We start from the raw sequence: 72,089 nt of genomic DNA, 5'->3' as shown, positions 1-72,089 counted from the left end.
GGCTTTTATAAAAGGGGGTTTATTTGATTACACAGTTATAGTCTTAAGGCCATAAAGTGTCCAAGGTAACACATCAGCAATCATGTACCATCACTGGAGGATGGCCAATGGTGTCCAGAAAACCTCTGTTAGCTGGAAAGGCATGTGGCTGGCATCTGCTCCAAAGTTCTTGTTTCAAAACGGCTTTCTCCCAGGATGTTCCTCTCTGGGCTGCGGTTCTCAACAATGTCACTCTTAGTTGCACTTGGGGGTATTTGTCCTCTCTTAGCTTCTCTGGAGCAACAGTCTGCTTTCAACAGCCATCTTCAAACTGTCTCTCATCTGTAGCTCCTGTGCTTTCTTCAAAGCATCCCTCTTGGAGGCGGGGCAAGATGGCCGACTGGAGAGCTGTATGTTTTAGTTACTCCTCCAGGAAAGTAGGTAGAAAGCCAGGAACTGCGTGGACTGGACACCACAGAGCAATCTGACTTTGGGCATACTTCATACAACACACATGAAAACGTGGAACTGCTGAGAACAGTGAAATCTGCAAGTTTTTGTGGCCAGGGGACCCGCACCCCTCCCTGCCAGGCTCAGTCCCATGGGAGGAGGGGCTGTCAGCTCCGGGAAGGAGAAGGGAGAACTGCAGTGGCAGCTCTTATCGGAAACTCATTCTACTGATCCAAACTCCAACCATAGATAGACTGAGACCAGACACCAGAGAATCTGAGAGCAGCCACCCCAGCAGAGAGGAGACAGGCATAGAAGAAAACAGCATGAAAAACTCCAAAATAAAAGCGGAGGATTTTTGGAGTTCTGGTGAACATAGAAAGGGGAAGGGCAGAGCTCAGGCCCTGAGGCTCATATGCAAATCCCGAAGAAAAGCTGATCTCTCTGCCCTGTGGACCTTTCCTTAATGGCCCTAATTGCTTTCTGTCTTAGCATTTCAATAACCCATTAGATCTGTGAGGAGGGCCCCTTTTTTTTTTTAATCCTTTTTTCTTTTTCTAAAACAATTACTCTAAGAAGCCCAATACAGAAAGCTTCAAAGACTTGCAATTTGGGCAGGTCAAGACAAGAGCAGAACTAAGAGAGCTCTGAGACAAAAGGCAATAATCCAGTGGCTGAGAAAATTCACTAAACACCACAACTTCCCAAGAAAAGGGGGATGTCTGCTCACAGCCATCATCCTGGTGGACAGGAAACACTCCTGCCCATCGCCAGCCCCATAGCCCAGAGCTGCCCCAGACAGCCCAGTGTGACGGAAGTGCTTCAAATAACAGGCACACACCACAAAGCTGGGCGTGGAGATTAGCCTTCCCTGGAACCTCAGCTGATTGTCCCAGAGTTGGGAAGTTGGAGCAGTATGAATTAAAGCCCCATTCAGCCATTATATCAGCAGACTGGGAGCCTCCCTACACAGCCCAGCAGCCCAGAACCGCCCTGGGGGGACGGCACTCACCTGTGACATAGCACAGTCATCCGTCAACAGAGGACCAGGGGGTGCACGGCCTGGAACAGGGACCCACTTGCAAGTCTCAGGAGCCATACGCCAATACCAAGGACTTGTGGGTCAGTGGCAGAGACAAACTGTGGCAGGACTGAACTGAAGGATTACACTATTGCAGCAGCTTTAAACCTCTAGGATCACCAGGGAGATCTGACTGTTAGAGCCACCACCCCCCCCACCTGACTGCCCAGAAACACACCCAATATACAGGGCGGGCAACACCAACTACACACACAAGCTTGGTACACCCATTGGACCCCACAAGACTCACTCCCCCACTCACCAAAAAGGCAAAGCAGGGGAGAACTGGCTTGTGGAGAACAGGTGGCTCATGGACACCACCTGCTGGTTAGTTAGAGAAAGTGTACTCCACGAAGCAGTAGATCTGATAAATTAGAGACAAGGACTTCAATTGGTCTACAAATCCTAAAAGAACCCTATCAAGTTAAGCAAATGCCAAGAGGCCAAAAACAACAGAAAATTATAAAGCATATGAAAAAAACAGACGATATGGATAACCCAAGCCCAAGCACCCAAATCAAAAGACCAGAAGAGACACAGCACCTAGAGCAGCTACTCAAAGAACTAAAGATGAACAATGAGACCATAGTATGGGATACAAAGGATATCAAGAAGACCCTAGAAGAGCATAAAGAAGACATTGCAAGACTAAATAAAAAAATAGATGATCTTATGGAAATTAAGGAAACTGTTGACCAAATTAAAAAGATTCTGGACACTCATACTACAAGACTAGAGGAAGTTGAACAACGAATCAGTGACCTGGAAGATGACAGAATGGAATATGAAAGCATAAAAGAAAGAATGGGGAAAAAATTTGAAAAAATCGAAACGGACCTCAGGGATATGATAGATAATATAAAACGTCTGAATATAAGACTCATTGGTATTCCAGAAAGGGGAGAAAAGGGTAAAGGTCTAGGAAGAGTATTCAAAGAAATTGTTGGGGAAAACTTCCCAAACCTTCTAAGCAACATAAATACACAAATCATAAATGCTCAGCAAACTCCAAATAGAATAAATCAAAATAAACCCACCCCTGATCACACTGTCAAACACGGAAGAGAAGGAGCAAGTTCTGAAAGCAGCAAGAGAAAAGCAATTCACCATATACAAAGGAAACAGCATAAGACTAAGTAGTGACTACTCAGCAGCCACCATGGAGGCGAGAAGGCAGTGGCATCATATATTTAAAATTCTGAGTGAGAAAAATTTCCAACCAAGAATACTTTATCCAGCAAAGCTCTCCTTCAAATTTGAGGGAGAGCTTAAATTTTTCAAAGACAAGCAAATGCTGAGAGAATTTGCTAACAAGAGACCTGCCCTACTGGAGATACTAAAGGGAGCCCTACAGACAGAGAAACAAAGAACGGACAGAGAGACTTGGAGAAAGTTTCAGTACTAAAGAGATTCGGTATGGGTACAATAAAGGATATTAATAGAGAGAGGGGAAAAATATATATGACAAACATAAACCAAAGGATAAGATGGCAGATTCAAGAAATGCCTTCACGGTTATAACGTTGAATGCAAATGGATTAAACTCCTCAATTAAAAGATATAGATTCGCAGAATGGATCAAAAAAAGTGAACCATCAATATGTTGCATACAAGAGACTCATCTTAGACACAGGGACACAAAGAAATTGAAAGTGAAAGGATGGAAAAAAATATTTCATGCAAGCTACAGCCAAAAGAAAGCAGGTGTAGCAATATTAATCTCAGATAAAATAGACTTTAAATGCAGGGATGTTTTAAGAGACAAAGAAGGCCACTATATACTAATAAAAGGGGCAATGCAACAAGAAGAAATAACAATCGTAAATGTCTATGCACCCAATCAAGGTGCCACAAAATACATGCGAGAAACACTGGCAAAACTAAAGGAAGCAATTGATGTTTCCACAATAATTGTGGGAGACTTCAACACATCACTCTCTCCTATAGATAGATCAACCAGACAGAAGACCAATAAGGAAATTGAAAACCTAAACAATCTGATAAATGAATTAGATTTAACAGACATATACAGGACATTACATCCCAAATCACCAGGATACACATACTTTTCTAGTGCTCACGGAACTTTCTCCAGAATAGATCATATGCTGGGACATAAAACAAGCCTCAATAAATTTAAAAAGATTGAAATTATTCAAAGCACATTCTCTGACCACAATGGAATACAATTAGAAGTCAATAACCATCAGAGACTTAGAAAATTCACAAATACCTGGAGGTTAAACAACACACTCCTAAACAATCAGTGGGTTAAAGAAGAAATAGCAAGAGAAATTGCTAAGTATACCGAGACGAATGAAAATGAGAACACAACATACCAAAACCTATGGGATGCAGCAAAAGCAGTGCTGAGGGGGAAATTTATAGCACTAACGCATATATTAAAAAGAAGAAAGAGCCAAAATCGAAGAACTAATGGATCAACTGAAGAAGCTAGAAAATGAACAGCAAACCAATCCTAAACCAAGCAGAAGAAAAGAAATAACAAGGATTAAAGCAGAAATAAATGACATAGAGAACAAAAAAAAAAGAGAGGATAAATATCACCAAAAGTTGGTTCTTTGAGAAGATCAACAAGATTGACAAGCCCCTAGCTAGACTGACAAAATCAAAAAGAGAGAAGACCCATATAAACAAAATAATGAATGAAAAAGGTGACATAACTGCAGATCCTGAAGAAATTTAAAAAATTTTAAGAGGATACTATGAACAACTGTATGGCAACAAACTGGATAATGTAGAGGAAATGGACAATTTCCTGGAAACATATGAACAACCTAGACTGACCAGAGAAGAAATAGAAGACCTCAATCAACCCATCACAAGCAAAGAGATCCAATCAGTCATCAAAAATCTTCCCACAAATAAATGCCCAGGGCCAGATGGCTTCACAGGGGAATTCTACCAAACTTTCCAGAAAGAACTGACACCAATCTTACTCAAACTCTTTCAAAACATTGAAGAAAATGGAACACTACCTAACTCATTTTATGAAGCTAACATCAATCTAATACCAAAACCAGGCAAAGATGCTACAAAAAAGGAAAACTACCGGCCAATCTCCCTAATGAATATAGATGCAAAAATCCTCAACAAAATACTTCCAAATCGAATCCAAAGACACATAAAAAAAATCATACACCATGACCAAGTGGGGTTCATTCCAGGCATGCAAGAATGGTTCAACATAAGAAAATCAATCAATGTATTACAACACATTAACAAATCAAAAGGGAAAAATCAAATGATCATCTCAATAGATGCTGAAAAAGCATTTGACAAAATCCAACATCCGTTTTTGATAAAAACACTTCAAAAGGTAGGAATTGAAGGAAACTTCCTCAATATGAAAAAGAGCATATATGAGAAACCCACAGCCAGCATAGTACTCAATGGTGAGAGACTGAAAGCCTTCCCTCTAAGATCAGGAACAAGACAAGGATGCCCGCTGTCACCACTGTTATTCAACATTGTGCTGGAAGTGCTAGCCAGGGCAATCCAGCAAGACAAAGAAATAAAAGGCATCCAGACTGGAAAAGAAGAAGTAAAACTCTCATTGTTTTCAGATGATATGATCTTATATCTGGAAAACCCTGAGAAATCGACGATACAGCTACTAGAGCTAATAAACAAATTTAGCAAAGTAGCGGGATACAAGATTAATGCACATAAGTCAGTAATGTTTCTATATGCTAGAAATAAACAAACTGAAGAGACACTCAAGAAAAAGATACCATTTTCAATAGCAACTAAAAAAATCAAGTACCTAGGAATAAACTTAACCAAAGATGTAAAAGACCTATACAAAGAAAACTACATAACTCTACTAAAAGAAACAGAAGGGGACCTTAAAAGATGGAAAAATATTCCAAGTTCATGGATAGGAAGGCTAAATGTCATTAAGATGTCAATTCTACCCAAACTCATCTACAGATTCAATGCAATCCCAATCAAAATTCCAACAACCTACTTTGCAGACTTGGAAAAGCTAGTTATCAAATTTATTTGGAAAGGGAAGATGCCTCTAATTGCTGAAGACACTCTAAAAAAGAAAAACCAAGTGGGAGGACTTACACTCCCTGACTTTGAAGCTTATTATAAAGCCACAGTAGTCAGAACAGCATGGTACTGGCACAAAGATAGACATATAGATCAATGGAATCAGATTGAGAATTCAGAGATAGACCCTCAGATCTATGGCCAACTGATCTTTGATAAGGCCCCCAAAGTCACTGAACTGAGTCATAATGGTCTTTTCAACAAATGGGGCTGGGAGAGTTGGATATCCATATCCAAAAGAATGAAAGAGGACCCCTACCTCACACCCTACACAAAAATTAACTCAAAATGGACCAAATATCTCAATACAAAAGAAAGTACCATAAAACTCCTAGAAGTAATGTAGGAAAACATCTTCAAGACCTTGTATTAGGCGGCCACTTCCTAGACTTTACACCCAAAGCACAAGCAACAAAAGAAAAAATAGATAAATGGGAACTCCTCAAGCTTAGAAGTTTCTGTACCTCAAAGGAATTTCTCAAAAAGGTAAAGAGGCAGCCAACTCAATGGGAAAAAATTTTTGGAAACCATGTATCTGACAAAAGACTGATATCTTGCATATATAAAGAAATCCTACAACTCAATGACAATAGTACAGATAGCCCAATTATAAAATGGGCAAAAGATATGAAAAGACAGTTCTCTGAAGAGGAAATACAAATGGCCAAGAAACACATGAAAAAATGTTCAGCTTCACTAGCTATTAGAGAGATGCAAATTAAGATCACAATGAGATACCATCTAACACCGATTAGCGTGGCTGCCATTAAACAAACAGGAAGCTACAAATGCTGGAGGGGATGTGGAGAAATTGGAACTCTTATTCATTGTTGGTGGGACTGTATAATGGTTCAGCCACTCTGGAATTCATTTTGGCAGTTCCTTAGAAAACTAGATATAGAGTTACCATTCGATCCAGTGATTGTACTTCTCGGTATATACCCAGAAGATCGGAAAGCAGTGACACGAACAGATATCTGCACGCCAATGTTCATAGCAGCATTATTCACAATTGCCAAGAGATGGAAACAACCCAAATGTCCTTCAACAGATGAGTGGATAAATAAAATGTGGTATATACACATGATGGAATACTACGCGGCAGTAAGAAGGAACGATCTCATGAAACATATGACAACATGGATGAACCTTGAAGACATAATGCTGAGCGAAATAAGCCAGGCACAAAAAGAGAAATATTATATGCTACCACTAATGTGAACTTTGAAAAATGTAAAACAAATGGTTTATAATGTAGAATGTAGGGGAACTAGCAATAGAGAGCAATTAAGGAAAGGGGAACAATAATCCAAGAAGAACAGATAAGCTATTTAACATTCTGGGGATGCCCAGGAATGACTACGGTCTGTTAATTTCTGAAAGATATAGTAGGAACAAGTTCACAGAAATGTTGCTATATTAGGTAACTTTCTTGGGGTAAAGTAGGAACAGGTTGGAAGTAAAGCAGTTATCTTAGGTTAGTTGTCTTTTTCTTACTCCCTTGTTATGGTCTCTTTGAAATGTTCTTTTATTGTATTTTTTTTTTAATTTTTTTTTCACACAGTTGATTTAAAAAAGAAAAAAAAAGTTAAAAAAAAAAAAAAACAAGCATCCCTCTTGGCTGTAGTTCCTCTTCAGAATGTCATTCACAGCTGCACGGAGTTACAGAAGGAACTTCTGTTTTTCAGCCCATTTATATGGCTCCACTGATCAAGGCCCACCCTGAATGGGTGGGGCCACACCTCCATGGAAATTAACTCCTCAGAGTCATCACCCAGAGTTGGGTGGGGCACATTCCATAGAAACACTCAAAGAATCACAATCTAATCAACACCCATAGGTCTGCCCACACAAGATTACATCAAAGATAATGGCGTTTGGGGAACATAATACATTCAAACTGGCACATAGGGATAGTGCAAAAAGATGAGGTGGGCCAAACAGATTCTTGCTCAGGGCTTTGGAACTGAGGAAATGGTGAGCATTGATGAGACCTAGAGGTTGGTATTGTCTTAATGAAGTAGGAAATGAGGAAGAAGCAGAAACCGATGACACAGAGGAAGCCAGTTGATAGAGAGAGAAGACAACAGAGGTTTGGAAGAAAGCCAAGAAAGAACAGTCAAGGCTAGGGAAAGATGGACATATTCCACAAAGTCTGGTTAGATGCTGTACCTCCCACAGACTCTCGTCACTGCACTTGTATCAGTACATTTTTGACAGCCCTTCTGTCAGCTTCACTAATGTGGGTTTTCTGCTACTGGGAATTAAAAAGCCCCAGCAAAAATATGACATATCATATAGGACACCTCACTGTAATATTTATTGTAAATTTAGGCAAATGAACAGAACTGGAAGGAAGAAAGAAAAAAAAATATTGGGGACCAGGCCAGCCCTCTATGGTATGAAATCACCATGGGCACAATGATATATCATCCTGGAGCAGCACATGAAGCCCACCTTATATCTTACAGCTAGATAATATGTAGGACAGGCCATGTCCATGACAGAAGATGTTCCAGGCATCCCTGAAGAAAGAGAAAGCATGAGTTATGGGGGCAGTCATAAGGGAAGCACGCAGTTGAGTTTGGAGCCTGAGTTAGTATGAAGCCAGAGGCAACCACATTTGGAGGAATAATAATAGAAATAATAACCTTATATAAAGCATTTACCATGCGCTAGCCACTTTCTATAGATTATCTGACAGTTGGGCAACCATCCTCCAAGACTGGTTTACAGATGAGGACACAGAAGCCCACAGAGGTTAACTACTCTAGCTAGTACATGGATAGGATCTGGATCTAGGTCTTTCTCACTGCATTTTTCATTCCATTCTGCTTTGCTAAGAGAAGGATTCTGGCTCAGCCAGGGACCCTGTGATCAGTGGCGAATGAGACAAAGAGGTAGACATGGTCTTTGGCAAGGTGACTCTTCCCTCCTTCAGGCCTTTCTTACCAGGCACCTAAAGACTCTGGGCCCTGTGCTATCTTCAGATTACATGTGAGGTCATCATGGATGTCATCACTGAGCAGAGCAGAAAGAAAAGAGAGGGGAAGTCTGAATTAACACATCATTTTCCAAGGAAGGAGCCCCCTAATGGAAACCCATCCTTGGATCCAGAGGCCCCATGCTCAGTCCTGCAACTCCCACTGCCCTTCCTTTGGATCTGTCTTTGAGAAGTAGTCTCTGCCCCTGAAGCCTAGTCATTTCCAGGACCTCTGGGTGTTTTGGTGAGATGGAGAAAGGCCCTTCCTCCCTCCTTTCCATGTCTCCCCTTACTCCCATTCTTCTATTCCCTTCCTTCTCCCCTCCCTCCTTTCCTGTCTCTCTCCCATTTTCTCCTTGAAAGCTTTGGCTGGTTTAAGATCTATTTCTAGTTTGGCTTCATGAAGTTTGCTAGGCTTCAGTTCCTGCCCTTAGGTTAAATACTGCAGTTGTATCTTTATGGAATTGGGGGTAGGGAAGCAGATATACTGAAGACATAAGAGGATGGAATAAAAGTTCAGTGGAAAAATCAGCTCATGGGTTAGGAGCCTGTGAACAGAGAGTTGAGATATGGCGCAAGTTTGGATTCCACTGAAGTTAGGAGATTTAGATAGAACTGGAGGCATGAGATGAGAACTGTCCTTGTCTTCCCTTTGACATCAAGGTGCAAGGAATCAGTTTGAGGCTTGGCACTTGGGTTCTCTGCATGCTTCCCTCCTCTGCCCACTTTGATAAGATTCCTAAGGTCATTGTCAGTATCAGGGAGTAAAGAGATACTCCATTTCAAGGTGCAGGGGTTTCAAGTTTGCAATTCACAGCACTCTCTCTGGCACCTTCCCTTCCTCACCTACCTGACTCAGATAAAAGAATCAGAGTGAGTCTTAGAGCTGCCAGACTATGTCTAGAGTCAGGTTCTAGATCTCTAGGTACGAAGGACCAGTAAGGTAAGGAGTTCATAAAACTGCAAGGGATGTTGCAGAGATTTTTTGTGGAGTGTACTGGTTTGTATATATTATGTCCCCCAGAAAAAGCCATGTTCTTTGATGCAGTCTTGTGGGGGCAGACATATTAGTGGGGATTAAGTTGGAATGTTTGGATTAGGTTGATTTCATGGAGATGCGCCCCACCCAACTGTGGGTGATAACTCTGATTGGATAATTTCCGTGGAGGTGTGGCCCTGTCCATTCAGCATGGGCCTTGATTAGTTTACCAGAGCACTATATAAGCTCAGACAGAGGGAGCCAGCTTGCTACAGCCAAGAGGGACACTGAAGAATGCACAGAAGCTGAGAGAGTAGCTGCAGATGAAAGGCAGTTTGAAGACGGCCGTCGAAAGCAGACTCTTGCTCCAGAGAAGCTAAGAGAGGGCCAACATCCCAAGAGCAACTAAGAGTGACATTTTTGAGGAACTGCAGCCTAGGGAGGAACATCCTGGGAGAAAGTCATTTTGAAACCAGAACTTTGGAGCAGATGCCAGCCAGGTGCCTTCCCAGCTAACAGATTTTCCGGACACCACTGGCCATCCTCCAGTGAAGGTACCCTTTGTTGATGGACACTTTATGGCCTTAACACTATAACTGTGTAACCAAATAAACCCCCTTTTATAAAACCCAATCCATTTCTGGTGTTTTGCATTCTGGCAGCATTAGCAAACCAGAACACGGAGTTTCTGTTTTTCTGCAACACTTAGAAATATGGATCTGGAAGATCCCATACTCAAAACCACATTCTCTGTTTCTGGTCACGTCACTGATTTCATAGTCACTCAAGTGCTCTACCATGCAAATCCTTGGGGAGAGAGGCATAAGCATGTAGAATGGGAAAGAGGTTTTTCAGTGTATGGGGGAAGAGGAAGGAGGATGGAGTGATATCTCAGGGCAAGAAAAGGCAGGAGAAAAGGAAAAGAGGGTCCTTGATTAATGAGGGGAGGAAGAGAAAAATCCAGAAAAGAAGGGAGGCAGTAGAAATAACAGTCAACTGACTGAAGAGAGGGAAGAGGAGACAGTGGCTGAAGAGGACACAGTTATCCAGGGACTCCTGTACTCTGTTGGCCTGCCCAGCTGGCTTCACACCTCTGTCCACTAGGTCATTGGCCAGCTGACAGTTAATATAGAGTTTGGTCTCATGGGCTGTGAGAAAGCAGCTAAGAAGGAAAAGGATCAGAACGGGCTTCATCTTTGTAGCAGGTGGATTAATACTAGCATTCCTGGGTTGAACTGCCTCTTATATCATGAATTACAATGATGGTTTTGCATCAACAACCTTAGAGCAGACACATGTGAGTCAGGGGTGGGGAAGTCACATTTGCCTCATCCTCTGAACTGGCCCAACCAATGAGAACTTCAGCAAAAGTGGGGAGGACACAGAGAGCCTGAAGAGAGAATGGAGATGCTCCCTGCAAGAAACCTTGGTCGGGTGGGGCAGCTTCAGAAAACATCTGGAGAGAGAATATAGGGAAGGAGAAGGATCCATGTTCCTACAAGGATGAAATGAAATCTATATTAATTCATCATAACTGGAAGTTAATTGTGATACAATGTTTTTCAGTTTATACATCCTGTCATATTTTGAGTGATTGCTTTGTGCCAGGCACTGTCCTAGGCACTGGAGATACAGCAGAGATTAAGACAAAAACCTATACCCTCATATATGTATACCCTTCATATCCATATGAAGATTCAGTGTCATAAATAATAGCAGTAGATAGCTAATAAAATTTGTTGAATGAGTAAATTGTAAGTACTGGGTAGTTATAGTAAAGGGAAAATTGGGATGATGTTTGAGATGTCAGCACTTCACTATAAAATCTTTGGCAAATTGTACTTTGCATCTTTGAACCTAGTTTTCAACTGGGCCCAGCTGGTTTCATAGTTTTGGCAGGAATCATGTATCAATGAAATATTCTAACATTCTGTCCTCTGACTTTACTCAAGGATCCTAAGTGGTATTTGCAATGAAGAGGAATGTCCTGGTAGTGTTATTAAATTGGACTGAAGATAAGAAAATGGGAGTAGTCGTGGAAAGAGGGGATTCCAGGAATACTATCAGTCCCACTTTGTGCCAGATCAGGGATCCCAGGTGCCAGCTGATGTTTCTTCTAATTTGTAAGTTGAACTTGGGCGCAAGCTCTTTAGTAATAATGTGTACTTAGAGAGGACAGAGTCCTCACAGCCCCAGGTTTAATGCCCTGCAGGTATGGGGACCATCCTTTCTAAGCCCCAAACCAGAATCTATGGTCTGACAAGGGTACCTTTTTCCTTATTTGTGAATTTATTTATATGCAAAGCCTTACAAGATTAAAAAAATGAAATTATATTTAGCTGTACATTTAACAAATCATCATTATTGACAAGAACTAATCCACTTGAAATTGGGATTGTCCCAGATAATCCAAATATGTAAATCACAGTCTTCAGCTAAGGACATTTCCTAAATCTTGACTGTCGGACTGGAGACTCCAGGAAGGCTGGTGACCCAGTAATTTGTTTCCTGTCTTTGGCTTCCCTTGGTAGACTGCTAGGCAGGAATTTGCTCTGAGATGGGTGTGAATGAAAGTTCTCCAGATGGTCTCTTCTCCCCACATCAAGCCTGGGTTTTCTCTATAGAATTCTTACCCAACTGGCTTTGAATAGCAGATATTTTGGGGGTCTTTCCTGTGTTTGGTGAATGGCTTCATGTATTCACTGCTCTGTCCTGGAATTAGTGAGCTGATGCCCAATTCTGCCCTACATCCTCTCCTCCTCCTTTGTAGGCCACTGGTAGTTGTTTGACAGGTAGTGAGTCTTAACTACTTTCCTGAGGTTTGCAAACTCCCTCCCCATGGGTGTCTCTCCCCTCTGGAAAAGGTAGTCTTTTCTGAGACATGAGAATCCTTGGAACCTTTTCTATTTGTGGCCTTAAATGGAGACACATCCAAACTCAGCCTCCTGGATTCCTGCTGCTTCTCACTGTCCTGTACCTGACATGGGGGTCAGAGATTTGAAGTCACGCTTGTGCCCAAGGGAGAACATCAGCCTTTCACTGGGGGACTACAGTTTGGTGTCACTCTTTGAGGTCTAAAAGTTACAGATTTATAGCATACTATTTCCTATTAGCATGACATTAAGGAAAGTGTGCCATTAGAGGAGATGAATTTTAAAACACTGAAAACGCTCAAAAGTACAAAAATAGAAAAGCACCATTAAGGTTAAGTCACCAGCAGGATTGAAACCACCCCATCATATGTGAAGCCTCTTTTTGTTACTAGAAATTTTAGGCAAATGTACATTGATACAAATTAGTGATCTGTCTTAAGGAGAATTGATTTGGGCCAATTTACCCAGAGCAGTCTACATCTACTGACTGGTCCCTGATGCTCTGATAAATTCTCTTCTTCCATAAATGTGTAAAACTAGTGTCCATGTTAGTAGTGGTGGGTGGAAGCCTAACTCAAGGATGTTAATTAAATAGAAAGACAATAAAGCATTCAATTCAGACCACCCTGTGAAAGAGTTTAACATTAAAGAGAATTGAAGAGGAAAGTAACAACAACTGGTGTCAATGTTGAAGAATTATTTTTTAATAATAAAAAGGTTTGACCATAATAATGGATGCAGACAGAAGACAATAGAGGAACAAATTGAAGATAGAGAATTGAGAACTTCAAATAGAAAAACTGCTGAGGAAGCACATTAGTTAGCCTGACTGCCAAATGTCCACTCGTGGACTTATCACTATGGCCAGGAGACTTGGATGGTATGATCCTCTGTATTTAGGTCATGGGCCCACCAGTAGGCAGAGAGTTGGCTACTGTGATTAGGGTGCAATAAGTCCAGAGGTTGTGAGGTCATCCCTAAACATGACCTCTTTCACCTTCATTGTTTTATCTACTAACTGTCCACTTTCTGTCTCCCATTTGTACTGTACTTTGGGGTTCAGCTCACAGTCTTACTATCATCTGATTTACTGCTATCACAATACGCAACTTCAGCAATTATATGTCTGAATCATCCAATAATCTGATCTTAAATTTCTATAGTGACTGATTCCATCCTCTGTTGCTCAAATTGATGACCCTCAATAACAGATCACTCATCTAATTCAACGATCCCAAATCTGTAACCTTTAATCTTTGATTAACCTTTGGTCCTCCAGTGTTCTCGATTTGTTACTCACACCATCCCTCTACAATTTACAATTCTTCAGTTACTCCTTATATCACTTTGTAGTGGGTTAATAGTGGCCTCCAAAAACATATGTCCAAGTCCTAACCCTAGAACCAGAGAATGTGACATTTGGAAAATGGATTTTTGAAGATGTAATTAATAAGAATTGCACAATGAGGTCTTTCTGGATTTAGTTCGGATGCTGATGCCAATAGCAGCGTCCTTAGAAAAGAAAGACAGAGGGAGAAGAGGGACACAGACCGAGAGCAGAAAAAGGATGTGAAGAGGGAGGCAGAGATTAAAGTCAGGCAAGCCACAAGCAAAGGAGTGCCTGCAGCCACAAGAAACTGGAAGCCTTCAGAGGGAGCACAACCCAGCTGACTCCTGGATTTTGGACTTCTGGACTCCAGAACTGAGAGACTAAAACAAGCCCCCATTAAAGTAATTTGTTAGAGAAGTCCTAGGAAATAAATACACACTCTATCACCTCAGCAAACTTCATTTTTATCCCTTTTTGTCCTGACCTTGTGGTCTAAAGAATGATCCTTGAACTGGTATCCCCACTGCCTTTGGGCCTTATTTTTTTTTGTTGCAGTTTGACACTATCAATGATCATTTTATTTCCCTTTAAACTCTCTTTCTTGGGTCTCTTTTATATCACTCCTGGATCTCAGACAACTCCACTTCAGTCTACACTACCATTTCCACTTCCTCTACCACCTCTTTAAATGATACATTTTCCCAGAATTCTGTCCTTGGATATTGTCTCTTTCCATCCTACATATCTCTCCTGACATTATTTATTTAACTCCATGGTTTCAATGATCACCCATATGGTCATGACTCCCTAATCTATATCTTTAGTCATAATTAACCTCATGATCATGAACCCACACATCTGCTGAATGTTCCACATGCATCTCAAATGCAACATATTCAACCCTGAGCATATTTATTCATACCTTCATGCAACAAATATTTATTGAAATACCCACCATGAAGCAAGAACTCCATAAAATCTGTTCTCCATTACTTCATCCTAATGCATTTTTCACACCAATAAATGTAAAACTCTCTTAGTCGTCCAGGTGGCTGATGGCATAAATTAAATGCTAAATTTCAAAAATATCTATTGCATAAGAATCGTGCTCTGCTACCAACTGTTTCATCTTGTGAAAGTCACTTTCATTTTCTCATTTAAGAGCAAAGGGTTAAACTAGATGCAATGTATTAAACATATTTTAGCCCTGAATATATTGCTTAAAAAAAATTTAAACGAAAGCATAAGCATATAAAAGTGGCTAAAGCAGAGCTGCTCAGGTTTAACTGAGAGATGGAGAGTAAGAGAACACCTTTTCCCTGCCTCCCAACAAAGCTACCTGAAACCTCTAATTCTGAACAGGTCCCTACCTCAGCAACTACAGCTAGGTGGTTTTTATCGGTCTTCAAATAGTGTTAACACCTAAAGTGCCAGGCTTTTCCCTTATTTACACTTCATATTTACAGAGGCAATGCCAGTCAATGAGCAACATTTATAAAACAAAGCAAAGTCATACCAAATTGGCCTTTGTTTCAAGGAATAAGGTTTACTTCCTAGAACTGAGAAATGTTTGCTAACATGCAATCAGATATTAAGCAATCAGTAACAACTGGGTTTAACTTTTCTCAAAGGATGATGTTAAAGATAATGCCTATAAACCCCCTAGGAGGGCTTAGGTAGAAGAAAAGGAACATGTCTTATTATCTTCGAAGACCCATCATGTGTCAGTGCCTGGCATTCTGAAGAAATGTTGAGTGAACTAATATTCTATTGACTTTGGCATGGCTTCAGTTGAATTAATGGAGAAATGTACTCTATGTTTGTTACTTACATGTAAATTCCAATAATCTGATGACTCTTCTGTACTTCAAATAAGAAATAAAGTATTTTGGCTTTCAACATTTTAAAACCCATTGTTTGAATTATTAACTCTTTAACAAACTCTTTGAAAATTCATTATATGCTTGAACATAGAAACCCTAGAAACTCAAGGCCCAGTGAATTTCCCAGTCTGGGGTTATCACCACTCATTTAATAAAAATGATGGATAGTTTGGAAATTGACAGAAGTGACGGTTGCATGTTATTGTGAAACTAATTAACAGTGCTGAATTCTAGGTGAATGTGGTGGGAAAAGGGAGTTTAGAGTCATGTATGTCACCGGAAGGAAGCTGGAGTTTAAAACATGGGGATGTATAACACAGCGGCTCTTGTGGTGGACAATGTCTGGTTAACTGTACAAATATTTTTTAAAAAAATTTCATGAACTAGAACTAATATATGACATTATTACAAGGAATTAATAATAGACGGGTATTGGGACAAAATGTGCATATAGCAAACTACGGACTATAGTTTACAGTAATAGCTTAATATTCCTTCATCAACAGTAACAAATGTACCACACCAACACTATGGGTCAATAATAAGGGGGGTTCGCCCTTGCTCTCGCAGCATTTACTTCTTTCCCCAGTGGCTCCACCCACCATTGTAGGCCAATATTCCAATATGGAGCATGTCTTTACCCTGTTAGAACCCTGCTTCCCAGTGGGAATTTGAAGTACTGCCTTTTGATTCTGAACCAGCCTTTGGACGACTGTTTTCGTCATCTTTGGAGCAAAGCTCTTTTAAAAGCCTGGGCTGATGGAGGTGCTGATCGCTTATATGATATCACCAAAGGAGAGTGGGAAAGCTTTCTGCCTGAATTCATCAATGGAAATTTTGATTCTATTAAGCCTGAAGTCAGAGATTACTAAAATATTAAGGGTTGTGTGCTGATTTCAACTCCTGATCAAGAACACACTGACTTTACCAAGTGCCTCCAAGTGCTCCAAAAGAAGATAGAACAAAAAAAACCTACAGGTTGATATGATTGTGACACTGGGAGGACTTGGTGGACATTTTGACCAGATTATGGCATCTGTGAGCTCCGTATTTCAGGCAATGGATATCACTTCTTTGTCAATTATAATATTCAAGAGAAATCTCTCATCTACCTGCTCTAATCAGGAAAGCACAAGTTGCATGTAAACACTGGAATGGATAGTGATTGGTATGGTCTTATAGCTGTTAGGCAGCCTTGCAATCAGGTTACCAAAACAAGCCTAAAGTGGAACCTCATCAGTCATGTGCTTGGTTTTGGAATACTGGTCGGCACTTCTGATACCTACAGTGGATCCGGGTAGTCACTGGGGAAACTCAACAGCGGCTCCTCTGGACCACGGCCATCCAAGACTAACCTATCAACCAGCATCCCTAGGTGTGCTTCTACCCTACCTCATTGTCAATGATTTATTGCTCAATAAGAACAGTTCACCTGGTTTTACCAGAAACTACACTTCCCCAGGAAGCCCACCAGTTCAGATAATCCAGGCAATGTTATAAATGACAGATCTGAATTTTGCAGTGAAGACAAAATTGTTATTTGTTAGGAAAGTAAATAAGCTCTATTGTTTTCAGTTGGAAAGTCACATGAATCATTCTATTATAAAATTCAGTGCTGATTATTCTTTACTGTGTTATTAATCATTTTATCTTAGAAAATTGTTTTTAATTTTGAAGCCAATAAAACTCCTTGGACTCACCCTGCTGGCCGTACTTAAATGCCTTTAACAACAAGGGCTACTTCTGAATTTTTTTAATATTATATTTCTCCATATAATTTATATCACCTTTTATTGGAAAAAAAATCTTTCCTCATTGGGATGTTAAAACTACACTATTTCATTCTGGCCTATTACTGTACCTGGTATTGTCTTTTAAAAATTAAATCAAGTCATTGACCTAAGTATTAAATTTGAGAACAGGTAATTATGTAAGTTATAGGTGAAGAGAGAAATGACGTGAAAGATAATTCTTGAAGCCCATCCCACTCACATATTAATCCCCAAACTCAACTTGAAATAAATGCCCTAAACTTTAGTGGAATGACTGATCAATATTGCCCCCATCTTAATTAAAACATAGATTAAAAGTTGTGCAGCAGAAGCAAGCATAAAAATTCATTTTATCTGGCACCTCAGACTGAAAAATATTTGGCTCATACAGCACAATTTTATCCAAATACAGTTTGACAGTTTATGGGGATAAACGAACATGGTATAATAAAGAGCCTAGTGCTGACAGCCTGTGTTTTCGTCACAGTCTTGCCATTCACCTATGTTCCTGAACCCCTTTCCTCATCTGTAAAATGGAAGGGAATGGGGTTGGACTGATAAATCTGAGGTGCCTTCCCACACTCAAAATGTAAATTCTGGCACTTTGCAGTTGTAAGGCAGATAATGCACCTGGTTGCTGATACAGCCAGGTGAAACAACCTGGCCCATTGAATATATTCAAGTTTCTCTTATAATGGGACCCTTTCCATTATATGTATTTAATAAACCAATTGTTGCCATAAAAAATAATGATTTAAACATGAACCTGCCCAACATTTTTATATACACACAATCCCTATACTCCTGTAAGGAAAGGGACCAGTAGCTGTTTTCTTCTTTGTGCTAACAACTTTGATTATGAAAGGGCAGTGTGAGGCTAAGATTGCAAATAGAAAATGATAGGAGATCAGTGGAACTAACATGCAGTTCTGAACAGTTGCTCATTAAAAAAAATTAATTTTATGCAAATAGATGTGAGATGTCAAATAAAAATATTTAATTATCAAAAATAATAATAAGAGGGCATAAATGGTATGGGAAATTTTGAGTTTCCTTTTTTCTTTTTCTTCTTTTTATGGAGAAATAAAAATGTAAATTGACCATGGTGATGAATGTACAACTATGTGATGGTCTGTGAGCCATTGATTGTATACTTTGGATTTTTTACATGGTATGTGAATATATATCAATAAATTTGCATTAAAAATATATGATGGATAATCCTGTTGTGAATATGAGAAAACCTGTATGTACACAAGCAAATGATGTGACTTGGTAGAGAGCCTCAGTGCAGCTCTTTAGAGAATTACCAAAGGCCATGAACAGCCCCATTGTGCCATGAGGAAAATGCCTGTATGCAGTGGAACAAATTCTTTAAAATCCCTTTCTTACTATCCTCTTTTCACTCCCCACAAGCTTAATAATGGTTCATTTCTAGGCAAAAATAATTGCCTTAATTCAGATACATCAAATACTGCCCTGCACAGGAGCCTCATGGGCCTTCTACTAAGTTTAACTTTCTAGTTAACTTGAAAGTGTGTAGTTAGTGAGTCCAGGGCTTCACTTCAGCCTGAGGCTTCGGGGAATACAGGGCATTGGCCCAGCATCCCCTGAGGACTGGACCCAGCCCCTGCAGCCCAAGCACAGGGAGGGTCTGAGTGGTTCCCAGTAGAGAGTTCTTCCTGCAGGTGATGCTCTCAGCACCGTGTTCAGACTCACAGGAAATAAATGAACACAGGCCAGGTTACTGGACCTGAGAGCACATAAGGAAGATTCAATGAAATGCATGCCAGGTGTTCCAAAAGTGATCTCCTTTAGAGACACTGCTCTTCTCTATTCATGTAGTGACATGCATTGCAGAATACCACTTTGGTTAAGGTACTGAAGAGAATAATCTCAACTTGGTGGTGATTACACAGCTTCTAGAACGTGATCTATGCTAATGTTCTGCACTTATGAACAGCAAGAGAAAAGGCTGTCTGCTATGCTGAGAGTCGCCTGTGACACGAGTTCACTTACGGGGAGATTTTACCTATGATGTGTCCACCCATGTTGGGAAACCCAGAACACTCAAAGGCCACCTTCTCCAGGAAAAGCCAAGAACAGGATAACATCTTCTCTAACTCTCTGATTTCACTCCTATTTTTCTTCCTGGTAAGTGCTCTATCTGTTTTAATTTTGCTGCCCATTGCCTCTCTCACACACATCCCCTGCCACTTAAAGATCCATTCCACTTCTTCCTAAGTCTGAGGACCCCCTCCACCCTCTTCTCTCAGCTGGAGATGAAAACTTCCTGCACCTTGGCAGGCATTCTCCTCCATAGCATTGGGCCCTGAGCTTCCTGGTCTCCCCAAACAGTGCATTTGTCCCAACAGCCTTGGAAAGCATCTCAAAGTTCTCACTTCCCTCCCTGTGTAACAATGAGGACGTGGGTATCTCACAGGCTGGCACAAATCTGCTCCTGCCTCAGCATCCCTAAGCATTACAGAAAGTGCAACCAGGAATGAAACTAGCATATCAGAAAGGGTTGCTGAAGTTTTGGAGCTACTTATTCCCCCTGCTTGCCCAGAACTCCAATCAGGAGAACTGCCATTAAATGTCTTCATTTATTGAACGACCTCATATGTAGGCATGACTAAGGCACTGTGAATCATGTGAGAGTGCACAGGAGCAGAGAGCTCTGAAAATAATTTCAAGGAATGACTGTACCTTGGTCCCCTCCTGCATCCACCGTTAGAATCCTTCCCCCAGTCAGTTTCCTCCCTGTGCACTGAGCATGTGAATGTGGCGCCTCAGCCCCCTGGCTCCCTCAAGCCGCCTTGTCCAAGCTGAACTTCCACACAACCCCACCCCTCATTGCCTCATGCCAGAATTAGCTCAAACACCAATACCAGAAGGCACGTTGCTGGGTACCTAAATAATATCTCATGTGATGTCCACCCACTTTGAAGTAGCTGACCCTTTGTCAAGAACAGGCAACTAAGTACAATCCCTGTCAGTGTTAATTCTAGTGACTTTGGACGGATCTTTAAGTCAATGAAATGAATGTGTAAATTCTGCATTAAAGGTTGAGTAAAAAATGCTTATTTTAGTGAGTCTTCTTGAAACCTATAAAATAGATATACTCAATATCGAGCTTCATCTCTTTGTAGGAGAAGTTCATCAAATCACCAGGGTAACCATGGATATGAAGTGTCCGTGCTAGAATAATGGTGAGGTAGGACTTGTCTAAAATCCTTCTGAAATCTTTGCATCTTCTACCTCTCTCTGTGATCAATCTTCCTACCTTTCCCTTCATGCTTTTAATGTTCTAATCCCATTTTCTAAAGCCGGCATCTATCTTTCATATCTCACATGAATTGAAGCCAGTATTTCCCTTCTATAGAGTACCCAAGCTTCCAGTTATTTTCATGTTTAATTGATCTAGGCTTTAAATTCAAAGATTTGTCTCTGGTTATTAAAGAAACCTCAAAGGTCAGTTTGATTACATCATACTCACAAAATGTAGATACAAAGCTAGACAGAAAATGTTTCTCCAGAAATTCTACTGTGTTCTTAATATGAGAGCTTGATGCCCAATGGGACAGTAGGCCAGCCCCCTCATGAGTCAAATGGAAGAATGGAAACAATTTTCAGAATAGCCCTATCCACTAAATTATCAGGAAGAACGGCTTCAATTTATCATTTTATTTTGCTTGTGTTTATTCCAGACAAAAGGTTAGCTTTAAACAGTATATTCAATTTTATCTATGCAGATCTTCAAAAGTACCTTCCACAGCAAGTCATTCTTCATCATCACTGGAGCTCAGCACACAAAGGTGAATACTGCCCTGTTGTCCCAGCTCACAGGTAACCTGGACCTGGATCTATGATGGGCTTAAGCTTGGGTTGTTTGCTACTATGTCTAGGAGTTAAGTTTCTCATGAGGGGATAGCACCTGGTTTTAGATTTTTAGTAAGGCAGGAGGAGCCAGAAGTTAGCTCTCTGAATCTGCAGGATTAAATTTTGTGAATCGAGAAGGCTGTCTGGGCAGTTTGTGAACTGCCAAACAAAGGCAGAATACTGGTAAATTAGCCTAAAAATGTCCAGTCCCAGCAAGTCATCAGACAGGACAACGACTTACTAGAAGGCTACATAATTTATGGTTCAAATGGCTCTACGTTGCCATTACCTCTAAAATAAAGTGACTATCATCAGGGTTCTTTTGGAAGCACACCTGAGACCTAGGGCAATACGATGCAAGAAAAGCTTAGGAAAAACCATGAGATATTTTCCCTCTACCCTTCAGGGGACAATAAAAGACTAACATGTACACAACACAAATGCAAGCAGTGTCTTGCAAAATGGCAAGAGTGCTTAGGGCTTCTACAAAATGAGAGCACATCAGAAGTGTCACAGTGACATAAGAGGACATAGCCAATGCAGAGAATAGCATCCTTGAAATTCAGCATTTGTAGTCATGTGCATCATAGGTAGGAATCATGACAACTTTTTTTTGAACAGTACTATCTGCAACACTGCTGCCTGACATTAGTGCTATTTGGGGCAATGAAATGAAAGCAGAATATTAGGCTTGGAGTACTGAAGTGGTCTTGTATGAGGCAAACAAGAATCACGTCTCAGAATAATCTGAGAGGTATAGTCTGATGCTAACATAGAATGAGTGTGCACAGAGCCAGAGAAATGCTCATTTGTGCTGGTTACTTTTAAGATGTGGTCCATGACCTCAAAGAGCTCACAGTCCAGAGAGAGAAACTGAGATACCTGTGTAACCTTAAGTGAATAAAAAAAGTAAAATTCAGGCTATTACATAAGGTACCTGAGAGCAAGGAGCCACTTGATTTGAACAAAGAGCTGTAGGTTGAGAAGAGGGAACAGTTAGAACAGGCTGCAAGAAAAGAGTAGGATTTCTATGAAGCTGGATTTGCATGAAGGGCCACAAGAGTTTGGATCTATGCATCAAAGGAGATGAATATTTGAAAGGAAAACAATGTGAGCAAAGACACAGAAACAAACAGACCTTTCTGCATGAGAAGCAGCCAAAGTGGCTGAAAGGTAGGTTAAGGGCAGATGAGGAAGAAGTCTGAAGAACTAATCAGGGTACAAAACGTGGTCTTCATTCCTATGGACAAAGTCTATGCACTGGGCCACTGATTAGGAAACAAATGAAATTGATTTCCTGGTTCTTCTACTTGTTTTCAGCATATTACAGAATCATCCTGAATATCAGATTTCTCATGGATGAAATGGGGATAAGATTGCCTAACCTAGGAATCAGAATTGCCTGGATATTCTCTCAGATTTGTCATGAGAACCAGTTGACACAGTGGTTGGGATAGTGCTCTGTATATAATCAAGTCCTATTAAAATTAAATACAATGTATGGGAAATAAGGAGAAGAGCCAAAACATGACTTTCATGGACCCTAGAAAGAGTTTCCTTCCTGGGCCCTTTCTTTGAATAAAAAATATTAAAAATTATACTTGATGATTACATTGCTATAAAGACAAATATGTTCACTTTTTTCTTCTGACATTAAAAGAGATGAAAACATTTTATGATTCCCAGAAGAATTATGAGTTCTAGGCTCTGGGCCTCTTGTTCCCAATGGATAAGCCAGAAAGGTAAGGAACGATTGAACTATTTTGAGGGGGAAAAATGAATGATATGTGGAAATTGAGGAAAGAAGAGGTTTAGGAAATCACTACATGGATGGGCTAGAACTTTTAAGGATTTCAGAACTGTAGGAAGAGACCAGTGGAAGCTAAACACCACAGCTGTGGAAGTGGGCCTTTATTCTTCCAATAAATCCCCATTGAACAGGAATAAGAATCTCTGAAGTATGTGAAGACCATCATACAAGATGGGCCATAGACAAGACAGGATAACAATTCTTACTTAGACACAGTGAGGGCAGCTTTAGATGTTTGAGCGGAGTCCAGGCAATGTAGGAAGGGGTATATAAGAAAAAGCGGTGATATCCTGAAGGAGAAAGGAACAATCAGTGGAGAACTCACCCCATCTTCCTACTTTATTCCAAGGAAATGTCTCTAAATGGCCTTGAGGAACCACAGCACAGTCACCGAGTTTATTCTCATGGGGCTGTCTGCCGACCCCCACATCGAGGCCCTGCTCTTCGTGCTCTTCCTGGTGATTTACCTCCTGACCCTGATGGGGAACCTGATGCTGCTGCTGGTGATCAGAGCTGATTCCCACCTCCACACACCCATGTACTTCTTCTTGAGTAATCTATCATTCCTGGACCTCTGCTTCTCTTCTGTCACGGTGCCCAAGCTGCTGGTGGACCTCCTGTCTAAAAAGAAAACCATCTCAGTTAAGGGCTGCCTGGCTCAGGTCTTCTTTGTGTTCATCACTGCAGGGACTGAAGCATTTCTGCTCTCAGTGATGGCCTATGACCGCTATGCTGCCATCTGCCACCCACTGCTCTATGCACAGGTGATGAGCCACCAGTTCTGTGTCAGGCTGGTGTTGGTCTCATGGGGCTTGGCCGGTCTCAATTCAGTTGTCATTGTGCTCCTGGCTGTTAGTCTGGACTTCTGTGGGGACCAAATCATACACCACTACATCTGTGAGCTGCCCTCTCTCTTCCCTCTGTCTTGCTCTGATATCTCCATCAATATCGATATCCTGATCTGCATCATCTTACTGCATGGGTTTGGAACTTCCCTCCCCATCTTCTTCTCTTATGCCCGCATTATCTCCACAATTTTCACCATCAGTTCTACTACAGGCAGAAGCAAGGCCTTCAACACCTGCTCCTCCCACCTCATTGCAGTGATCCTGTTTTTTGGCTCAGGTTTGATTCGCTATCTCAATCCCACCTCTGGTTCCACCCTGGATTTGCTTTTCTCTGTGCAGTACAGTGTGGTCACACCCATGGTGAATCCCCTCATCTACAGCCTAAAGAATAAGGAAGTGAAGGCAGCAGTGAAAAGGACACTGGAGAAATATCTTTAATATTTTCGTTAGTGAACAAGGACACAGAATGGTAGGAAATGAGTTTGCATTGCTAAGGACTTGAACTTCTCATAGAATTCCATTACACTAACTTGAAAGGACCCAAAAACCACCCACTCCGTGGTTATTATTGATAATGAAAAATAAAATATATGCAATTCTATCTTGTTTTATATCTATAGACTATAGTCTATATTCACTTTTGTTCTCTCTTCCTCCTCTACCACCTTCTTTCTAAAACTCATAATTAAATGTTGGATCTCCTGAATTGATCATTTATGTATCTTACCTTTTCACCCTTATGATTTTTTCTGTTTTATTGACTACTTTGTTGAAGTTGGATTGAATTTATTTTCTCCAACAATTTTAAACCATTTTATTTCTTCCACTTTATATAGGTCCTTAGCCTTTCTTTATGAATTGCCTCTGCCACATGGTGTCCACTGGTTCTTCTCTCCCAGGTTTCATTGCCTTCAGCTTCTGGCTTTTATCTCTTACCTTCTGGGGCTTTTTCAGGGTCTCTCTGTGCTTTCATAGTCTTTTAAAGGACTCTAGTAAGAGGATAACACACACCCTGAGTGAGGTGGGTCAGATTTAAATTAAGATCCTACTCACCAAAAAATCCTGCTTACTGTGGCTCCACAAAGGTATGATTAGCTTCAAACCATCACACTCACCAAGAACGAAGCACTCCATGAAATCTATTCTCCATTATGTCATCCCCAGACATTTTTCACACTAATAAATGTGAAATTCTCTTAGTCTTTCTGGTGACTGGTGGCCTAAATTAAATACTGCGTATCAAAAATATCTATTGCTTGTGAATCATGCTCTGCTTCATCTTATACAAGTCACTTTCATTTTCTCATTGAATAAACAAAGGATTAAACCATATGAGATGGTTTAAATATATTTTACCCTGAATACATTGTTTAAAAAAAACTTCCCTAAAAACATAAGCAAATAAAAGTGGTTAAAGCATAGCTGCTCAGGATTAACTGAGAGATGGAGAATAAGAGAACACCTTTTACCAGCCTCCCAGTAAATCTACCTGAAACCCCTAATGCCCGATGTTCCCCTTCCTCAGTAACTACAGCTAGATGGTTTCTATTGCTCCTCAAATATTGTTAAGTCCTAAAGTGCCAGGCATGGTAAAGGCTTTTCCCTTATTTACACCTCATATTTACAGAGGCAATGCCAGCCAATGAGCAACATTTATCAAACAAAGCAAAGTCATACCAAATTGGCCTTTGTTACAAAGAATAAGGTTTACTCCTAAGAACTGAGCAATGTTTGCTAACACACAATCAGATATTAAGTAATCAGTAACAACTGGGTTTAATTTTTCTCAAAGGATGACTTTAAAATATAATGCCTATATACCCCTAGGTGGGCTTAGGTAGATGAGAAGGAACATGTCTTATTATCTTCGAAACCCAATCTTATGTCTATACTTGACGTTTTATGGAAATGTTAAGTGAACTAACATTCTGTTGAATTTGGCATGGCCTAAATTGAATTAATGATTAACTGTACTCTGTTATTTGTAAGTCAATTCCAATAATATGTTGATGAATCTTTCCTGCTTCAAATAAGAAATAAAATATTTTGACTTTTGAACTTTTAAAACCCATTCTTTGAATTATTAATAATTCATTGCATGTTCAAATTATTAACTCTTTAACAAACTCAGAAAATTCATTACATGCTTCTAATATAGGAACTCTAGAAACACAGGCCCTGTGAATTTCCCAGGCTGGGGTTAGTGTCTCTATTTAATAAATATGATGGATAATCCTGTTTTGAATACGAGAAAAACCTGTATGCACACAACAAAATGACCAGTGACTTGGTAGTGTGCCAAAGTGCAGCTCCCTTAAGAATTCCTAAAGGCCATGCTCAGCCTCATTGTTTCATGAAGAAAATGTCCCTTTTCCAAAGGAATATATTCTTTAAAATCCTCTTTTCATTCGCCACAAGCTTAATAATGGATATTTTCTCGGTTTTCAATAATTGCCTTAATTCAGAAATTCCAAATACTGCCCTGCACAGAATCCCCATGGGCCTTCTACTAAGTTTAACTTTCTAGTTAACTTGAAACTGTAGTTAGTGAGTCCAGAGGTCGATTTCAGACTAAAGCTTTGGGGAATACAGTGCACAGGACCAGCATCCCCTGAGGACTGGACCCAGCCCCTGCAGCCCAAGCACAGGGAGGGTCTGAGTGGTCCCAGTAGAGAGTTCTTCCTGCAGGTGATGCTCTCAGCACCATATTCAGATTCACAGCAAATAAATGAAGGTCAGGTTACTGGACCTGAGAGCACATAAGGAAGATTCAATGGAATGCATGCCACATGTTCCAAAAGTGATCTCCTTTAGAGACATTGCTCTTCTCTATTCATGTAGTGATGTGCATTGCAGAACACCACTTTGGTTAAGGTACTAAAGAGAATAATCACAACTTGGTGGTGATTCTACAGCTTCTAGAACCTGATCTATGCTAATGTTCTGCACTTATGAACAGCAAGAGAAAAGGCTATCTGCCATGTTGAGAGCAATCGCCCATGACACCAGTTCTCTTATGGGGAGATTTTATCAATGATGTGTCCACTCGTGATGGGAAACCCAGAACACTCAAGGGCCACCTCCTCCTGCAAAAGCCAGGAACAGGTAATATCTTATCTAATTCTCTGATTTATCCCCTATTTTCTTCCCAGTAAGTGCTCTATTTGTTTTAATTTTGCTGCCCCTTGTCTCCCACACCCACACCCCTGCCACTTAAAAATCCATTCCATTTATTCCTAAGTCTGAGTCTTCCCCTCCACCCTCTTCTCTCAGCTGGAGATGAAAACTTCCTGCGCCTTGGCAGGCATTCTCCTCCAAGCATTTGGCCCTAAGATTTCTGTTACCCCAAATGGTGCATTATCCCAGCAGACTTGGAAAGCATCTCAAATTCTCACCTCCCTCCTGGGTAACAGTTCTTTAAAAAAACACCAATATGGGAAGATAAGGGTATCTCACAGGCTGGCGTAAATCTGCTCCTGCCTCAGCATCCCTAAACATTACAGAAAGTGCAACCAGGAAAGAAATGAGGATGTCATAGAGAGGTACTGGAATTTTGGAGCTACTTATGCCCTGCTTGCCCAGAACTACAGGCAGGAGAACTGCCGTTAAATGTCTTCAGTTATTAACCCACCTCATATCTAGGCACAACTAAGGCAGTGTGGATCCTGTGAGAGTGCACAGGAGCTCAGAGCTCTGAGAATAATTTCAAGGAATGAGTCTACCCTTGGACCCCACCTGCTTCCAGCATTGGGCCCCTTCTTCCCAGCTAGTTTTCACCCCATGCACCAAACATCTGAATGTGGCACCTCAGCCCCCAGGCTCCCTCAAGCCACCTTATCCAAGCTGACCTTCCACAACACCCTTCCCTCATTTCTTCATGCCAGAATTAGTGCAAACACCAATATGAAAGGGAGAAATGGAAAGAAACAAAACTTCAGTGGCTGAGAGATTTCAAATGCAGTCAAGAGGTCATTCTGAAGGTTATCCTTATGCACTATATAGATACCCCTTTTTAGTTTTTAGTGTATTGGAATAGCTACAAGGAAATACCTGGAACTGTCGAATTGCTACCCAGTAGCCTTGATTCTTGAAGACAACTGTATAACTATGTATCTTACAAGGTGTGACTATGTGATTGTGAAAACTTTGCAGCTCACACTCCCTTTATCCAATGTATGAACAGATGAGTAGAAAAATGAGGATAAAAATTAATAGAAAATTTGGGTGGCACGGAAGCAATGCAATGCTTTAAGTGTTCTTTTCTACTTTTTTTTTTTGGATTAATGAAAATGATCAAAAATTGATTGTGATGAAGCACAACTATTCAATAGCATTTTGCACAATTGATTGTACACTGTGGATGATGGTCTGCTATGCGAATATGTCTCAATAAAACTGAATTTTAAAAAAAAAAAATACCAATATGGGAAGGCACTTTGCTGGGTACCTAAACAATGTCTCATGTGATGTTACCCCACTTTCAAGTAGCTGATCCTTAGGCAAGATCAGATAACTAGGTACCATCACTCTTAGAGTAGCTTCTTATTAACTTTAGATGGATCTTTAAGTCAATGAAATGAATGTGTAAATTTCTGTATTAAAGGTTGAGTAGAAAGATGCTTATTTTAGTGAACCTTCTTGAAACCTGTAATATAAATGTACTCAATATCGAGCTTTATCTCTTTATAGGAGAAAGTCATCAAATCAGCAGGGTAGTAATTGATATGAAGTGCCTCTGCTAGGATAATGGTGAGACAGGACTTGTCTAAAATCCTCCTGAAATCTTCTTTGCATCTTCTACCTCTCTCTGAGATCAACTTCCCTATCTTTTTTTCCTTTTAGACTTTAAATGCTCTCATCCCATGTTCTAAAGCTGTCATCTATCTTTTATATTTCAGATGAAATGAAGCCAATATTTCCCTTCTATAGAGTACCTAAGCTTCTAGTTATTTTCATGCTTAACCATCTGGACTCTAATTTCAAAGATTTCTCTCTGGTCATTAAAGAAACCTCAAATATCAGTTTAATTACTTCATCCTCACAAAAGGTAGATATAAAGCAGGACAGAAAACAGCTCTCCAGAAATTCTACAATATTCTTAATATGAGAGCTTGAAGTTCTCTGGGACACTAGGGCAGCCTCCTCATGAGTCAAGTGGAAGAACACAAACAATTTCAGAATAACCATATCCACAAATACTTTGAAATATCCAACTTATTGGGGAGAATGGCTTCAATTTATCATTTTTTGCTTGTGTATATTCCAGATAAAATATTTATTTCAACAGTATGTTCAATTTTATCTATACAGAATCCTTAAAAGTAACTTCCACAGCTGGTCATTCTTCATCATCACTGGATCTCAACCAGCAAAGGTGAACACTGCCCTGTTTGTCCCGGCTTAAAGGTAGTCCAGACCTGGATCTATGATAGCTTAAGATTGGGCTTTTTTGTTACTAGGTCCAGAAGTGACATTTCTTAGGACAAGATAGCATCTGGTCTTAGATTGCTGGCAAGGAAGGAAGGGCCAGAAGTAAGCTCTCAGAATCTGCAGAATTAAACTTTTCCTGAATCCAGAAGGCTGCCTGGGCAGTTTGTGAACTGCCAAACAAAAGCAGAATACCGGTAAGTTAGCCAAATAATATCGAGTCCAAGCAAGAGTCTTCACAAAGGACAATGACTTACTACATGATACATAATTTATGGTTCAAATGATTTTAAATTGGCATCATCTCTAATAAAAACTGCCCATCAGCATGGTCCTATCAGATGCACACCTGAAACCTAGGGCAAAGATGATGCAAGAAAAGTTTAGGGAAAATTATAAGATATTTTCACTCTACCCTTCATGGGACAATAAAAGAATAAGACGTACACAATACAAACGCAAACAGCTTCTTCCAAAATGGCAAGCTTCTACAAAAACGCGAGCTCATCAGAGGTGTTACAGTGACATAAGAGGACATGGTCAATGCAGAGAATAGCATCCTTGAAACTCAGCATTTGTAGTCATGTGCATCATAGGTAGGAATCATGACAACTTTTTTTGAACAGTACTTTGACCAATACTGCTGCCTGACATTAGTGCTATTTGGAGCAATGGAATGAAAGCAGAAGACTGATTAGGCATTGAGTACCTAAGTGATCTTATGTGAGACAAACATGAAAAATTTCTCAGAATAATCTGAGAGGTATAGTCTGATGCTAACATAGAATGAGTATGCCAGAGTCAGAGAAATGCTGATTTGTGCTGGTTACTTTTAAATATGGGGTCCATGACCTATGGGAGCTCGAAGTCCAGAGAGGGAAACTGAGATACCTGTTTAACCTTAAGTGAATAAAAAAGTAAAATTCAGGCTATGACATAGGCACCTGAGAGGAAGGAGCCACTTGATTTAAACAAGAGAGCTGTAGGTTGAGAAGAGGGTACATTTAGAACAGGCTACAAGAAAAGAGCAGGATTTCCATGAAGCTGGATGGGCCACAAGAGTTCAGACCTGCACATCAAAGGAGGTGAATATTTGAAAAGGAACAAAATGTGAGTAAAGACACAGAAACAAATAGACTTGTCTGCATGAGAAGCAGCCAAAGTGACTGAAAGGTAGGTTAAGGGCAGATGAGGAAGAAGTCTGAAGAATCATGTCAGGGTAGGAAACATGGTCTTTATTCCTGTGGATCAATCCTATGCACTAGGCCAATAATTAGGAAACAAATGGAATTGATCTTCTGGTTCTTAGTCTTGTTATGAGCATATAACAAAATCACCCTGAATATCAGAATTTCTCATGAATAAAATGGAGATTTAGCATGAGAATCAATTGAGATAGTAGTTGGAATAGTGCTCTGAATACAATAAAGTTCAATTAAAAATAAATCTGCCATTTAGGAAAGGAGGAGAAGAGCCAAATCATGACTCTCACATCCACAGAAATATTTGCCTTCCAGTGCCCCTACTTAAAATTAGAGATATTGAAAATTATACTTGATGAGTGCATTGCTATAAAGATAAATATAATCCAGACTGGAATATTTTCACTTTTTTCTTCAGACCGTAAAAGAAATGAAAACATAACCAAGGACCCTGGACAAATCATGAGTTCTAGACTTTGTTTCTATTGTTGGTAATGGATAAGTCAGCCTAAAGGAGGAGACATTAAATTATTCTGAGTGAAAAAAATATAAATGATTTCGAAATTGAGGGGAGAAGAAAAGGTTTAGGAAATCACAGTGAAGGCTGCTTTCTTTACACGTTTGAGCACTGAGTCCAGGAAACAAGGAAAACAGTGTATAAGAAGGGGTGATAGCCTGAAGGAGAAAGGAACAATCGGTGGAGTTCTCATCCCATCTGTCTACTTCATTCCAAGAAAATGTCTCTAAATGGCCTTTAGGAACCATAGCACAGTCACCGAGTTTATTCTCATGGGGCTGTCTGATGACCCCCACATCGAAGCCCTGCTTTTCATGCTCTTCCTGGTGATTTACCTCCTGACCCTGACGGGGAACCTGATGCTGCTGCTGGTGATCAGAGCTGATTCCCACCTCCACACCCCCATGTACTTCTTCCTGAGTAATCTATCATTCCTGGACCTCTGCTTCTCCTCTGTCACGGTGCCCAAGCTGCTGGTGGACCTCCTGTCTAAAAAGAAAACCATCTCAGTTAAGAGCTGCCTAGCCCAGGTCTTTTTTGTGGTCATCACTCCAGGGACTGAAGCCTGTCTGCTCTCAGTGATGGCCTATGACCGCTATGCTGCCATCTGCCACCCACTGCTCTATGCACAGGTGATGAGCCACCAGCTCTGTGTCAGGCTGGTGTTGGTCTCGTGGGGCCTGGCCAGTCTCAATTCAGTTGTCCTTGTGCTCCTGGCTGTTAGTCTGGACTTCTGTGAGGACCAAATCATACACCACTACAGCTGTGAGCTGCCCTCTCTCCTCCCTCTGTCTTGCTCTGATATCTCCATCGATATCTATATCCTGATCTGCTCCTCCTTACTGCATGGGCTTGGAACATCCCTCCCTATCTTTTTCTCTTATGCCCGCATTATCTCCATGATCTGGACCATCAGTTCTACAACAGGCAGAAGCAAGGCCTTCAATACATGCTCCTCCCACCTCATTGCAGTGATCCTGTACTTTGGCTCAGGTTTGATTCGCTATCTCATGCCTACCTCTGGTTCCTCCCTGGATTTTCTTTTCTCCTTACAGTACGGTGTGGTCTCACCCATGGTGAATCCCCTCATCTACAGTCTAAAGAACAAGGAGGTGAAAGCAGCTGTGAAAAGAACATTGAAGAAATATCTTTAATATTTTATTTAGCGAACAAAAACACAGAATGGTAGGAAATGAGTTTGCGTAGCCAAGAGCTTGAATTTAAGGTAGAATTCCATTATACTAACTTGAGGGGCCCAAGAACCACCCAGTCCTTGATTATTATTGACAACGAAAAATAAAATATATGAAATTCTATCTTGTTTTATATCTATATAACATAGTCTATATTTACTTGTGCTCTCTCTTCCACCTCCACCACTCTTTCTAGAACTCATACTTAGATGTTGATCTCCTGAATTGATCATTTATGTATCTTACCTTTTCACCCTTATGATTTTTTGTTTTATTGACTACTTTGTTGAAGATTTTATTCAATTTATTTTCTCCAACAACTTTAAACTATTCTTATTTTTTCCCTATTATATATGTCTTTAACTTTCATTTATGAAAACCTCTGCCACATGGCATCTGGTAGTCCTTCTCTCCCAGGTTTCACTGCCTTCAGTTTCTGGCTTTTCTCTCTCAGCTTCACTGGGGATTTTTCAGTGTCTTCTTTCTGTCTTTTATCCTCTTATAAAGAACTCTAGTAAGAGGAAAACACTCAACCTAAATGAGGTGGGTCACATCTTAAGTTAAAATCGTACTCACCAAAAGTTCCTGCTTACAATTGGTCCACACACAAAGGAATAGATTAGCTTTAAGAACATGATTTTCTGGGGCCCATAACAGCTTCAAACCATCACACCCATTGGTCCAGTTTGTATATATTATGTCCTCCAGAAAAAGCCATATTCTTTAATGCAATCTTGTAGGGGCAGAGGTTAATTAATGTTGATCAGATTGGAATCCTTTGAGTGTTTCCATGGAGATGCGACTCCATGATTGGATCATTTCCATGGAGGTGTTACCCCGTCATTCAGGGTAGGTGTTAATTGGATCACTGGAGTCCTATCAAGGAATTCACAGACAGAAAGACCTCAGAGCAACTGAGAGTGACATTTTGAAGAGCAGCTGCAGATAAAAGAGAACAAAACACCCCAAGAGCAACACTTAGGAGAATGTCATTTTGAAATGCAACCTTGGAGCAAGGAGACAATACCCACGTGCCTTCCCAGATAACAGAGGTTTTACAGATGCAAATGGCCTTTCTCAACTGAAGTTATCCTTTGTTGATGCCTTACCTTGGACACTTTATGGCCTTAGGATTGTAACTTTGTAACCAAATAAATACCCTTTATAAAAGCCAATCCATTTCTGCCGTTTTGCAAAAGGGCAGCACTAGCAAACGGGAACACCCACCATGAACCAAGCACGTCATAAAATCTATTCTCCATTATGACATCCCCACATTTTTTTCACACTAATAAATGTGAAATTCTTTTAGTCTTTCTAGTGGCCAGTGGCATAAATTAAATACTGAATATCAAAAATATCTATTACTTGAGAATCATGCTCTGCCACCACCCGTTTCATCTTGGACACATGACTTTCATTTTCTTATTTAATAAACAAAAAGTTAAACCAGAAGAGATCGCTAAAAAATATCTATTACTTGAGAATCATGCTCTGCCACCACCTGTTTCATCTTGGACACGTGACTTTCATTTTCTTATTTAATAAACAAAACGTTAAACCAGAAGAGATCGCTAAAACATATTTTAGCCCTGAATACATCACTTAAAAAAAAAGCTTACATAAAAACATAAGCAAATAAAAGTGATTAAAGCAGAGCTGCTCAGAATTAACTGAGAAATAGAGAGTAAGACAACTCCTTTCCCTTGCATCCCAACAAAGCTACCTGAAACCGCTAATGCACAATGTTTCCCTTCCTCAGTAACTACAGCTACATGGTTTCTATTGCTCCTCAAATAGTGTTAAGTCCTAAAATGCCAGGCATGGTAAAGGCTTTTCCCTAATTTACATCTCATATTTAAAGAGGCAGTGCCACTCAATGAGCAACATATACTAAGCAAAGCAAAGTCATACCAAATTGGCCTTTGTTACAAGGAAAAAAGTTTACTTCCAAGAACTGAGAAAGGTTCGCTAACATATAATCAGATATTAAGCAATTAGTAACAACTGGGTTTAACATTTCTCAAAGGATGACTTTAAAATATAATGCCTATATACCCCAAGAGGGCTTAGGTAGACAAGAAGAAACATGTCTTACTCTTTGAAGCCCCATCACTTGGCATTCTGAAGAAATGTTGAATGAACTATTGTTCCACTGATTTTGGCATGGTTTCAGTTGAATTAATGCAGAAATGTACCCTGTTTTGTTACTTATATGTCAATTCCAATAATATGTCAATGACTCTTCTGTCCAAATAATAAAATATTTTGACTTTTGACATTTTGAAACATATTGTTTGAATTATTAATAATTCATTGTATGTTCAAATTATTAAATATTTAACAAGAAAACACACTACATGCTTGTAATATGGAAACTCTGGAAACTCAAGGCCCAGTGAATTTCCCAGGCTGGGGTTATGTCCTCTCATTTAATAAATAAGTCCATCATATTTTTAATATGAGAAAATCCTGTATACAAACAAATAAATGAGCTGTGACTCAGTAGTTTGCCAAAACTCAGCTCCCTTGAGAATTACAAAATCCATACTCAGCACCATTGTGCTATGAGGAAAATGTCTGTTTTCCAGTGGACTACATTCTTTGAAATCCTCTCTTCAGTCCCCACAGGACTAATAATATTTCTTTTCTAGGCATAAGTAGTTGCCTTTATTCAGAAACTTCAAATACTGCTCTGAACAGAATCCCCATGTGCCTCCTACTAAGTTTAACTTTCTACTTAACTAGAAAATGGGTAGTTACTGAGTCCAGAGCTTGACTTCAGCCTGAGGCTTCAGGGAATACAGGGCATTGGCGCAGCTTCCCTTGAGGACTGGACCCAGCCCCAGGCAGCCCAAGCACAGGGAGGGTCTGCGTGGTTCCCAGCAGAGAGTTCTTCCTGCAGGTGATGCTCTCAGCACCATATTCAGACTCACAGGAAATAAATGAAGACAGGCCAGGTTACTGGACCTGGGAGCACATAAGGAAAATTCAATGAAATGCATGTCAGTTGTTCCAAAAGTGATCTTTAGAGATACTGCTCTTCTCTATTCATGTAGCAACCTGCATTGCAGAATACCGCTCTAGGTTAGGGTACTGAGGAGAAAAATCATGTTTCTTTGTCTATTCAAGTGCTTCTAGAACTGGAATTAGTCTACTGTTTCACATTTTCTAAAAGCCAGAGAAAAGGCTATGTGCTATGTTGAGAGTCAGTCGCCTCTGACACCAGTTCTCTTATGGGGAGATTTTACCTGTGATGTGTCCACCATGGTGGGAAACCGAGAACACACAAGGGCCATCTCCTCCAGGAAAAGCCAGGAATAAGACATCATCCCTAATTCTCTGATTTAATGCCCTATTTTTATTCCTTGTAAGTGCTCTATCTGTTTTAATTTTGCTACCCATTGTTTTCCTCACCCACACTCCTGCCACTTCAAGATCCATTCCTTTTCTTCCTAAGTCTGAGTCTTCCCCTCCACACTCTTCTCTCAGCTGGAGATGAAAACTTCCTGTACCTTGGCAGGCATTCTCCTCCATAGCATTTGACCCTGAGATTTCTGTTCCCACAAATGGTGCATTTGTCCCAGCAGCCTTGGAAAGCATCTCAAAGTTCTCGCTTCCCTCCCTGGGTGACAACAAGGACATGGGTATCTCACAGGCTGGCATAAATCTGCTCTGCCTCACCATCCCTAAACATTACAAAAAGTGCAACTAGGAATGAAATTAGGATGTCAGAGAGAGATAGTGGAGTTTGGGAGCTACTTATCCCCTGCTTGCCCAGAACCCCAGTCAGGAGAACTGACATAAGTGTCTTCAGTTATTGAACAACCTGATATCCAGGCATGACTAAGGCAGTCTGAATCGTGTGAGAGTGCACAGGAGCAGAGAGCACATTCTACAATGTTCTTAATAGTAGAACTTGGAGCCCTATGGGACACTAGGCCAGCCCCTTATGAGTGAAATGGAAGAATGCAAACTATTTTGAGAATAGCCCTATCCACAAATACTTTGAAATGTCTAATTTCAAGGAATGAGTTTGCTCTTGGTCCCCTCCTGCTTCCAGTTTTGGGATCCTTCTCCCCAGTCAGTTTCCTCCCCATGCACTGAGCATCTGAATGTGGCGCCTCAACCCCAGGCTCCCTCAAGCTACCTTGTCCAAGCTGACCTTCCACACACACCCTTCCCTTTTTCTTCATGCCAGAATTCGTTCAAACACCAATATGGGAAGGCACTTTGCCAGGTATCTAAATAATATCTCATATGATGTCAACCCATTTTGAATTAACTAACCCTTTTGGCAAGAACAGGCAACTAAGTATCATCTCCCTCAGAGTCAATTCTTGTTAACTTCAGATGGATCTTTAAGTAAACTAATTGAATGCATACATTTCTGTATTAAAGGCTGACTGGTAAGATCCTTATTTTAGTGAACCTTCTTGAAACCTGTAAAATAACTATGCTCAATATCAAGCTTTATTTTTTTTTTAGGAGAAATTCATCAAATCACAAGGGAAATAATGGATGTGAAGTTTCTGTGCACAAATAATGTTGAGCAGGACTTGTCTAAAATCCTTCTGAAATCTTCTTTGCATCTTCTACCTCTCTCCATGACCAACCTCCCTATCTTTTTCCCTTTAGTCTTTTAATGCTCTCATCCCGTGTTCTAAAGCTGCATCTGTCTTTTATATTTGAAATGAAATGAAGCTAGTATTTCCCTTCTATAGAGTATCTAAGGTTCCATTTATTTTCATGGTTAATTAATCTAGGCTTTAAATTCAAAGATTTCTCTCTGGTCATTAAAAAAAACCTCAAATGTCAGTTTGATAACATCATTCTCATGAAAGTTAGATATAAAGCAGGACAGAAAATATTTCTTCAGAAATTCTACAATGTTCTTAATAGGAGAACTTGGAGCCCTATGGGACACTAGACCAGCCCCTCATGAGTGAAATGGAAGAATGCAAACTATCTTGAGAATAGTCCTATTCACAAATACTTTGAAATGTCTAAATTATTGGGGAGAATGGCTTCAATTTATCATTTTATTTTGCTTGTGTATAATCCAGATAAAATATTGATTTCAACAGTATATTCAATTTTATCTATACAGAATCCTTAAAAGTAACTTCCACAGCTAGTCATTCTTCATCATCACTGGATCTCAGCACACAAAGGTGAACAGTGACCTGTTTGTCCAAGCTCAAAGGTAACCCTGATATGGGATCTATGATGGGTTAAGCTTGGGCCTGTTTGTTACTAGTTACAGGGGTTAAAGTTTTCATGACCAGATAGCATCTGGTCTTAGATTGCTGGAAAGGAAGGAAGGGCCAGAAGTAAGCTCTCCGAATCTGCAGAATTAAACTTTTTGTGAATCCAGAACACTGTCTGGGCAGCTTGTGAACTGCCAAACAAAAGCAGAATACTGGTAAGTTAGCCTAAAAATATCTAGTACAGGCAATGATCTTCAGATAGGAGAGTGACTACAGAGTTACATAACTTGGGTTTAAATAACTCTAACTTTGGCATCACCTCTAACATAAATTGCCTGCCATCGTGGTCCTACTGGACACAAGCCTGAGACCTAGGGCAGGATGCAAAAAAGCTTACAGAAAATTATAACATTTTTTAGTCTATCCCTAATGGGATAATAAAAGAATAACATGTGCACAACACCTATACAAGCAGCTTCTTCAAAATTTCAAGAGAGGGGCTTCAGGCTTCTACAAAAATGAGAGCACATCAGAGGTGTCACACAGACATAAAAGGACATGGTCCATGCAGAAAATAGCCTCCTTGAAATACAGCATTTGTAGTCATGTGGATCATAGGTAGGAATCATGGCAAGTTTGTTTTGAACAGTGCTATCTGCAACACTGCTGCCTGACATTAGTGCTATTTGGGGCAATGGAATGAAAGCATAATATTAGGCATGGAGTACTGAAGTGATCTTGCATGAGGCAAACAAATCATGTCTCAGAATAATCTGAGAGGTATAGTCTGATGCTATCATAGAATGAGTGTGCACAAACCAGAGAAATGCTGATTTCTGCTGGTTATTTTTAAGATGTGGTCCATAAGATCAAGGAGCTCACAGTCCAGAGAGGGAAAGTGAGATACCTGCTTAACCTTAAGTGAGTAAAAGTAAAATTCAGGCTATCACATAAGGTACCTGAGAGCAAGGAGCCACTTGAGTTGAACAGAGACCTGTAGGTTGAGAGGAGGGAGCAGTTATAACAGGATGCAAGGAAAGAAAAGGATTTCCATGAAGCTGGATGGGCCACAAGAGTTTGGATCTATGCATCAGAGGAGGTGAACACTTGAAAAGGAACACAATGTGAGCAAAGACACAGAAACAACTAAACCTGTATGGCATCAGAAGTAGCCAAAGTGGCTGAAAGGTAGGTTAAGGGCAGATGAGGAAGAAGTGTGAAGAACTCAGAGTAGGAAACGTGGTCTTCAATCATGTGGATCAATCCTACTCACTGGGCCGATAATTAGGAAACATATGGAATTGATTTCCTAGTTCTTCTACTTCTATCAGCATATTACAAAATCACCCTGAATATCATATTTCTCATAGATAAAATGAGGATAAGGTTCCCTAATGTAGGAATCAGAATTTCTAGAAATTCTCTCAGATTTGTCAAGAGAATAATTGACATGGTGGTTGGGATAGTGCTCTGCATACAATAAAGTCCTATTAAAATTAAATGCACTATTTAGGAAATGAGGAACTGAGCAAAATCATGACTTTCATGGACCCAGAAACAGTTGCCTTCAGGGTCCCCTTCTACAAATAAAAAAATATTAAAAATTAAACTTGATGATTGCATTATTATAAAAACAAATATAATCCAACTAGAATATATTCACTTTTTTCTTCTGATTTTAAAAGAAATAAAAACATTTCCATGATCCCTAGAAGAATTATTAGTACTAGTCTCTGTGCCCATTGTTCCTTATGGGTAAGTCAGCCTAGCTAAGGAGCCACTGAATTATTTGAGGGGAAAAAAATGAATGATATGGAAATTGAAGAGACAAGAGAAGGTTTAGGAAATCACTGCATGGATGTGCTAGAACTTTGAAGGATTTCAGAACTGTAGGAAGAGTCCAGTACAAGCTAAACACCATGAATTTGGAAGTGTGCCTTTTTATTTCAATAAATCCCTGGCGAACAGGAATAAGAATCTCTTAAGTATGCAAAGACCATCAAGGGCCATAGACAAGACAGGATAACAACTCTTACTGAGATACAGTGAGGGCAGCTTTAGATGTTTGAGCACAGAGTCCAGGAAAGTAGGAACAGGTACATAAGAAGGGGTGATATCCTGAAGGAGAAAGGAACAATCGATGGAGATCTCATCCCATCTTCCTACTTTATTCCAAGGAAATGTCTCTAAATGGCCTTGAGGAACCACAGCACAGTCACCGAGTTTATTCTCATGGGGCTGTCTGACGACCCCCACATCGAGGCCCTGCTTTTCGTGCTCTTCCTGGTGATTTACCTCCTGACCCTGATGGGGAACCTGATGCTGCTGCTGGTGATCAGAGCTGATTCCCACCTCCACACCCCCATGTACTTCTTCTTGAGTAATCTATCATTCCTGGACCTCTGCTTCTCCTCTGTCACAGTGCCCAAGCTGCTGGTGGACCTCCTGTCTAAAAAGAAAACCATCTCAGTTAAGGGCTGCCTGGCTCAGGTCTTCTTTGTGTTCATCACTGCAGGGACTGAAGACTGTCTGCTCTCAGTGATGGCCTATGACCGCTATGCTGCCTTCTGCCACCCACTGCTTTATGCACAGGTGATGAGCCACCAGCTCTGTGTGAGGCTGGTGTTGGTCTCGTGGGGCCTGGCCAGTCTCAATTCAGTTGTCATTATGCTCCTGGCTGTTAGTCTGGACTTCTGTGAGGACCAAATCATACACCAACACCACTACAGCTGTGAGCTGCCCTCTCTCCTCCCTCTGTCTTGCTCTGATATCTCCATCGATATCTATATCCTAATCTTCTCCTCCTTACTGCATGGGCTTGGAACATCCCTCCCTATCTTTTCTCTTATGCCTGCATTATCTCCATGATCTTGACCATCAGTTCTACAACAGGCAGAAGCAAGGCCTTCAACACCTGCTCCTCCCACCTCACTGCAGTGATTCTGTACTTTGGCTCTGGTTTCTTTCGCTATCTCACACCCACCTCTGGTTCCTCGCTGGATTTTCTTTTCTCCTTGCAGTACGGTGTGGTCACACCCATGGTAAATCCCTTCATCTACAGCCTAAAGAACAAGGAGGTGAAAGCAGATGTGAACAGAACATTGGAGAAATATCTTTAATTATATCTTTAATGTTTTAGTTAGTGAAAAAGGACACAGAATGGTAGGAAATGTGTTTTCATTGCCAAGGGTAGAATTCCATTACAGTAACTTGAGGGGACCCAAGAACCACCCACTCCTTGGTTATGATTGACAATGAAAAATAAAATATATGAAATTGTAATTTATTTTATATCTGTAGATTTTTGGTCTATATTTACTTTTCCTATCCTCTTCTATGTCCACCACCACTTTCATTCTAGAATTCATAGTTAAACGTTGGTTCTCCTGAATTTATCATATGTATGTTACCTTTTCGTTCTTATGATTTTGTTTTATTGATCTACTTTGATCTACAAATTTATTTTCTCCAAAACTTTTAAACTATTTTTATTTCATCCACTTTATATGGGTCTTTAACTTATATTTATGAATTTTAATTTTTAAAACTAAATAATACATGTTAGGCACCCTCCCTTTGCCATTTCAACTCCCCCCTCCCTTTATTCTACATTCTTGGATTCTCTCAGGATATCATTAAAAATTATCTGACTTTTGAATAAATTAAATTCTAATTTTTCTAGTTCTTTGGGCTTCATACTCTGTTTAAACTTATTTAATACCTAGTGGCATTCCTTTCACAGCACATTTCCCCATCTTTACTTTCCGTTTTCCACAGTAGATCATCATAGTTAAATGCATCATTTCTAGAGCACCAGTTGCTTGTTCTCACACCTGACTCTGCCCATATAAGCTGTACAACCCTGGGAAGTTACTTAGTTTCTCCATGCCTGTTTCCTACATAAAATATTGTGATAATAATAGTGTCTATTGATGGATGGATTATTGTGAAGATTAAATGAAGTGGTATGTATAGAGCACTAAGAACACTAACAGCCACCATTTGAGCATTACCCTCATTATTCACAAGTTGTTTACTGTTCGCCTCTTTTTTCTTGTTTATTTATGTACTTATTTAGGTTTTTAAGGAAATGAACATTATGGAATATTCCAAGTCCTTGCATATGATAATTTCATTATTTTGATTCTACATATGAATGAAAACTTGACCAAGTTTAAAATTTGGACTTCCCATCTTTTTTCCCTATATATATATTGTATATTCTCACCTGGCATCTGCTGTTCTTCAGAAGAAGTATAATTACAGCATGACTTTTTGCTAGAAGCAAAGATAGACTAAATAGCACCAAGAGAGATTTCCATCATGTGGCTCCCATTTCGGGCCACCTTCAGCTGTGTGCTTCCACAGTGCCAACAGCAACACGGACCAAAAAGGTAAAACAAGAAGAAACCTTTAGCATCAGTGACTCACAAATCAGCAACACAGAATTTCTACATGTAATTGAAACCCATAACCATCAGTTCTGTTCAAAATTTTTTAGTTTTTATGACTACACAAGCAAAGTTAACAAAGAGAGTTTGTACAGGATTCTTAAAGATCAGAGAAAGAAAATTACTGGGTAGTACAGACTTCAGCGACACAAGCAGAAGCAGATGTGTTACCGAGAGCAGGTCATCCACAAGCAGCTCACCCAGATCTTCATTATCCCTGACCTCACCTTCCTTCCCTTCAGCTTCATCTCCTCCATCAATAATTCTACTCATGCTTTAGAATGCATTCTCTATAGACCAAATCAAAGGCATAATCAAAGGATATCACTTGCTATTCCCCATCTAGGCAATACCAGCCAGCAGGAGTAGAAAGTGTCTTCAATGCCAAATACTTCTCAGAGTAACGCCAAAGTTATTTAAGAATATGGTACAACTCTTTTGACAAGAATGGAGTAATGAAACACATCAGGGCAGGAGGCGGGGCAAGACGGCGGACTGGTGAGCTGTATGTTTTAGTTACTCCTCCAGGAAAGTAGGTAGAAAGCCAGGAACTGCGTGGACTAGACACCACAGAGCAATCTGACTTTGGGCATACTTCATACAACACTCATGAAAACGTGGAACTGCTGAGATCAGCGAAATCTGTAAGTTTTTGCGGCCAGGGGACCCGCGCCCCTCCCTGCCAGGCTCACTCCCGGGGGAAGAGGGGCTGTCAGTTCCGGGAAGGAGAAGGGAGAACTGCAGTGGCAGCCCTTATCGGAAACTCATTCTACTGATTCAAACTCCAACCATAGATAGACTGAGACCAGACACCAGAGAATCTGAGAGCAGCCAGCCCAGCAGAGAGGAGACAGGCATAGAAAAAAAACAACACGAAAAACTCCAAAATAAAAGCGGAGGATTTTTGGAGTTCTGGTGAACATAGAAAGGGGAAGGGCCCTGAGGCGCATATGCAAATCCTGAAGAAAAGCTGATCTCTCTGCCCTGTGGACCTTTCCTTAATGGCCCTGGTTGCTTTGTCTCTTAGCATTTCAATAACCCATTAGATCTCTGAGGAGGGTCTTTTTTTTTTTTTAATCCTTTTTTCTTTTTCTAAAACAATTACTCTAAGAAGCCCAATACAGAAAGCTTCAAAGACTTGCTATTTGGGGAGGTCAAGTCAAGAGCAGAACTAGGAGAGCTCTGAGACAAAACGCAATAATCCAGTGGCTGAGAAAATTCACTAAACACCACAACTTCCCAAGAAAAGGGGGGTGTCCGCTCACAGCCATCATCCTGGTGGACAGGAAACACTCCTGCCCATCACCAGCCCCATAGCCCAGAACTGCCCCAGACAACCCAGTGTGACGGAAGTGCTTCAAATAACAGGCACACACCACAAAACTGGGCATGGACATTAGCCTTCCCTGCAACCTCAGCTGATTGTCCCAGAGTTGGGAAGGTAGAGCAGTGTGAATTAACAAAGCCCCATTCAGCCATCATTTCAGCAGACTGGGAGCCTCCCTACACAGCCCAGCAGCCAAGAACTGCCCTGGGGGGACGGCACTCACCTGTGACATAGCACAGTCATCCCTCAACAGAGGACCCAGGGTGCACGGCCTGGAAGAGGGGCCCACTTGCAAGTCCCAGGAGCCATATGCCAATACCAAGGACTTGTGGGTCAGTGGCAGAGACAAACTCTGGCAGGACTGAACTGAAGGATTAGACTATTGCAGCAGCTTTAAAACTCTAGGATCACCAGGGAGATCTGATTGTTAGAGCCACCCCCCCCTCCTTGACTGCCCAGAAACATGCCCCATATACAGGACAGGCAACACCAACTACACACGCAAGCTTGGTACACCAATTGGACCCCACAAGACTCACTCCCCCACTCACCAAAAAGGCTAAGCAGGGGAGAACTGGCTTGTGGAGAACAGGTGGCTCGTGGACGCCACCTGCTGGTTAGTTAGAGAAAGTGTACTCCACGAAGCTGTAGATCTGAGAAATTAGAGATAAGGACTTCAATTGGTCTACAAATCCTAAAAGAACCCTATCAAGTTCAGCAAATGCCACGAGGCCAAAAACAACAGAAAATTATAAAGCATATGAAAAAACCAGACGATATGGAAACCCAAGCCCAAGAACCCAAATCAAAAGACCAGAAGAGACACAGCACCTAGAGCAACTACTCAAAGAACTAAAGATGAACAATGAGACCATAGTACGGGAGATAAAGGAAATCAAGAAGACCCTAGAAGAGCATAAAGAAGACATTGCAAGACTAAATAAAAAAATGGATGATCTTATGGAAATTAAAGAAACTGTTGACCAACTTAAAAAGATTCTGGACACTCATAGTACAAGACTAGAGGAAGCTGAACAACGAATCAGTGACCTCGAAGATGACAGAATGGAAAATGAAAGCATAAAAGAAAGAATGGGGAAAAAAATTGAAAAAATTGAAATGGACCTCAGGGATATGATAGATAATATGAAACGTCCAAATATAAGACTCATTGGTGTCCCAGAAGGGGAAGAAAAGGGTAAAGGTCTAGGAAGAGTATTCAAAGAAATTGTTGGGGAAAACTTCCCAAATCTTCTAAACAACATAAATACACAAATCATAAATGCTCAGCAAACCCCAAATAGAATAAATCCAAATAAACCCACTCCGAGACATATACTGATCACACTGTCAAACACAGAAGAGAAGGAGCAAGTTCTGAAAGCAGCAAGAGAAAAGCAATTCACCACATACAAAGGAAACAGCATAAGACTAAGTAGTGACTACTCAGCAGCCACCATGGAGGCAAGAAGGCAGTAGCACGATATATTTAAAATTCTGAGTGAGAAAAATTTCCAGCCAAGAATACTTTATCCAGCAAAGCTCTCCTTCAAATTTGAGGGAGAGCTTAAATTTTTCACAGACAAACAAATGCTGAGAGAATTTGCTAACAAGAGACCTGCCCTACTGGAGATACTAAAGGGAGCCCTACAGACAGAGAAACAAAGAAAGGACAGAGAGACTTGGAGAAAGGTTCAGTACTAAAGAGATTCGGTATGGGTACAATAAAGGATATTAATAGACAGAGTGGAAAAATATGACAAACATAAACCAAAGGATAAGATGGCTGATTCAAGAAATGCCTTCACGGTTATAACGTTGAATGTAAATGGATTAAACTCCCCAATTAAAAGACATAGATTCGCAGAATGGATCAAAAAAAATGAACCATCAATACGTTGCATACAAGAGACTCATCTTAGACACAGGGACACAAAGATACTGAAAGTGAAAGGACGGAAAAAAATATTTCATGCAAGCTACAGCCAAAAGAAAGCAGGTGTAGCAATATTAATCTCAGATAAAATAGACTTCAAAGGCAGGGATGTTTTGAGAGACAAAGAAGGCCACTACGTACTAATAAAAGGGGCAATTCAGCAAGAAGAAATAACAATCGTAAATGTCTATGCACCCAACCAAGGTGCCACAAAATACATGAGAGAAACACTGGCAAAACTAAAGGAAGCAATTGATGTTTCCACAATAATTGTGGGAGACTTCAACACATCACTCTCTCCTATAGATAGATCAACCAGACAGAAGACCAATAAGGAAATTGAAAACCTAAACAATCTGATAAATGAATTAGATTTAACAGACATATACAGGACATTACATCCCAAATCACCAGGATACACATACTTTTCTAGTGCTCACGGAACTTTCTCCAGAATAGATCATATGCTGGGACATAAAACAAGCCTCAATAAATTTAAAAAGATTGAAATTATTCAAAGCACATTCTCTGACCACAATGGAATACAATTAGAAGTCAAGAACCATCAGAGACTTAGAAAATTCACAAATACCTGGAGGTTAAACAACACACTCCTAAACAATCAGTGGGTTAAAGAAGAAATAGCAAGAGAAATTGCTAAATATATAGAGACAAATGAAAATGAGAACACAACATACCAAAACCTATGGGATGCAGCAAAAGCAGTGCTAAGGGGGAAATATATAGCACTAAATGCATATATTAAAAAGGAAGAAAGAGCCAAAGTCAAAGAACTAATGGATCAACTGAAGAAGCTAGAAAATGAACAGCAAACCAAACCTAAACCAAGTACAAGAAAAGAAATAACAAGGATTAAAGCAGAAATAAATGACATAGAGAACAAAAAAACAATAGAGAGGATAAATATCACCAAAAGTTGGTTCTTTGAGAAGATCAACAAGATTGACAAGCCCCTAGCTAGACTGACAAAATCAAAAAGAGAGAAGACCCATATAAACAAAATAATGAATGAAAAAGGTGACATAACTGCAGATCCTGAAGAAATTAAAAAAATTATAAGAGAATACTATGAACAACTGTATGGCAACAAACTGGATAATGTAGAGGAAATGGACAATTTCCTGGAAACATATGAACAACCTAGACTGACCAGAGAAGAAATAGAAGACCTCAACCAACCCATCACAAGCAAAGAGATCCAATCAGTCATCAAAAATCTTCCCACAAATAAATGCCCAGGGCCAGATGGCTTCACAGGGGAATTCTACCAAACTTTCCAGAAAGAACTGACACCAATCTTACTCAAACTCTTTCAAAACATTGAAGAAAATGGAACACTACCTAACTCATTTTATGAAGTTAACATCAATCTAATACCAAAACCAGGCAAAGATGTTACAAAAAAGGAAAACTACCGGCCAATCTCCCTAATGAATATAGATGCAAAAATCCTCAACAAAATACTTGCAAATCGAATCCAAAGACACATTAAAAAAATCATACACCATGACCAAGTGGGGTTTATTCCAGGCATGCAAGGATGGTTCAACATAAGAAAATCAATCAATGTATTACAACACATTAACAAGTCAAAAGGGAAAAATCAATTGATCATCTCAATAGATGCTGAGAAAGCATTTGACAAAATCCAACATCCCTTTTTGATAAAAACACTTCAAAAGGTAGGAATTGAAGGAAACTTCCTCAACATGATAAAGAGCATATATGAAAAACCCACAGCCAGCATAGTACTCAATGGTGAGAGACTGAAAGCCTTCCCTCTAAGATCAGGAACAAGACAAGGATGCCCGCTGTCACCACTGTTATTCAACATTGTGCTGGAAGTGCTAGCCAGGGCAATCCGGCAAGACACAGAAATAAAAGGCATCCAAATTGGAAAAGAAGAAGTAAAACTGTCATTGTTTGCAGATGATATGATCTTATATCTAGAAAACCCTGAGAAATCGATGATACAGCTACTAGAGCTAATCAACAAATTTAGCAAAGTAGCGGGATACAAGATTAATGCACATAAGTCAGTAATGTTTCTATATGCTAGAAATGAACAAACTGAAGAGACACTCAAGAAAAAGATACCATTTTCAACAGCAACTAAAAAAATCAAGTACCTAGGAATAAACTTAACCAAAGATGTAAAAGACCTATACAAAGAAAACTACATAACTCTACTAAAAGAAATAGAAGGGGACCTTAAAAGATGGAAAAATATTCCATGTTCATGGATAGGAAGGCTAAATGTCATTAAGATGTCAATTCTACCCAAACTCATCTACAGATTCAATGCAATCCCAATCAAAATTCCAACAACCTACTTTGCAGACTTGGAAAAGCTAGTTATCAAATTTATTTGGAAAGGGAAGATGCCTCGAATTGCTAAAGACACTCTAAAAAAAGAAAAACGAAGTGGGAGGACTTACACTCCCTGACTTTGAAGCTTATTATAAAGCCACACTTGCCAAAACAGCATGGTACTGGCACAAAGATAGACATATAGATCAATGGAATCGAATTGAGAATTCGGAGACAGACCCTCAGATCTATGGCCGACTGATCTTTGATAAGGCCCCCAAAGTCACTGAACTGAGTCATAATGGTCTTTTCAACAAATGGGGCTGGGAGACTTGGATATCCATATCCAAAAGAATGAAAGAGGACCCCTACCTCACCCTCTACACAAAAATTAACTCAAAATGGACCAAAGATCTCAATATAAAAGAAAGGACCATAAAACTCCTAGAAGATAATGTAGGAAAACATCTTCAAGACCTTGTATTAGGCAGCCACTTCCTAGACTTTACACCCAAAGCACAAGCAACAAAAGAGAAAATAGATAAATGGGAACTCCTCAAGCTTAGAAGTTTCTGCACCTCAAAGGAATTTCTCAAAAAGGTAAAGAGGCAGCCAACTCAATGGGAAAAAATTTTTGGAAACCATGTATCTGACAAAAGACTGATATCTTGCATATATAAAGAAATCCTACAACTCAATGACAATAGTACAGTCGGCCCAATTATAAAATGGGCAAAAGATATGAAAAGACAGTTCTCTGAAGAGGAAATACAAATGGCCAAGAAACACATGAAAAAATGTTCAGCTTCACTAGCTATTAGAGAGATGCAAATTAAGACCACAATGAGATACCATCTAACACTGGTTAGAATGGCTGCCATTAAACAAACAGGAAACTACAAATGCTGGAGGGGATGTGGAGAAATTGGAACTCTTATTCACTGTTGGTGGGACTGTATAATGGTTCAGCCACTCTGGAAGTCAGTCTGGCAGTTCCTTAGAAAACTAGATATAGAGTTACCATTCGATCCAGCGATTGCACTTCTCGGTATATACCCGGAAGATCGGAAAGCAGTGACACGAACAGATATCTGCACGCCAATGTTCATAGCAGCATTATTCACAATTGCCAAAAGATGGAAACAACCCAAATGTCCTTCAACAGATGAGTGGATAAATAAAATGTGGTATATACACACGATGGAATACTACGTGGCAGTAAGAAGGAACGATCTCGTGAAACATATGACAACATGGATGAACCTTGAGGACATAATGCTAAGCGAAATAAGCCAGGCACAAAAAGAGAAATATTATATGCTACCACTAATGTGAACTTTGAAAAATGTAAAAAAAATGGCTTATAATGTAGAATGTAGGGGAACTAGCAATAGAGAGCAATTAAGGAAGGGGGAACAATAATCCAAGAAGAACAGATAAGCTATTTAACGTTCTGGGGATGCCCAGGAATGACTATGGTCTGTTAATTACTGATGGATATAGTAGGAGCAAGTTCACAGAAATGTTGCTATATTAGGTAACTTTCTTGGGATAAAGTAGGAACATGTTGGAAGTTAAGCAGATATCTTAGGTTAGTTGTCTTTTTCTTACTCCCTTGTTATGGTCTCTTTGAAATGTTCTTTTATTGTATGTTTGTTTTCTTTTTAACTTTTTTTTCATACAGTTGATTTAAAAAAGAAGGGAAAGTTAAAAAAAAAAAAAAAAAAAAAAAACAAGGAAAAAAAAAGATGTAGTGCCCCCTTGAGGAGCCTGTGGAGAATGCAGGGGTATTCGCCTACCCCACCTCCATGGTTGCTAACATGACCATAGACATAGGGGACTGGTGGTTTGATGGGTTGGGCCCTCTACCACAGGTTTTACCCTTGGGAAGACGGTTGCTGCAAAGGAGAGGCTAGGCCTCCCTATGGTTGTGCCTAAGAGCCTCCTCCCGAATGCCTCTTTGTTGCTCAGATGTGGCCCTGTCTCTCTAGCTAAGCCAACTTGAAAGGTGAAATCACTGCCCTCCCCCCTACGTGGGATCAGACACCCAGGAGAGTGAATCTCCCTGGCAACATGGAATATGACTCCCGGGGAGGAATGTAGACCTGGCATCGTGGGACGGAGAACATCTTCTTGACCAAAAGGGGGATGTGAAAGGAAATGAAATAAGCTGCAGTGGCAGAGAGAATCCAAAAGGAGCCGAGAGGTCACTCTGGTGGGCACTCTTACGCACACTTTAGACAACCCTTTTTAGGTTCTAAAGAATTGGGGTAGCTGGTGGTGGATACCTGAAACTATCAAACTACAACCCAGAACCCATGAATCTCGAAGACAGTTGTATAAAAATGTAGCTTATGAGGGGTGACAAGGGGATTGGGAAAGCCATAAGGACCACACTCCACTTCGTCTAGTTTATGGATGGATGAGTAGAAAAATAGGGGAAGGAAACAAACAGACAAAGGTACCCAGTGTTCTTTTTTACTTCAATTGCTCTTTTTCACTCTAATTATTATTCTTGTTATTCTTGTGTGTGTGCTAATGAAGGTGTCAGGGATTGATTTGGGTGATGAATGTACAACTATGTAATGGTACTGTGAACAATCGAAAGTACGATTTGTTTTGTATGACTGCGTGGTATATGAATATATCTCAATAAAATGAAGATTAAAAAAAAAAAAAAAAAAAAAAAAAAAAAGACATAATGCTGAGCAAAATAAGCCAGGCACAAAAAGAGAGAGATTGTATGTTACCACTAATGTGAATTCTGTGAAAAATGTACAATGTTTTATACTGTAGAATGTAGGGGACCTAGAGATACCAATTAGTGGAAGGGGAATGATAATCTAATAAGAACAGATAAACTATGGAGGGTAATCTCAATGTTATGGGAATGCTCAGGAATGATTATGGTTTGTAAACTTTCTTGGATATAGTAAGATCATGTTGGAAGCAATAGAGTTATTTTAGGTTTTTTTTTTTTTCTCTTATTCCTTTGTTTTCTTAGGGGTTGTTAATTTTCTTGGGGTATGGTAGGAACATGTTGGAAGCAATGTAGTTATTTTAGATTATTTGTTTTTGTTACTCCTCTGTTTGGACATGGTTTATTAATTTTCTTGGGGTATGGTAGGAACATATTGGAAGCAAAGTAGTTATTTTAGGTTATTTGTTTTCCTTAATCCATTGCTTTGTTTGAAATGTTGTGGGGTTTTTTTGGTTGTTGTTTGCCTGTTTGTTTTTAATTTTTTGATAAACAAAGTTAAAAAATTGAAAAAAAAATCAGTAGAAAAATGGGAGTAAAAACTAAATGACAAATAGGGTGGGATGGGGGGATGGTTTGGGTATTCTCTTTTCACTTTTATTTTTTATTCTTATTCTGATTCTTTCTGATGTAAGGAAAATGTTCAGAAATAGATTCTGGTGATGAACGCATAACTATATGATCATACTGTGAACAGTTGATTGTATATCATGGATGACTGTATGGTTTATGAATATATTTCAATAAAACTGAATTAAAAAAAAAAAAAAGAAAGACATCAGGGCAATTTATCAAGTTTATAATGCACTTCAGGAGAAAAGTACACGCAGTGTGTGCAGATGTAGAAGAGAGTGAGCAAGTTGTTGAATCTTGTCAGGCAGAAGTGAACAAATTAAAAAGAAAAAGCACTTGGAGGAAAAATGAAAAGGAACAGGAAAGAAGATTGCAGCAGACGATGTTAAGCAGACAGATGCCACCTGAAAGTCTGGAATGTGTTCAGTCCTCAGAAGCCTTATTCCGGGTTTGTAGCCAAAGGTAGAAGTACACTTGGAGATGCAGAGGCCGCTGATCCTCCTCCCCCTTATTCTGATTTTAACCCAATCAAGAAATTACTTTAAGCCTTTCTAACATGTAAAGTAGTGTCTTTATACCCTTACCTCAAGCCGTGGGCTCTTCCAATTAAACTTCCACCAGTTTCAGACTGAAGTATCCTGAAAGTGTAGCAGACTTTCCTCCCTCCCAAGAGCAGCTGGAGACAGATGACAGCGATTATGAAAATTTTATTGACCCTACAGAGCCCTCTAATACTGAATACTCACATTCAAGGGATTCATGGCCCACAACACATCCTGATGGAGACTCCAGGAACACTCAGACCTCCCACATTTAACTAAACAAAAGAAAGTATCCACAATAGCACTGTTTTTCCTAATTGCATTTGAGAAAGTTTTTTTGAGGACTTATGCTGGGGGGAAACCTGATTTCTCAGATACTGTGACTGACTCCTAAGAGTCTTCATGCACAGAATTTGTTAGAACCTTGCATCCATTGTCCTTACCTGCAGTGTGCAGGTACATGAAGGAAACATTAAAATAATCAAATTGTACTAATTTTGATGTGATCCATGGATGTACTGGTAAATTTAGGCAAAGTGAAATATATTAACTTAGTTTCTGTTCTGTAAAATAAATTGGAAATTAGAGACTAAGTACAATTAGTCTGTAAGTGTTCTATAAATCATAAACTTACCTCTTGCACTATCATGCCTTGAAATTTACTTTTCAAAGGGAAGCGAGTTTAGCAGCAGCCTTCAGAGAACCTTCTTTCTACGATAAGTCAAATTCTTCTGTCCCAGAAAAGAAATTTTGATAATTTCAAGAAGCCTGATTGGAACACATTTAGTACACCCTCTCTTGTCTGCATGACTTTGTAAGATTGAAAGAGAGGGCTTTGTTTCAACTTTTTTCTACTCATCTGTTATGCATTGTCACTTAAAATGGCTGCCTTTTTAAAAATGTAGAAATACTAATTACCAGTAAGTATGTCATAAATGCAAAAATTACAGTGACTACTGTGTTGCCCTAGTCACAATTATTTTCTCTTCTGGAGTCTCAAATGAAGGACACATAGCAGAGAGTAACAGAAAGGACTTGTTAGGTACCAATTCTTAATTTATGATGAACAGATTCCAGACAGTGGATTAGCTAAGTTGAAACATAAGATATTACTCATTTAGCTCTTCTGACAAGTCTAGTGTTAGTTTTATTTATGGAGGAAAGACATTTAATAAATTCTTTGGGAATTTTGGTGAATAAAGTTTCCTTTTAAATCTAAAAAATCAAAAAAGCAACAGAAGGCACAAAAAAGTAATTTAAAAAAGTAAAAATAAAATGATAACATCATGAGAAATACAAAAAGTAAATATATTATAATAATAATGGAAATATTATAAACTTACCAAGAAAAAGGAAGAGGCTTTAATTTCTGGTCAAAAAATCTATATGCTATATACAAAAGAAAGATTTCAAAGTGACTCATGAAGGCTGAAAATGTTTTTAAAAATTGTGCAAAGGCAGAAATTAAAAAATGCAAACAAAAAGAAAGGAGTTGTTAAGGTATTATTGTCAGCCAAATTGAATTCAAAACAAAAACATAAAGAATTTAACACAGTGACCAACCATATGGCAGCTGGTCAATAGATATTTGCTGGCTGAATGATTAGCACTTTCAAAATTTAAAGTCTGCAATCCACGTGATGTCTACAAGCCACAAAGGAGATTTAACAACCATGAACCTTTACTGCTCAAATCATAGAATAAAATGTTGCAGGAAATAATAAGGGAAATGAACAAATTTAGAATAATTGTGGAAGAATTCCACATGCCTTTAATATTCCTTAATGAATTAAATAGACAAAACAAAAGTAATAGCAAGGATAAACAGTATAATATAATTAACAATGGTATGTTCATGAAATATATCTAGTATATCTGCAAACTGATATCCATGGAACATTTACAAAACTTAACCAAATAAAAACCCTCATAGAATTACAAAAAGGTAGAAAAGCAACCTATTAAATTTTCTTCATAATGTAATAAAATAGCAAATACATAACAGATGTATACAGAATGACCAAAAACAAAAAGAAACACACTTGTTTAGATATGTTTTAATATCCTGCTAAAATTATTTGAACCTAAAGGACCTCAAAACTGAAAGTGAAACTAGAAATAAAAATAATGAAAATACTGTTGTGCTGGTTTGGATTCCTTATGTCCCCCAAAACACCATACTCTTTGATGCAGTCTTGTGGGGGCAGATGTATTAGAGTTAATTAGGTTGGAATCTGTTGATTGAGTGTTTCCAATGAGATGTGACTCAGTTAACTGTGAGTAAAACATTTAATTGGATTATTTCCATGGAGATATGGACCCCGCCCATTCAGGGTGTGTCTTGATGTAATCACTGGAGTCCTATAAAAGAGCTCACAAACAGAAGGGCCTCAGAGCAACTAAGAGTGACATTTTGGAGAGCTGCAGCCAAGAGAAACATTTTGAAGATGGACGGCCATTGAAAGTAGACTTTTGCTACCCCAGAGTTTGCCTGGGAGAAACTAAGAGAATACCCCCAGATGCCTAGAGAGAAACATCCTGGGAGAAAGACATTTTGAAACATAACCTGGGAGCAAAGGAAGAAGATGCCAGCCACATGCCTTCCCAGACAGAGATGTTCCAGATGCTGTTGGCTGTTCTTCTGTGAAGGTACCCTATTGTTGACACCTTCGCTTGGACATTTTTATGGTCTTAAGACTGTAACTTTGTAACCAAATAAACCCCCTTTATAAAAGCCAGGCTTCCTCAAGATGCACTCTCAGGCTTCCCGGCAACCTTCCTGAGACCCCAGGGGTCTCTACAGTTTTGAGACTGAACGGTCACAGGTCTCCACATTCTCCCAGGAGTGGTAGAAAAGAAAAATTCCCAGGTATCAAAGACGTGGTTCTGAAGTTCACGAGAGAGGACTGGCAGCACGTGGGCCCTGCTCAGAGGACCCTGTACAGAGATGTGATGCTGGAGAACTACAGCCACCTCGTCTCAGTGGGGTACTGCTTTACAAAACCAGAATTGATCTGCACATTGGAAAATGGAGAAGACCCATGGTTATCAGACGAAGGATTCCTAAACAGGAGCTATACAGCATCCAAACAGCTGAATAGATGTTGTTACCTTTGCCAGGTGTTCATTGGCTTCAGGCTGGGAATCACAGGCATATATGCCAGACACTGTATATACACAGCCACACGAATGAGTATTAAGGATTAAGTATAACAGGAAATAACATTCTGTCTGTCTCAAATACCCAGAAATTTCTGGATACACTGATCAACACCAGTTAGAATTTCCTCCTGATCAGTGCCATTGACATAGTCCTGACTTGCCAGAGAATCAAAACAAGCCTCGAAAGATGACTTCAATTCATCTACCAAAGTACTTTTAAAGATTCTCGGAACCCCTGGAGTGGCCCAAAGAAGCCAAGCCTGGCCCGGGAGTCCCAGCAGAGGCGCCAAGGACCCCAGTGGCTGCCTGGAGAACATGTCTCCCAGCAGAGCCACCATGTCTGGAATATCTGGCTCAATAATCTTTTAAATTTGTTTGATGGAATCTTTTTTTTCCACAAGATCCACTAGTTTTTTCTTTATTCTTGCAAATCCTTCTTTATGCTCTTCTAGGGTCTTCTTCATATCCTATATATCCTGAGCCATGATATTGATGTTGGTGAGTACTTCTTTGACTAATTGCTCCAAATTCTTTTTCGTCTGGCTTTTTAACTTGGGTATTCGGATAATCCATATCTTCTGGTTTCTTCCTATGCATTACAATTTTCTGTTGTTTTTGGTTTCTTGGCATTTGCTTATCTTGATAGCATTCTTTTAGTATATGTAGGCCTACTGAACACTTACCTATAATTTGATAGAGCCTGGTGGAGTGCACGTTCCCTGAGTTATCAGCAGATGTCACTCCTCAGTCACCTCTTACTCTCCAGCCAGTTCTCCCCAACTTCATCTATGTACTAAGTGGGGGTCCAAACCATGTGGAAGTCCTATCAACACACCAATTTTCCGTGTGCAGTGGGGACCACCAGCCCTTTGGGTGAGGATATGCCCAAAGCACTGATTGACAGGGAGACCTCTGCAGTACACCATGATCCCAGCCTTTCCCGGGGCTGCAGGTGGCATACCCTGGGGCTGCAGAACTGTGCGTCTCCCCCTCCAGTTCAAATGCCCAGCAGTTCCTCTGTGAGGCACCCATGGAATTGGGGGAATGTTCCTGGCACTTCCCTGCGGTACATTTGCTTCTAGGCTGTGCACATGGAGGAAGGATGGACGCCATCACAAGCCCGCTGAATCCCAAATTCCCTTAAGGAGGCTTTTTGCTGCGGTGCTGTCAAGGGGTGTTGCCCAGCCAGCTACAAAGATGGCTACACCGGGCGTGGAGAGCTACCTTCTTCCGCTCTCCTCTGCCTTCTGCAATGGGCTGTCCCTGGCACAGGGATTCTTGGTTGGGGGACCGCTCATCTACAGCTTGGCTCCCTGCTCCTCGCTCCCCGTGGGCTTCCTGGATGCTTTCCGGGGCGAACTCACCCATTTGTCTGCCTCTGGCTCAGCTCCCCGCTCCCCGGAGCTTTCCCGGCGGCTTTCCAGTAGCTTTCTGGGTAAACTCACCCACTCGTCTGTGGTGCGGCTGGGCCATCTGCTCCCCACCAGCTTCCCGGTAGCTTTCCTGGAAGAACTAACCTGCTTGTCTGTGGCACGGCATGGCACTGCATGGCTCGGCATGGCTCGGCATGGCTCGGTTCCCCGTTCTCTGCTCCCCGGGTGCTCTCTGGGCCCGACACTCACTCACTTTTCTGCCTACTGATACTTCTGCTTCTTCAGTTGGGCTTTTGCAGGGTCTTTCTCGAGTCTATACCTCCCTTTAGAGTTTCAAACTATTCAGAATTGTCCTTTTTTTGGTTGAATTGTAGAAGTTTTCAGCAGCTGTTTGCATCACCATGTTGATGACATCACTCTCCTTACATATGTTATTAAGGGTATTTATTTTGGTTTGTTTTTATGTGGTTCATTTTTTTTTCCTTTTTTTAACTTTATCAAAAAATTAAAAAACAAACAATAAAAAAAACATTTTGAACAAAACCAAAACAAAGCAATAAGAAAAACAAATAACCTAAAATAACTGCATTGCTTCCAAAATCTTCCTACCCCACCCTAAGAAAATTAAAACACCATAACCAAATAAATAAGAAAAACAAATAACCTAAAATAACTATATTGTTTCCAACATGTTCCTACCCTACCCCAAGAAAATAAACAAACTGTAACCAAACAAAGGAATAAGAAAAACAAATAACCTAAAATAACTACACTGATTTCAAAATGTCCCTACCATACACTTCAAAAATTAACAAACCACAGTCATTCCTCAGCATTCTAATAACATTAAGATTACCCTCCATAACTTATCTGTTTTTTCAGATTATCGTTTTCCCTTCACTAGTTGCTGTCTGTCACTAGGTCCCCTACATTCAACAATATAAAACATTTATTTTACATTTTTCACAGAGTTCACATTAGTGGTAACATACAGATCTCTCTTTTTGTGCCTGTCTTATTTCACTCAGCATTATGGCTTCAAGGTTCATCCATGTTGTCATATGTTTCACGACATCGTTCCTTCTTACTGCTGTGTAGTATTCCATCATGTGTATATACCACATTTTGTTTATCCATTCATCTGTTGAAGGACATTTCGACTGTTTCCATCCCTTGGCAATTGTGAATAATGCTGCTATGAACATAGGTGTGAAAATATCTGTTTGTGTCACTACTTTCAGATTTGGGTACATATCAAGAAGTGAAATTGCTGGATCCTGTTTGTTTAATGACAGTCATTCTAACTGGTGTGAGATGGTACCTCATTGTGGTCTTAACTTGCATCTCCCTAATAGCTAGTGAAGACGAACATTTTTTCATGTGTTTTTTTTGGCCGTTTGTATTTGCATATATAAAGAAATCCTACAACTCAATGATAATAGTACAAACAGCCCAATTACAAAATGGGCGAAAGATATGAAAAGACATTTCTCTGATGAGGAAATACAAATGGCCAAAAAGCACATGAAAAAAATGTGGTTCTTTTTTATTTTTTTTCTCCAAAACTATACTCAGAATTTTTATTTCTGCATTACCAAATTAGACTATAATTTTCTTGTGTACTTGTCTCATTATGGTATCAAGTTTTATAAGGAAATGGGGCCCTTTCTGCTCTCATTTTCCTTTTAGCAATCTAAATGAGGAAACTGTCTGTTATTTCTAGATTTTTGTGAAACTCACCTATAAAATGGGGACCTTTGGCATGAAGATTTTGATTGAATTGATTTATAAAATAGTCATTAATCTACCCTATATTTCTGTTTTTTTCTTGATTTAATTTTTGCCGTTAGAGTTTTATAAAGAATTATTTTATTTTTTAAACGTATTTTCATGAACTTGTTTACAACATTCTCTTATGATTTAGAGTCTTTATCTGTTGTATCAGTAATCTTTTTTGATATGTTTTTATGTTTTATTTTAGTTTTGCAGCTGCTAATCAGAAAAGAGAAAATATGTTCTATTGGCCCAGTCTGGAACCTAGAATTTCATGGTTCTGGGTCTTAACATTTTGTGTGCTGGCAATGTTCTCTAAATATCTGAGTTGGAGGAACATACATTCACCATATTTGTGCTCTCTACCACAGCTACCTGTCAGCACCATTTGTTGAGAGGAACATATTTTCTCGGTTGAATTGCCTTGACCCTTCTTTTTGAGGTGCTATATATAAGTGGTCTATTTCTGGACTCTGTACATTTATTTCATCTGGGTTTGTCCTTTTGTTAATACCACACTGTCTTGGTTAGTGTCCTTTTACAGTAAGTTTTGAAATGATGTGTCTTCCACCTTTTTTTTTTCTAAATTATTTTGAATATTCCAGGTCCTTTGTTTCTTTGTATAGATTTTTAAAGATAAGCTTGTCTACCTCATAAAAGCCTGTGAAGATTTTGATTTTGATTGCATGACATCTTAATCATATTGAGTCTTTCTATTTATTTAAGTGGTAACAGAGGGTTTTGAGCTGGGAAAGGACAGCTTTGACATGTTTTAAAAGAATAATTCTGATCAAGGCACTGGTGGTCGTAATGGAAGCATGAACAACGTAGGAGGCTATTTCGTTAATTCTAGCAAGAAATGATGCTCTTAGGATTGTTACCAGTTGTCGTAGTGTGAAATGGCAACACACCCCAAAGTAATTTGGGAAGAAAATTAAAATATATGTGCAGTGACCCCCTCAGGAGCTGGGGGGAAATGCGGAAGTGTTGGACTTCCTCATCTGGATTGTTGCTGATGTTCTCAAAAACATGAGTACTGGTGGTCTGATATGCCGAGCCCTCTGTCTTCGGCTTGCCCTTATGAAGCTCATTACTGCAAAGGAAAGGCTAAACCTGCTTATAATTGTGCCTAAGAGTCTCCCCCTGAGTACCTCTTTGCTGTTCAGATGTGGCCCTCTCTGTCTAGCTAACCCAATTTGGCAGGTGAACTCACTGCCCTGCCCCATACATGGGATCTAACTCCCAGAGGTGTAAATCTCCCTGGAAACACAGGATATGACTCTCAAGGATGACTATGGACTTGACATTGTGGGATTGAGAACATCTTCTTGATCAAAAAGGGGGATGCAAAATGAAACAAAATGAAGTTTCAGTGGCTGAGAGATTTCAAGTGGAGTTGAGAGGTCACTTTGGTGGGCACTCTTACACACTATATAGAGAACCCTTTTTAGGTTTTAGGTATTGGAATGGCTAAAGGTAAATGCCTGAAAATGTCAAACTGCAACCCAGTGGCCTTGGACTCTAGAAGACAATTGTATAACAATGTAACTTACAGGGGGTGATGGTATGATTGTGAAAGCCTTGCGGATTACCCTCCTTTTATCCAGTAAATGAATGGATGAGTAGAAAAATGCAGACAAAAACTAAATGAAAAATAGGTTGGGGGGGTGATTTCAGTGTTCTTTTTTACTTTTATTTTTTATTCTTATTTTTACTTTTTCTGGTATAAGGAAAGTGTTCAAAGAATTGATTGGGGTGATGAATACACAACTATTTGATGGTACTGTGAGCAGATGATTGTACACATGGATGATTGTATGATATATCTCAATAAAAATGAATTTTAAAAATGAGATTATACAATAAAAAACAAAAAAAAACACACACATAAAAAAAGCCAATCCGTTTCTGGTGTTGTGCATAATGGCAGCATTAGCAAACTGGAAAAACTACATATCAAAACATATAATATGACCAAAACTGAACTGAACTTAACATGCATAATTATAACTACTCATATTACCAACAGGAAATAAAGAAAATAAAGTAATAATAAATAAATGATTTCAATTGACAAGGTTAACAAAATCAATCTAAGCAGAAGGATAGAAACCATAACTTTAAAAGCAAAATTTAATTAGAAAACAGTAACAGAATTGCCAAATAAACCATATAGTCCAACATAAGTGTGTGTCTGTGTGTGAGTGTATGTGAGAGGTAATTTCATCTTTCTCTTCAGCAAACAAAAGTCTACAGTTCTGGTGCTACTTTGCTCTCCTGTATTCTCCTTAATTTAGTCAACAAAAATTGCAAAGATTGCATTTCTTTGCATTTGTTTCTCTGTCCTCACTCTTCCCACTCCAGTGTCAAAGGGCATGCAAGAAAGATTCCAGAGCTTGTTGACAGCCCAATCTTTTAAATGAAACAAAAGGTTTGTGATTTTGTCCCCTTTTTGGAAAGTGTGTACTCTGCTCATTAGAAGAGAAAGTACAATCTTCTAAGAAGTAGATTGATGTAAAAAAAAAAAAAAAAAACACCATTATTTAACTATGAGGAGTTCTGGGAAAAAGAACTGAGAAACAGGGAGGAATTTTTCCAAAAATCATAGGAATTTCCTAGAAAAGACAAAGGGTGTGCTATTCATTGAAAGGGTCAAATAATTACCACTCTATGATGGCAAGAGTCACATCTAGATACAGCATCATGAAATTTCAGAAGCTCAAAATTGAAACTCTTCAAAGGTAGAGAAACAGAGGAGTATAAAACGGGCTACTGAAAGAAATGAAATAAACTTTTTTTAAAATGCTTTTCAACATAAAATTCTATAAGCAATAGGGGGAGGAAGACGGCAGATTAGGAGAGACAGGGCAAAAAAAGTCTCCATGAAAAATACTAGATAAAAGACAGAAAGTGCTCCAGAATACCAGTTCCAGCAACGCATCAGCTGGTCAAGGTCAGCTAAATCCACAGGGACCATGCACTTGGTGAATCCAAGAGTCTGCATTCTTAAATGAGTGAGTGAGCCTGCTGGGGAAACGGCAACCATGCTATGGTCCAGAGAAACCAGGGGTTGGCATTTGGAGAGGGACTAGATTAAAAACCCAAAAGAGGCTGTGGAGCCGGCAGGGAGAGCCACACAGTGAAACGTGGCAGGAACTGCTTGCCCACAACCCATGGGCACACCTCAATATCAGGCATGGATGATAGCCTTTCGCAAACCACAGCTAATTGTCTCAGAGGTAGGAAGGCAGAGGTCAGCAAAAAGGGGAAAATAACCCACACCCCATACAGCCATCTTCCCAGCAGGCTGGGAATGCTCCTGCCCGGTGCCACAGCCCAGAGCTGCACCGCACAACCCAGCACAGTGGGAAGTGTTTCCAGCAACAAGCGCACACGCTTCAATATCTGGCATGGACGATAGCCTTTTGCACACCCACAGCTAATTGTCCCAGAGTTAGGAAGGCGGAGGTGCAAGAAAAAGGGAAAATAACCACACCCCATACAGCCATCTTTTCAGTGGTCTAGGAACACCCCTGAGGGACACAGCAGCCCAGCACTTCCCTTGTGGACTGCACTCACCTGTTACATTGCACTTTCTTCCCCTTGGAGGTGGAACCACACAGAAGTCCCAGGGACTATACACCAATACCAGGGACTTGCGGACCCATGGCAGAGACAGACTGTGGGAAGACTGAACAGAAAGTTTGGACTCCTGCAACAGCTATAAGTCTCCAGAAACACCTGGGAGATTTGATTATTAAAGCTGTCCTCCCTTTATAACCACTCAGACACACACCCCACATTCAGGGTGAGCAGCACCAACTACACAAGGAAATTTGGTGCACCAATTGAACTCCCACAAGACACAGACCTCCACCCACCACAAAGACAAAGTTGGGGAGAACTGGCTTGAGGGGAATAGGTGACTTGCAGATGCCACCTGCTGGTTAGTCAGAAAGTGTACTCCACCAAGCTGTAGCTCTGAAAAACTAGAGATATTTATTCAAAAAAGCTACATATCCTAAAAGAACTCTATAAAGATAAGCAAATGCCAAGAGGCCAAAAACAACAGAAAATTTTAAAGCATATGAAGAAACCAGAAGATATGAATAACCCAAGCTGAAACACCCAAATCAAAATATCAGAGGAGACAAAGTACTTGGAGCAATTAATCAAAGAACTAATGACAAACAACCAGATAATGGCACAGGAAATAAAAGACATGAAGAAGACCCTAGAAGATCATAAAGAAAAATTTGCAAGAGTAAATAGAAAAATAGATGATCTTATGGAAATAAAAGAAACTGTCAATCAAATTAGAAACATCCTGGATACTCAGAGTACTAGATTGGAGGAAGCTGAACAGTGAATCAGCAAGTTCAAAGAGGACAGAACAGAGAGAAAAACAAGAAAAGAAAGAATGGGGGGAAAATTGAAAAAATAGAAATGGATCTCAGGGATATGATGGACAATGTAAATGCACAGATATAAGAATCATTGGTGTTCCAGAAGGAGAAGAGAAGGGTAAAGGTCTAGGAAGAGTATTCAAAGAAACTGTTGGGGAAAACTTCCCAAACATTCTAAACAACATAAATACACAAATCATAGATTCCCAACAAACTCCAAACAGAATAAAACCAAATAAACCCACAGATTGTCAAATGTTGAAGAGAAGGAGCAAGTTCAGAAAGCAGAAAGAGAGAAGCAATCCACCACTTACAAGGGAAACAGCATAAGACTAAGCAGTGACTCCTCAGTGTCCACCATGGAGGTGAGAAGGCAGTGGCATGACATATTTAAAATTCTGAGAGAGAAAACTGCCAACCAAGAATTCTATATCCAGCAAAGCTCTCCTTCAAATTTGAGGGAGAGCTTAAATTTTTCACAGAAAAACAAATGCTGAGAGAATTTACTAACAAGAGACCTGCCTTACTTGAGATACTAAAGAGAGGCCTACCATCAGAGAAACAAAGAAGGGAAACAGAGGTATGGGGAAATGTTCAGAGCTCAAAAGATTAAGTATGGATACATTAAAGGACATTAAAAGAGAGAGGGGGAAAATATATACAACAAACTTAAGCCAAAGGATAGGATGACTGATTCAAGAAATGCCTTCACAGAAATAACATTGAATGTAAATGGATTAAACTCCACAATTAAAAGATACAGATAGGCAGAATGAATTTTAAAATATAAACCATCAAATATGTTGTATACAAGAGACTCATCTTAGACACAGGGACACAAAGAAACTGAAAGTGAAAGGATGGAAAAAAATATTTCATGCAAGCTACAGCCAAAAGAAAGCAGGAGTAGCAATATTAATCTCAGATAAAATAGACTTTAAGTGCAAGGATGTTATGAGAGACAAAGAAGGCCACTACATACTAATAAAAGGGGCAATTCAACATGAAGAAATAACAATCATAAATGTTTATGCACCCAATCAACGTGCCACAAAATACATGAGACAAATATTGGCAAACCTAAAGGAAGCAATAGATGTTTCCACAATAATTGTGGGAGACTTCAACACATCACTCTCTCCTATAGATAGATCAACCAGACAGAAGGCCAATAAGGAAACTGAAAACCTAAACAATCTGATAAATGAATTTGAATTAACAGACATATATAGAACATTACATCCCAAATCACCAAGATACACATTCTTCTCTAGTGCTCATGGAACTTTCCCCAGAATAGAACATAAGCTGGGACATAAAACAAGCCTCAACAAATTTTAAAAAATTGAAAATCTTCAAAGCACATTCTCTGATCACAATGGAATACAATTAGAAGTCAATAACCATCAGAGACTTTGAAAATTCAAAAATACCTGGAGGTTAGACAAGATGCTCCTAAACAATCAGAGGGTTAAAGAAGAAATAGCAAGAGAAATTGCTAAATATAGAGAGATGAATGAAAATGAGAACACAACATATCAAAACCTATGGGATGCAGCAAAAGTGGTACTGAAGGGGAAATTTATAGCTCTAAATGCATACATTAAAAAGAAAGAAGGAGCTAAAATCAAAGAACTAATGGAGCAACTGAAGAAGCTAGAAAATGAACAGCAAACTAATCCTAAACCAAGTAGAATAAAAGAAATAACAAGGATTAAATCAGAAATAAATGACACAGATAACAAAAAAAAAATAGAATAAATAATACTAAAAGTTGGTTCTTTGAGAAGATCAACAAAATTGACAAGCCCCTAGCTAGACTGACAGAATCAAAAAGAGAGAAGACCCAAATAAACAAAATAATGAATGAGAGAGGTGACATTACTGCAGATCCTGAAGAAATTTAAAAAACTATAAGAAGATACTATGAATAACTGCATGCCAACAAACTAGATAATGTAAAGGAAATGGACAATTTCCCAGAAACACATGAACAGCCCAGACTGACCAGAGAAGAAATAGAAGACCTCAACCAACCAATCACAAGCAAAGAGATCCAATCAGTCATCAAAAAGTTTCCCACAAATAAATGCCCAGGGTCAGATGGCTTCATAGGGGAATTCTACCAAACTTTCCAAAAAGAGCTGACACCAACCTTACTTAAACTCTTTCAAAACATTGAGGAAAATGAAACACTACCTAACCATTTTATGAAGCTAACATCACTCTAATACCAAATCCAGGTAAAGATGCCACAAGAAAGGAAAAATATAAGCCAATCTCCCTAATGAATGCAGATGCAAAAATTCTCAACAAAATACTTGCAAATTGAATTCAAAGACACATTAAAAAAATCAAACACCATGACCAAGTGGGGTTCATACCAGGCATGCAAGGATGGTTCAACATAAGAAAATCAATGTATTACAACCCACTAACAAATCAAAAGTGAAAAATAAAATGATCATCTCAATAGATGCTGAAAAGCATTTAACAAAATCCAACATCCCTTCTTGATAAAAACACTTCAAAAGGCAGGAATTGAAGGAAACTTCTTCAATATGATAAAGAGCATATGAAAAACCCACAGCCAGCATAGTACTCAATGGCGAGAGACTAGCCTTTCCCCTAGATCAGGAATGAAACAAGGATGCCCACTGTCACCACTGTTATTCAACATTGTGCTAGAAGTGCTAGCCAGGGCAATCCAGCAAGACAAACAAATAAAAGGCATCCAAATTGGAAAGGAAGAAGTAAAACTGTCATTATTTGCAGACAATATGATCTTATATCTAGAAAACCCTGAGAAATCGACGACACAGATACTAGAGCTAATAAACAAATTTAGCAAAGTAGCAGGACACAAGATTAATGCACATAAGTCAGTATGTTCCTATACACTAAAAATGATGAACTGAAGAGACACTCAAGAAAAAGATACCATTTTCAATAGCAACTAAAAAAATCAAGTACCTAGGAATAAACTCACCAAAGATGTAAAAGACCTATACAAAGAGAACTACAAAACTCTACTAAAATAAATAGAAAGGGACCTAAAAAGTTGAAAAAATATTCCATGTACATAGATAGGAAGGCTAAATGTCATTAAGATGTCAATTCTACTCAAACTCATCTACAGATTCAATGCAATCCCTATCAAAATTCCAACAACCTACTTTGCACACTTGGAAAAGCTAGTTATCAAATTTATCTGGAGGGGGAAGATGCCTTGAATTGCTAAAACCATTCTAAAAAAGAAAAAACGGGAGGACTTACACTCCCTGACTTTGAAGCTTATTATAAAGCCACAGTAGTCAAAACTGCATGGTACTGGCACATAGATAGACATACTGATCAATGGAATCCAATTGAGAATTCAGAGATACACCCCCAGATCTATGGTCGACAGATCTTTGATAAGACCCCAAAACCACTTAACAGGGACATAACAGTCTTTTCAACAAATGGTGCTGAGAGAGCTGGATATCCATAGCCAAAAGAATGAAAGAGGATCCCTACCTCACACCCTACACAAAAATTAACTCAAAATGGATTAAAGACCTCAACGTAAGAGACAGTACCATAAAACTCCTAGGAGATAATGTACGGAAACGTCTTCAGAACCTTGTAATAGGAGGTCACTTCCTAGACCTTACACCCAACAGCACAAGCAACAAAAGAAAAACTAGATAAAAGGGAACTCCTCAAACTTAAAAACTTCTGTACCTCAAAGGAATTTGCAAAAAGGTGAAGAGGCAGCCAAATCAATGGGAAAAAAATATTTGGAAACCATTTATCTGACAAAAGACTGATATCTTGCATACATAAAGAAATCCTACAACTCAACAACAGTGCACACAACCCAATTACAAAATGCACAAAAGATATGAAAAGAAAGTTCTCTGAAAAGGAAATACAAATGGCCAAAAAACACGAAAAAATGTTCAGCTTCACTAGCTATTAGGGAGATGCAAATTGAGACCACAGTGAGATACCATCTCACACCAATTAGAATGGCTGCCATTAAACAAACAGATAACTAGAAATGCTGGAGAAGATGTGGAGAAACTGGAACTCTTATTCATTGTTGGTAGGACTGTATAATGGTACAGCCACTCTGGAAGACAGTCTGGCAGTTGCTTAGAAAACTAGATATAGAGTTACTCTTTGATCCAGCAATCACGCTTCTTGGTATATATGCAGAAGATCTGAAAGCAATGACACAAACAGATATCTGCATGCCAATGTCCATAGCAACAATATTCACAACTGCCAAGAGATGGAAACAACACAAACGTCCTTCAACAGATGAGTGGATAAATAAAATGTGGTATATTCACACGATGTAATACTATGTGGCTGTAAGAAGGAATGATGTCATGAAACATATGACAACATGGATGAACCTTGAAGACATAATGCTGAGCGAAATAAGCCATGCACAGAAAGAGAAATACTGTATGTTACCACTAACGTGAAACCAGAATAATGTAAAACAAATGGTTTATAATGTAGAATGTAGGGGACCTAGCAATAGATAGCAATTAGTGAAGGGGGAATGATAATCTAGTAAGAACAAGTAAGTTATTGTGGGTAAATTTAATGTTCTGGGAACACTCAGGAATGACTATGGTTTGTCAGTTTATGGTGGGTAAGGTAGCAACAAGTTCACAGAAATGTAGTTATCTTAGGTTATCTGTTTTTCTTATTCCTTTATGGATTATAGTCTGTATATTTTCTTGGGGTAGAATAGAAACATGCTGGAAGTAATTCTAGGATGTTTGTTATTTTAGGATAGTTGTTTTTTCTTATTCCTTTGTTTTGGTTTTGTAATTCTAGGATATTTGTTATTCTAGGGTATTTGTTTTTTCTTATTCCTTTGTTTTGGTTGTGTTTGAAGTGGTTTTTTATTGTCTGTTTTTTAAATTTTTTGAGAAAGTTAATTTAAAAAAAGAAACAATGAAAAAAAATATGCAGAGCCCCCTGAGGAGCTGGGGGAAAATGCAGAGGTGTTGGGCTTCCTCACCTGGATGGTTGCTGATGTTCTCACAAACATTGGAGACTGATGGGCTGATGTGCCAAAGCCTCTATCATGGGACTTGCCTTTAAGAAGCCTGTTACTGCAAAGGAGAAGCTAGGCCTGCTTATAATTGTGCCTAAGAGTCTCCCCCTGAATCCTTCTTTGTTGCTCAGATGTGGCCCTCTCTAACTAAGCCATCCCAGCAGGTAATCCCACTGCCCTCCCCCCTACATGGGACCTAACTCCCAGGGTGTAAATCTTCCTGCCAATGCAGGATATGACTCCTGGGGAAGAATCTGGACCCAGCATCATGGGACTGAGAACATCTTCTTGACAAAAACGGGGACATAAAATGAAACAAAATAAATCTTCAGTGGCTGAGAGAATTCAGATGGAGTTGAGCGGTCACTCTGGTAGACATTCTTACGCACTATATACATAACACTTTTTAGGTTTTAATGTATTGGAATAGCTAGAAGTAAATACCTGAAACTATCAAATGCCAACCCTTGATTCTTGAAGACGACTGTATGACAATGTAGCTTACAAGGGGTGACAGGGTGATTTGGAAAACCTTGTGGATTGCACTCCTTTTATCCAGTGTATGGATGGACAAGTAGAAAAATGGGGGCAAAAAACTGAAGGAAAAATAGGGTGGGGGGGACAATTTGGGTGTTCTTTTTTCACTATTATTTTTTATTATTATTATCACTTTTTCTGGTACAAGGAAAATGTTTAAAAAGATAGATCAGGGTGATCAATGAACAACTATATGATGGTAATGTGCTCAATTGCATATTTTGGATGATTGGTGTGTGAAAAATCTTATTTAAAAAAAGTAAATGAACAATGGGGGAGAAGGGGAATGGGATGTTTTGGATGTTCTTTTTTATTTTATTCTTTGGAATAATGAAAATGTTCAAAGTTTGATTGTGGTGATGAAAGCACAACTATATGACAATACAGTGAACAACTGATTGTACACTTTGAATGATTGTATGTTATTTGATTATATCTCAATAAAAATTGCATTAAAAAATTCTATAAGCAATAAAACTATCCACCCGATGTGAGGGAAGATTAAATATACTTTCATAAAATGGATCTTCTGTGCAGCTTTTCTTAAGAATTTACTTAAAGTTGTTCTTGACCTAAAAGAAGAAAACAGAGGATCAAACTTAGGAGACCAGTGAAGTGATGACACTCCTAGGATGACAACTGAGCAATTATCCCAGAGACAAATCTATCCAGATTAGGACTGGAAAGCAGATGGCTCAGAGAGCGAAGTGCCCAAGAAAAGAAGAGATTCAGGCCAAGTGGCATCACTTAGAGCACAAAAACACCTGAGGATGTATTCAAAGCAAGTGATAGAATGCAAAAGGGATAATTCACCTGAACTTACTAGGAACATTCTTCTTTAAATAGCATTAAATATGTAAACAACAAAATATAATCCTACTTGGCTCTAAATTTTTAAAAAGTACAAAGTCGTAATAATGTAAATATAACTTATTTGTTTTTAACTTTAGGAATCAATCTAGAGACAAACTGTAAGATTTTCCCGTGGTTACAGAATATGCTATCAACCTACGAACTACTGGGGTCTAACCGTAGAGAGGGGTTGTAGGAAAGAGTGATATGCTAAAGTAGTCCTACTGTCTTCCTTTAAAATGGAGAGTCATGGACTTGGGGAGTCTATGGTTGCTAAATAAAGAAATTGAGTGTTATATAGGCTGCATGAAGTCACAGTGGTGACCAATGGAGCAATAGAGAACACTGATATAACCATGGGGCAGAGGTAAGTGATACACTGGATATCCTCTTCTATCAAAGCAGGAAGTATAAATTGACGTCCTTATAGTTATTAAGTTATGAAAGAAGGATAAACAGGCATTATTGATAGATATGAAAGTAATTATCAGTACAACCAAAAATAGAAAATTAAATAGTTTTATCTAGAAAGCAAGAAGAGGAACTTAACTTTAAACACAAGCTCATTATGAGCCTCATTTATTCTTTGATTTTTTATCCATGTGTATATATTATTCTGACAAAAATTATAATTATTCATATATGGAAAGCAAAATACAAATTGACAGAAGCAAAATATTTGTGAAATATTTTAACATATGATAAATAAGCAAAATAGAAACATAAAAGAATGGAGTAATTTAATGAATAAGATTGAATTAATATCTAGCCCTAGAATTTTCTAACCAACAAATACAGAACACATAATTTTTCACATCTATGAAATATTTATATAAATTGATACTATAGGCCACAAAGAAAATTCCAATAAATTATAAAATACAAAACTTGTACAGACAAAACTCCAACCACAGAGCAATAAAATTATCAATTATTAAATAGAAGTAAACTTTTTTCAAATCCCAATGGCTCACAAATTTTTAAAGAAATAATTGCCTAAAATATGACTATGTAAACATAAAAAGAAAAATTATGTATAGAATATTATGAAAATGAGAACACTATATACTAAGATTGTAAAATATTGCTTAATTGCATTCATTAGTAAATTTAAAAAATTTTCTAAGTTTCTGAGTGCTCAAAGCCAAGAGTTAGAAAGTTGGCAAAACTGATTTAAGAAAAGTAAGGCAAAATAATTAAGAAAAAACATAAATAAATGAATTAGAAAGCAGAGAAACACTATCAATAAATAAAATCCAAGATCCAGTTATTCAATAATATTTTAAAAATTCAAAATACCTCTATAGAAAATATTCAAAAACAAAAAGAAGAAAGAAAAGTATAATAAAGGAGCCCTAACACCCTTGATATGGAGGGAAAAAAATTGCCAAAAAAAACAGGAAAACACCACAATCTCTAAGATTATATAGGAAAAAAAAAATGAAAAACACAATGATATGTTTAATTTTCAGGGAAAGTATAACACAAGAAAAAGAAAAAAGAATTAATAGACATGTAAACAAAAAAAACATCAAAGAATTAGCTTCAAATAAGTCACTACAAGTATGAGAAAATGTGACACTAATAAAAACTGTAAGACTATTTATCATTGATCTAACAAAAGGACTGGACATAGATGCTTCCAGAGTTGGTTCGGTAGCTCGATGGCATCATCAGTGCTCTGGGCTCTTTCCATCCATTAGCTCTGTATTGGCTTTATCCTCAGGCTTCTCCCATCAGTAGCTAGAACTATATGCTGCAACTATGGGCCTCATCCTCTAAAACACCACCAAACAAAGTAAAGGAAGGGGAGGTATCAGTTTTGCCTATTCTTGCACTTTATTGGAATCAATCTAAATGACTAAAATGGTAAAGACTGACAATATCAAGAGTTAGAGAGGAGATACAGCAGTTCGAGTCTCATACATTGCTGGAGGAAGGTTAAATTAGTTCAACCATTTTGGAAAACTGTTTAGTAGTTTTTTCTAAACTTAAGTAATACATCAAACTTAGGAACCAAGAATTACCTTCCTATGTATTCATCAAAAAGAAATTAGCATACATACATATCCACCAAAAGGTATTAATGACAGTCTTATTCATTACAACTGAAAACTTAAATAACCCAAATGTCAACCAAAGAATGAAAAAATAAACTGTATCTACTCATACAAGGAACATTACACAGTGATTAAAAAGAACAGATTACTGATACAACAATATGGGTGAATCTCATAAACATTAGATTGTGTCAGAGAAACTAGATGTAATGACCACATATTAAAAATTACTTAATGTAATTTATATTATGTTCCACAAGCAAAACCAAACATTGGTAGAAAACATCAGGATAGTGGCTACATAGGAGGAATGGATAACTACGAAGTGGCATAAGGGAATTTTCTAAGCTGATGAAGTGCTCCGTATATTGATTTGAGTGATGGTTACACAGGTATATACAGATATCAAAATTCATCAAGCAGGAGGTGGGGAAAGATGGTGGCATAGGGAGGTGTGGAATTTAGTTAGTCCTCTAGAGCAACAAGTAAATAGCCAGAAACAATGAGTAAATAGTCTGGAACAACTGTTTGGGGGATGTCCATGACTGGACACACATCATACATCATTCTGGAATGGATGAAAGGACCAAGACCACAGCATAGAACTGGAAACTGATACCAATTACATCCTCTTCCTGAGACCTGGGCCCATCAGGTCTGGGAAAATCTCATTGGGATAATCAAGGAAACCAGATACCAAGGCAAAAAAAGTTATGACTCACAATAGGAAAAAGAAAAATATGGCCCAGTCAAAGGAATAAATTTACACTTAAAATGAGATACAGGAGTTGAAACAACTAATTAAAGATATTCAAACAAATCTTCTAAATCAAATCAATGAGCTGAAGGAAAATGTGGCAAAAGAGATGAAAGATATAAAGACACTGGATGACCATAAAGAAGAATTTGTAAGCTTGAAAAAAACAAATGGCAGAATTTATGGGAATGAAAGGCACAATAGAAGAGATGAAAAATACAATGGAGAAATACAACAGCAGATTTGAAGAAGCAGAAGAAAGGATTCATGAAGTAGAGGACAGGACATCTGAGATGTACACACAAAAGAACAGTTAGGGAAAAGAATGGAAAAACATGAGCAGAGTCTTAGGGAATTGAATGAAAACATGAAGTGCATGAATATACATATCATGGATGTCCCAGAAGGAGGAGAGAAGGGGAAAGGGGCAGAAACAATAATGGAGGAAATAGTCACTGAAAATTTCCCGTCTCTTATGACAGTTATAAAATTACAGATCCAAGAAGAGCAGCATACCCCAAACAGAATAGATCCAAATAGAACAACTCCAAGACACTTATTCAGATTATCAAATGTCAAAGACAAAGAGAGAACTCAAAAAGCAGAATGAGAAAGTGATCCATCACATACAAGTGAAACTCGAGAAGATTTCTCAGTAGAAACCATGGATGCGAGAAAGCAGCCATATGA

At 39.1% G+C, this 72,089-nt stretch overlaps 2 protein-coding genes and 3 pseudogenes across 2 annotated transcripts; all 5 read left to right on the top strand.

The window, feature by feature from the left end:
• The first annotated feature begins 16,262 nt into the window (after window positions 1-16,262).
• Window positions 16,263-16,992, top strand: LOC119541988 (annotated as a pseudogene).
• Window positions 16,993-23,464: 6,472 nt separating this feature from the next.
• LOC119541987 (olfactory receptor 8S1-like) lies at window positions 23,465-24,388 on the top strand. Its single transcript, XM_037846430.1, has one exon. The coding sequence runs from the start codon at window positions 23,465-23,467 to the stop codon at window positions 24,386-24,388; it is 924 nt and encodes a 307-aa protein (XP_037702358.1).
• Window positions 24,389-31,326: 6,938 nt separating this feature from the next.
• Window positions 31,327-32,250, top strand: LOC119541986 (olfactory receptor 8S1-like). Its single transcript, XM_037846429.1, has one exon. The coding sequence runs from the start codon at window positions 31,327-31,329 to the stop codon at window positions 32,248-32,250; it is 924 nt and encodes a 307-aa protein (XP_037702357.1).
• A 7,439-nt stretch (window positions 32,251-39,689) lies between these two features.
• On the top strand, window positions 39,690-40,618 carry LOC119541984 (annotated as a pseudogene).
• Window positions 40,619-40,658: 40 nt separating this feature from the next.
• Window positions 40,659-51,692, top strand: LOC119542794 (annotated as a pseudogene).
• Window positions 51,693-72,089: the final 20,397 nt, after the last annotated feature.

Source organism: Choloepus didactylus, chromosome 8 (assembly GCF_015220235.1).
Source record: "Choloepus didactylus isolate mChoDid1 chromosome 8, mChoDid1.pri, whole genome shotgun sequence".
Taxonomy (NCBI): domain Eukaryota; kingdom Metazoa; phylum Chordata; class Mammalia; order Pilosa; family Megalonychidae; genus Choloepus; species Choloepus didactylus.
Note: the sequence above shows the minus strand (reverse complement) of the source record. Positions and strands in the feature narration are given on the sequence as shown.

Coding starts and splice junctions, on each gene's coding strand:
- LOC119541986 (XM_037846429.1), top strand. CDS start 31,327: ATGGCCTTTAGGAACCATAGCACAGTCACCGAGTTTATTCTCATGGGG.
- LOC119541987 (XM_037846430.1), top strand. CDS start 23,465: ATGGCCTTGAGGAACCACAGCACAGTCACCGAGTTTATTCTCATGGGG.